Source organism: Cetorhinus maximus, chromosome 9 (assembly GCF_964194155.1).
Source record: "Cetorhinus maximus chromosome 9, sCetMax3.hap1.1, whole genome shotgun sequence".
Taxonomy (NCBI): Eukaryota; Metazoa; Chordata; class Chondrichthyes; order Lamniformes; family Cetorhinidae; genus Cetorhinus; species Cetorhinus maximus.
In genome coordinates this window covers 44,513,909-44,585,456 of record NC_135887.1, presented here as the reverse complement: position 1 = coordinate 44,585,456, position 71,548 = coordinate 44,513,909, and the positions used below count along the sequence as shown (strand labels likewise).

Below are 71,548 nucleotides of genomic sequence, written 5' to 3'. Positions count from 1 at the left end.
CAAGGATCAGTGCAGGGGCCTCAGCTATTTACAATATATATAAATGACTTAGACAAAGAGACAGAGAGTAATGTATCTAGATTTGCTAATGATACAAAGCTAGGTGGGAATGTAAGTTGTGAGGAAGATACAGAGAGGCTGCAAAAAGATATGGACAGGTTAAATGAGTGGGCAACGAGATGTCAGATGGAATTGGATTACAGGAATAAAGAAATCTTGCTGCGATTGTACAGGACTTTGGTGAGACAAAGGAGGCAGTACAGTGAAGGTTCACTAGATTGGTCTCTGGGATTAAAGGTTGTCCTGTGATGAGAGGCTGAGTGAATTTAGTGTATATTCTCTGAAGTTTAGAAGAATAATAGGTGATCTCATTGAAACATACAAGGTTCTGAAAAGGCTTGACAGGGTAGGCACTGAAATGTTGTTTGTGCTGCCTGGAGAATCTAGAACACAGAGATACAGTCTCAGGGGTTGATCATTTAAGGTTGAGATGAGGAGAAGTTTCTTCACTCAAAGGGTTGTGAGTCTTTGGAACTCTCTACCCCAGAGGGGTATGGATGCTCCATCATTGACTATGGCCAGGATGTTCTGTGCCCGCTGGCGTTGGGCATGTTTGGTGGCGTCGGCGGACAATATGATGAGAAGGCCAAAAATCGATTTCATGACGCCGTGAAACCAGTTTGCAATCGTCTGCTCAGCCTATCGATGGCGGGCCACGTTCCCCACCATCAGATGTCGGGAACCTCAGTGTAATACACCAGCACATCAGTATAAGACTGGATTCTTCCTCCCCTGCTGGATCATCCGCCCACGTGGGTGGGAAAACACACCGTCGTAGAACACCCCTTGGCAAGAGTGATGTGCAAAAGTCGGGACTTACTGCCAGGGCCTTGCTCACATCGCAGGCACCCAAGGAGCAGAAGATGCTGGAGCCCGACAGCAATGGGATCCTGGAGGAACGTCGATGTCATGCTGGGTGGATTCTCATGGACATGGCTCTGATGCAAAGCAGCTCACGGAAGTTAGAAAGTCAACATTGGTGCTCACAACAGTTGATGGTCGAGGGGGTGGGAGGGGAAGGTCTAGGATCAACTGAGAGAGGTGTCGAGGGGGTGAGGTTGGAAAGGGGGAACAAAGATGTCAGGGAGTGAAGTTGGGAGGGGGGAACGAAGGTGTTAGGGGTTGTAACCCCCCCATTCCAGAATATACATCCAGGTCATGAAGGAACAGTGTTTGTGGAGGTTTCACTCTACAGGGAGTGCCATCAATGAATTTTATCACCCTTTTGCACTGGACCTGACCTGACCTCCACTGTAGGCATCGCAAAACCACTGCCTGCTAAGTTTACCACTGCCCTAAATGTGTATGCTGTCGGGTATATTAGCCTGTCTAATGTTAGTCAATGAGCTGTGCACAGATCCATCAAATAAGTTACAGTCTTGTTCCTGGGAGAAAGCAATTTCATCACCTTTCCCAGGGAAAACTCATTCCACCATTATGACCCTGCAATTTTACAGAATGGCAGGATTTCCTAAAATATAAGGTATCATAAATTGCTTCCACAAAGCCATATGTGGTCCTTTCATCAATCTAACCATCTACATCACAAGAAAGGATTACACTCACTCAATATTCAGTTCTTTTCCAAACAGCAGAACCACATGTAGTACAAGGTTCTTCTTCCTTTGCCACTTCACACTGCCTTCCTTTTAAGGTGGCTGAGCCTGGCCCCACTATTTGCACCTGATGGGCAAGAGTGTCCATGGCTCCTGGGAGATGAAGGCTATCTTCTATGGTGCGACTGGCGACACCAGGGTACTTTCACAGAACACCAGCTGGACATCACTAAAACAAGGTGGTTGACTCTTAAATAACCTTAGAAGTGGCTGAGCAAAACCTTTAACTGTATCAAACTAGAACCATGAACTACAGCAGTTCAAAGAGAAGGCCCACTACCGCCTTTCACAGAGCAACTAAGGATGGGTAATAAAATGCTGGCCTTGACAGCGATGCCAAGATCCTGAAAAAAGTCTAGGCTTCGGTTTCTAGACTCATACATGGTCACTTGAGTGAATACCAGACAGCAACAAGCACCCACAGAACTACATTCCAGCAAACGAGAGGGCAAACAGGAAAAAACTAGGGCAAGAAGAAGAGGCAGAAAGTGATTTCCATTAAATATTTTATATCTTAAAGCAGACTGTCACTGATCACTTAATTACACATCACAGATCTTACTAAATAACTAGCTAATTATTCTACCAAGATGAGGATCCTCCTTTATCATCTACTGGCATTCCAGGAGGTGCCTGGGATTTCAAACATTAAAGCCCATGAGACAGAACTTCAAAAAGCTCACTGAATTTAAACTGTTAAATACATTAAAACTCCTTTTTAAAAAAAATCTTCTGGCTTACAGGATGCTATCAAAGTCCCCAAAGCAAACCCAAAGTTATGAAATGGAGTAATGTTGCATTTAACACAAAACTTCAAGAAACAACTTTATCAGTGAAATTTCAACACAAGCAAGGAATGACTAGAATTATTTCTAACACTAATATTGTAACTTGTTCAAACTATTTGGAAAGATAAAACAGTTTGCTCATTATACAGCACATTGACTAGAATTAGTTTCCTTCTCTTCCTTCAGTCCCTTTGCCCCCTCCCCCACTGCTTAGTTTTAGTACAAGCTACCATTTCATATCAGGTATCACACTCTGTTTTTCTCCGCACTGATTTTTCTGAGGTCAGTTTTTTGCTGACTGTGTAATTCACTGAGATATAACTCTTTCCAGATGGTGCCATCTGTTGCGAACATGCAGTAAATTTCTGGGAAGAGCATTAATGCTATGGGGTATTCCTTTCAAAGAATGAATAAACTCGTCTCCAAATGACAATCCATTCGAGGGCCACACCTTCTTCTCATTGCCAACCCACCGTGGTTGGATTAAAAATTTCCTTTCCATCAAATGGAGATCCAGGAAAACAAACAGCTGTAATTGTCTCATAAGCACTGCCAACTGGCAGAACAAAAAATAAATTGATTTATCTCTTTACATGATTTTTCTTGTTGGTACGTAACCTGTAAAATCCAGGGAGGTTTGTTTTGGCAGGGAAGGGAAAGACAAGTCAGCCAGAACTGTCAAAACCCCTGTCATAACACCACCATCTAAGAGCCAATTATCAGGCAGTCTCGAAATACAGTAACTGCCATACCAATATGTGCCACCAAAATGATCATTTTTCTAGCATACATTACTATAGCAACTACACTTCAAAAGCGCTCCATTGTCTGTAAAGTGCTTTGCTGAGGTCGTGAGAGGCACCATGTAAATGCAAGTCTTTCTTTCTTCATACCGATAATCAACTACGCTGTGCAAGTGCATGTCTGCGCAGCACTCCTGGCTGAATATGCCACGCAGTGCAATAAACAGCTGTGCAAAACACAGAAAAAGTAGAGGGAACATTGATAATGAAACATTTTACGGGGTTACTATGGAAGGGAGATTTTCATAGCACTCTGCAGCCAGCTGACAAATGCGTAGGTGTGGCAGAGTCATACAATTAAGAAAGGTCTCATTGTACAAGCTTTTTTGAGCTCGTTGGTCTAGGTAGATTTACGTAATTGGCCTCCGAGCTAAGGAGCAGAAGAAAAGTTAAGCCAGGTTTCTCAGTCCTGATCACTACAGTGATTCCTGCTAGAAAGTGTACCTGTGAGCACACAGGACTCAACTGTGATGCCCCTTGTGAATGAATAGCTTATTGACGTTTCAGCCTCTATTTTCTGATCATAACTCCAGACCACTGCTTATTTTGCATTTCTGGGGCAGAGAAAACAGGGCCTAGGAGTGAATGGTGTGCATGCTATTTCCTAAAAATCGAGCATGGTGGACTCTCAAATATGGTTCTGTATATATGAGTCTTCTTTCATATGACAGGAGTAGCTTCTAAGAAAGGCCAACATGATTCAAAACGCTTCAGGTGTAGGTTTTTCAAAGTTTTGCGAATGGGGAAATTGGAATTGGTGACAAGTTGCATATTGGGTGGAATCGTCCAGTCCCATTGGCGGCTGGCATCATGGCAGCCGTGAGCAGACAACATGGCGAGAAGGCCAAAGATCAGTTTCATGCCGTCATGAAACCAGTTTGTGATTGTCTGCTCCACCCATTTCCCACCGTCCAACGTCGGGAACATAATTTTAATGCATTTGCATCTCATTATTGTGCCCTCACGCCAGAATCATGCACCCACATCAAATTTACCGTCCAAGTCAGCGTGAATTCAGAACGGTAGGCTTCATGACTGCCTTTGAAAGGTGTGCACCTGGCAAGCTTTACTTTGAGGGGAACTTGGAGGTGAGTGCGCACAGCCTTGCGTAGCGCTCACGAGCATCACCCATGGAAAAGCTTGTCAAAAGTGAGCATTCTTCCACAACCGAGACTGTTGAGCAGCGGCTCCACTGACATGCTTGGAATCGGGCCTCTGAAGCTTTTCTGCCCACTCAGTCAACACAAAAGCATGATGTGCCCAAATTCTCCAGGACCTTTTACCCCTTGGGTGCAGACTGCAAATTAATGCGAGTTTTCGTGGTTCAAGCTAATAGCACAGCCTTGCAGTGTGGGTTAGGAGAATGCCTGTGCCTGAGCTGGGAGCGCAGCATGCAGTCCAGTGGCTGAAGCTGCTGCCAATCATTCATGTGGAGTGGGGCAGAGGTGGGTTGGGTTTTGGACAGCCATGAAGCGCAGTACTCACTGGCCATCCAAGGGGTGGCCAGCATTCTCCGTCATGCATCAAGAGGCCAAGAGAGGTTCGCGGGGCACATATGCTAATCCATGCTTCTCTCCCTTTGATCCTGCAGGAGGAGAACATCAGGATCATGGAGCCTGGTGATTTAGTTGCACGCCTCCTGTCTTACGTGGAGCAGAGAAGAATAAGAAGAGTGTGGCGGAGGCGCCTGGCTCAGCAAAGGGAGGAGCACCTCCCTCAAGGTGAAGGGGCAGCATGGCCTGCTGCACACACAGCTGAAGATCCACAGAGAGCCAATGCTTGTAAACACCTCACTAGGCCCAGGGCCTATAGACAGCGCCTGTCATTCCTGCAGATGACTGAGAACCAGTGTTGCCGAAGACTGCACATGTCTAGGGAACTGGTCAGTCACATATGCCACCTGCTGCAGGATCTGATGCCACGAGGACATGGAGGGCATCCACTGTAAGTGGCTGTGAAAGTGACCGCAATGCTCAATTTTTACTCCAATGGCCCCTTTCAGGGCTCCACAGGTGACCTGTGCGAGATCTCGCAAGGGATCCAGTAGGTCACGGATGTGCTCGGGATTTGGACAGTCAGGAAGCTGGAGCGCTGGGATTTGCTCAATCTCAGGTTTCCCACAGGTGCAGGGTGCCATCGACTGCATTCAAGTGGCGCTTAGATCTCTACCGCAACACGTGGCCAACTATGTCAACCGCAAGGGCTTCCACTCGATGAGTGTTCAGCTGGTGTGCGATCGTCAAAACACACCCTCCAGGCCTGCGCAAAATTCCCAGGGAGCGTCCACGACTCCTACATCCTTGGAAGGCCTCAGACCCCTGACATCTTCCAGGGTCCACAGAGGCCGCAGGGATGGCTCCTCAGGGACAAGGGCTACCCACAGAGGACGTGGCTGATGACTCCTGAGCAGCGGCCTCAGGCTGCAGCAGCGCGATGGTGTAATGAGGCTCATTCCGTGACCCAGACCTTGGTGGAGCAAATGATAGGCACCTTGAAAATGAAGTTCAGGTACTTCAACAGGTCCAATGGAACATTGCAATACAGTCGCCAGAGGGTGTCATGCATCATCATCACTTGCTGCATACTACACAACCTGGCACTGCAGCGGGGGGAGGACCTGGCTGAGGAGGAGATGGAAGAACTGCATGTCTCCTCTGATGAGGTTCCTTGAAGGTGAGGATGCTGATGATGAGGCCATCGCACTGGCCAGGAGAGGCAGGTGCAGTCAGGAGGCTTTCATAGCTGCAAGATTCATGGAGGATGATGGCGAGATGCAGTGAGGACAGTCCTGACAACCTCACCTTGCATCTGTGAACATTTGACTCCTGTGTGGCTGATGGCAGCGCACAGACTCTCAGTGCTCAGGGTCATGTCATGGAGACGCAGTGGAGGTCCTAATAGTCTCTAGATTCCAGGAGGATGATGACAACATGTAGTGAGGACACTCCATAGATCTTCACATAGCCTCTGTGAGTGTCTGACCCCTGTCTGGCTGAGGGCAGCTCGCTTGCACTTTGTGATCAGGGTCATATCATAGAGATGCAGCCGTGAAACTTTAAATTCACCTGATCCTTTGTCCGCCTTCAGCACCTGACCCCTTCAGGAGCACAGCATCATCGGACAGATGCTGAAGAGATAGGGGGCCAGCCACACCTCTAAGGTGCTGAGAGCACACAGAGAAAAGGCCGGAACTCTGTGACGCCTGCCCACAACACTCTGGCAGCAATGACCAGCACCATCGAGGTGCAGGCATCAGTAATGTGTCCAGTGAGTGTGAGGCCGGACCATCACTTTGGTCTGAAGGTTACACACTGCACAGGGAAGAGACCCTGGACTGAGACACCTGCCTTTATCTTGTGTAGGAACCAAGGTTTCACATCTGAGTGACACGAACACTGCTCATCAGAACAAGGAGCCATAGGCAAGGAGACATTCTTGAGAGTTTATTTACAATAAAAAACCTTATGTACAAGTGATTAACACCCATGCCCAGGCTGTGCAACTACATCTTCTTAACATTCCTAACCCTGCTGCTACATCTTGGTGCTCCCTCAACATCCACAGAGGAGGTGGAGGCAGCCTGCTGACTGCTACGCCCTGGCTGTGATGACTTTGGCCTCCTGCAGCCAGAGTGGGGTGGAGGACATCGCAGCAGGCCTCCATGGTGTCCAGGAGGCGTCCCAGGGATACGTCACTGAATCGGGGAGGGCCACACTCTTCTTGGTTTTTGGGGCTACATCTTCACCGGAGCAGTCCTGGGCTGCAAGCATTGAGAACTATGTGCACGGCCTCAGTTTAAATATGGTACCTGATGTGACAAAGCGGCGAGGTAACGGTGTGGTAGGTAAATCTGAGGCCGCCCGCCAGAGACACGGCGTGTTTCCTGTGACTGCATAATTTACGAGGCGGGAAGGGGACAGTACAGCACGAAAACCCGACATTGCAGCCGGCAGATAAAATGTCTTTTCTCACACTCGCGTCCGCACTTAGTGCAAACCTGGGACAATTCCACCCATCGTCTTTCCGTGCGCTAGCTTATCAAGAGCTGGACAGCCAATGTCATCAAGATGACTCTACACCTCAAAATGGCCACCTGAACTGAAAAGCATGGGACGTCATGAGTAATGAAAATCCAGAGATGCTAGAAAATCAGCTGCGGTCATCTGAACGATTTCCACCTTTTTTGTTCTGCTGGCTGTTCGGTTTTTATGAGCCTTTGTGACAGTTGGTCTTATTTATCACCAACACCATGACTGGCACCAATGGGAATGTGCTTACTGTGGTATTTTAAAGAGGAGGGAGGGAGATCTTAGGAAGATCAGGCTGCATGAAAAGTGCTTTCTGCCCATCCCACATCTACAAAGGTGAACAGACCTCACTTTCTCAGTTGATTAATATGTGATGTTGCTACTATTCCCAAAGGAACCTGGGGCAGTGAATGCAATGGCACCAATTCTGTGATATGTGAATGCCTGACTAATGTTGGGTAACAGAGAGTTATGCTTTCAGTAGCACCAAGGTGACACATTGACTCACCTGTGAGTTAGAAGATTGTGGCCAGGAGTTTATGGCCCCTCCTGCATGGCGGGCCTGTGGGTTCAGGTGCTACAACAGACTTTGGCACATGCCCTAAAGTGACACTTCATTGGAGTGCTACAAAAGTGCCATAATGGTGGAGGTGCCATCATTCAGATGAGATGTTCACCCAAGGCCCTCTCTACCTGCTCAGGTGAATGTAAACAATCTCATGGGGCTATCTGTGGAATGATGAGTTCTCCTGACCAATGCTCTTCCCTCAACTAAAACTCCTAGAAACAAATTATCTAGTCATCCATTCATTGCTGCTTGCGGAACGTTGCTGAGCTCAAACTGTCTGCATATATAACAATAACAATGATAATAATGATAACACCAATTGCATCTACAGATGGATGAGCTGTCAGATTAAGTGATCATGCTTCTTCATCAGTGCTCCGGTGTTAATTTCTCTCCCTCCCTCCTGTGGCCGGGTTAAGTAACAACTCTTGAGCGACTGAAAGCAGAAAATCAGGAGGGGAGGGGTGAGGTGTGGGTGGGGTGGAAAGCAAGAGGTCCAAGGTCACACCATTGAAGCTTGCGCTACATGCCAGATAGCAGAGTGAGAGTGAGGTGAGATGTGCAAAGTGGCAAGGTGCAGGAATATACTTTCGTCCACAATGTTCTTGGCTGCAACGGGCTCTGTGCCAGCTGGCCCCATGGTCTGGAGCGCCGCCTTCTTGGTGCAGGCTCAGGAGATGCAGGTGTGCCTGTCACCCACCATTTCTGTCCTGCTCCCTGTGATCGCGTCCTGCAAGAGAGAGGGGGAGAATGTCAATGATTGTGCTGCACTGTGCTTTTGGTGAAGTTCCTGCCAGATCTGTAAAGCTGCATGTATGTGGAGGCAGCGACAGATGGGAGTGAGGCTGATATCATTGGAAGTCGAAGTGGAGTATCTGAATATTAGGCCTGAGTCCTGACTGCTAGAGATTGCAAATGGGTGAGCAATGGGGATGGTGGTGCAGTAGGTAGGAGATGTCCTTGAAAAATGGGGTCCTTGAAAAATGAACTCACTGACCTTGATCAACCATGTGAAGTCATTGAAGTTCTTGGAGCACTGCTGCTAGGTCTTCAGGCCAAATTCGGCAGGTTGACTTCCCTAGACACCTGCTCCCATACCCTTCTGAAGGTCGATCCTTGAGGGGCTCCTGACCTGCACCCACCCCACCCCACCCCACCATCCACAAGGAAACATGGCTTCTCTCCTCCAGTTAAACTCCAGCACTGCATCCGTGAATCTTGGAGATCTCTTCTCACTTCCCTGGTTCTCTGCTTGTTTAGCTTCTACTTGCAGCCAATTGCACTACAGGCAGTCAGCAGCAGCTTATGTCTAATAAGTGCAGCTCCATTCAGAGAGGCAGGGTGCCTTTAAGAGCTGAAGGCTAGCTGGGACATGTGCTGGCGTCCGTTACTCAGCTGCCTGTTGAGCGCTCAGCCAGCCAGCAGCATGGGTCACACTTGGCTGAACGCTCCAGTTATAGAAATGAGGTGGCATGAAGTTTGCTGCTCCATTATGACTGGGTGCGGGCTGCAAATCCCAACTGCCCTCCCTTCACTCGAACATAATTACCATTGAATTTTTCTCAGCTCATCTTTTTGGTTCTGGCTGCACCCTCCCTGCTGACTGGTGACATTTGTCATTGCAATCTACCAGCTGGCTGCTGGTCCCCTTCATAAGCTACCCCACTCCTACCCTTCATTTCCCCTTTAATGGTAATATCCACTCCTCCCAAATTTTCCATAATGATTCTCTTCTCATGGTTGGCTATTCCATGCCCCAATCTCTTCTGCCACACCTGAATTCTCCTTCCTCAGCACCATCTCCAACCTGCTGAATTTGAGTCCTCCCTCGTTTGTACTTAAACTTCTCAAGCAAAGAATGGGATTCCTTAAACAGAAGAAGCCTCTCATTCCTACACCCTATTTGAAAACTATCCAGGTCAGTTTGAGTTGGAAACAGCAATGCAAGACCTTTAATAAGTTGAATATATGAACACCATGAAGATTTGTTGTTAATTAACAAGTGTACTCCCATTAACTCAAGGTATTTCAATACCTTATGACATTGTGGGAGTGTATTGCTGCCCCCTAGTGGTTTGACTATTTCTCTGGCACGCCAAATGAGATAAGCCCACTCATTATTCCAGAGGTGCCTGAGCTACAGCCACATGCAGCCAGAACCTGAAACTGGCAATGAAATTGTATTTACATATATTTTCTGGCTTGGTCCTTGATTAAATTTCATGGCTCTGGAAGTTTGAAAAAGGTTGCTGAGGCACCAATTTGTGAATACATTGTAAATCAAAACACCCAAGATCTGTTTGTATCAGCAACATTTCATACAAGCAATCTCTAGCAATTTAGTCCTCTTCAGTCAGGCTTTATTGAATATCACAAGGTAACTTCAAAATGATGATAGGTAAAAACAATGCAAGTCCAAAGAGGCTTGGTTGACACCGGAGGGTGGGGAGCTGGTGGGGGCGAAGCTGTGAGGATTGGGAGATCCAGGTAATAAAACATTAAAGTGCCACAAACAGACACAGAAAATAATCAAAAGGAGTAAGGACATAGTGGCCTTTTTATAAAAGCAAAAAACTGCAGATGCTGGAAATCCAAAACAAAAATAAAAATACCTGGAAAAACTCAGGTCTGGCAGCAACTGCAGAGAAGAACACAGTTAACGTTTCGAGTCCGTATGACTCTTCAACAGTTAAACAAAGTTTAAGTGCAAAATAGGGAGGACTTAAATTCAGCAGGTTGGAGTTGGTGCTGAGGAAGGACAATTCAGGTGTGGCAGAAGGGGGATTGGGGCACAGAATAGCCAACCATGGGAGGAGAATGTCACTATGGCCTTTTTATTCTAGAAATCTAGAATACAAGGGGATCATGCTCCAGCTACACAAAGCACTGGTTAAACCACATTTGGAGTACTCAGCACAGTCTGGGCACCACACCTTGGATGGAGAGTCTAAAAATTAAGGCCAGGCCTTTCTGGAGTGAAATTAGGAAACACTTCTGCACACAAAGGATGGTAGAAGCTTGGAACTCTTTCTCCAATGGCAATTTAAAATAAATTATTAGTCTAAGACTGATGGATTTGTTACCCAAAGATAATAAAGGGATGTGCAGAAGTGGGCATATGGAGTTAGTTAAGGAATCAGCCATAATTTCTCAATGGTAGGCTAAGCAAAGGGACTATCGGTGCCTGTTTCTATGCATCCTGATGGAGTTCACCAGTTGGGGGGGAAACTGGGCAACCCCTACACTACAAAATAAAAACAGAATTACCTGGAAGAACTCAGCAAGTCTGGCAGCATCGGTGGAGAAGAAATCAGTCAACGTTTCGAGCCCTCATGGCCCTTCAGCAGAACTGAAGCATAGTTTCAACAAGGGAGAAATATAAATTGGTTTAAGGTGGGTGGGGGGGAAGAGACACATTGAGGGTGTGGTGTGAGCAGATAATCAAAAGATGTCAGAGACAAAAGGGTCAAAGAGGTGTTGAAGGTGGTGGTCTTTGTCTGAGAAAAGTGCTAATTAAGAATGCAAGACAGGATATTCAAAGTACAGCTCTAGTGGGGGTGGGGTGGAAAGACTAAAGGTTTTAGTTTTAGATTTAAAAATAATGGAAATAGGTGGGGAAAGAAGAATCTATATAAATTATTGAAAAAAAAGGCGGGTGGGGGGGGGAAAAGAAACGGGGTGGGGATGGGGAGTTTAAGATCTAAAGTTGTTGAATTCAATATTCAGCCCAGAAGGCTGTAAAGTGCCTAGTCGGAAGATGAGGTGCTGTTCCTCCAGTTTGCGTTGGGCTTCACTGGAACAATGCAGCAAGCCAAGGACAGACATGTGGGCAAGAGAACAGGGTGGAGTGTTAAAATGGCAAGCGACAGGGAGGTTTGGGTCTTTCTTGCGGACAGACCGCAGGTGTTCCGCAAAACGGTCGCCCAGTTTGCGTTTGGTCTCTCCAATGTAGAGGAGACCGCATTGGGAGCAACGAATGCAGTAGACTAAGTTAGGGGAAATGCAAGTGAAATGCTGCTTCACTTGAAAGGAGTGTTTGGGCCCTTGGACGGTGAGGAGAGAGGAAGTGAAGGGGCAGGTGTTGCATCTTCTGCGTGGGCATGGGGAGGTGCCATAAGTGGGGGTTGAGGAGTAGGGGGTGATGGAGGAGTGGACCAGGGTGTCCCGGAGGGAACGATCCCTACGGAATGCCGTCAAGGGGGGTGAAGGGAAGATGTGTTTGGTGGTGGCATCATGCTGGAGTTGGCGGAAATGGCGGAGGATGATCCTTTGAATGCGGAGGCTGGTGGGGTGATAAGTGAGGACAAGGGGGACCCTATCATGTTTCTGGGAAGGAGGAGAAGGCGTGAGGGAGGATGCGCGGGATATGGGCCGGACACGGTTGAGGGCCCTGTCAACGACCGTGGATGGAAAACCTCGGTTAAGGAAGAAGGAGGACATGTCAGAGGAGCTGTTTTTGAAGGTAGCGTCATCAGAACAGATGCGACGGAGGCGAAGGAACTGAGAGAATGGGATGGAGTCTTTACAGGAAGCGGGGTGTGAGGAGCTGTAGTCGAGGTAGCTGTGGGAGTCGGTAGGCTTGTAATGGATATTGGTGGACAGTCTATCATCAGAAATTGAGACAGAGAGGTCAAGGAAGGGAAGAGAAGTGTCAGAGATGGACCATGTGAAGATGATGGAGGGGTGGAGATTGGAAGCAAAATTAATAAATTTTTCCAGGTCCCGACGAGAGCAGCATTTCACTTGCATTTCCCCTAACTTAGTCTACTGCATTCGTTGCTCCCAATGCGGTCTCCTCTACATTGGAGAGACCAAACGCAAACTGGGCGACCGTTTTGCGGAACACCTGCGGTCTGTCCGCAAGAAAGACCCAAACCTCCCTGTCGCTTGCCATTTTAACACTCCACCCTGTTCTCTTGCCCACATGTCTGTCCTTGGCTTGCTGCATTGTTCCAGTGAAGCCCAACACAAACTGGAGGAACAGCACCTCATCTTCCGACTAGGCACTTTACAGCCTTCTGGGCTGAATATTGAATTCAACAACTTTAGATCTTAAACTCCCCATCCCCACCCCGTTTCTTTTCCCCCCCCCACCCGCCTTTTTTTTCAATAATTTATATAGATTCTTCTTTCCCCACCTATTTCCATTATTTTTAAATCTAAAACTAAAACCTTTAGTCTTTCCACCCCACCCCCACTAGAGCTGTACTTTGAATATCCTGTCTTGCATTCTTAATTAGCACTTTTCTCAGACAAAGACCACCACCTTCAACACCTCTTTGACCCTTTTGTCTCTGACATCTTTTGATTATCTGCTCACACCACACCCTCAATGTGTCTCTTCCCCCCCACCCACCTTAAACCAATTTATATTTCTCCCTTGTTGAAACTATGCTTCAGTTCTGCTGAAGGGCCATGAGGGCTCGAAACGTTGACTGATTTCTTCTCCACCGATGCTGCCAGACTTGCTGAGTTCTTCCAGGTAATTCTGTTTTTATTTTGTTTTGGATTTCCAGCATCCGCAGTAGCTTTTTGTTTTTAACCCCTACACTATGTCAGCCAGGCTGTTACGCTACATTGTTTCTGCAGCTGATTTGTTCAACTTCAACCTCATCTCCACCTTTGATGCCTTAGTTCCCAATAAAACCATTACTCTCACACCCTAAGTCAATCCCCCTGGAATGACCCCACCATTCCAAAACCTTAAGGCCAAGGGTCAGATTTGAAAGGATATGGTGGACAACTGATTTAACCATCCACTCTTCAGATCTAGCTGGACCACAATCACACTAGCAGGGTCTAGTTCTTTTGTCTGTTCATTAATCTAGGACTCATGGTCTTGATCCTAATGGCAAAGAAGTCCATCTTATCAGCTGCTACCACACCCATCCTTCCACTAACCCAACTTACCAACCTGCCTCTAAAACAGGGGTTTACTTTCATGTCACTATACAGAGCACTGATTTAGAGAGATATCTGGCATTGACTACTTGTGCAAGCAAAACCAATGTCTGCCCACACTTGGATGTGGTGATGCAGAGTATTCCAGAGATGTCTGCCTGTTAGGAGTGATCTTGATTTTTTGATATTTTTCATTGAGAAAAGCTGTTGATAGTGCTGTGAATTGATAAGGTTTACAATTCCCACAATTGAAAACATTGAAGCAATTTCTATAACTGCCTCTTCTGGGCTAGAGCACGATTGTGTCTGAGAGAAGTAAAATCTTGGATTCTAGTTTTTGGTGCAGATTTGAGTGTGTGTGAAGCCCAGTTCTAAAGGGACCTGGCACCAGGATTAACAGGTTCAGTCCCAGCTTCACTTGCCTGGAGGGGAACAATTAAAAAGCTGCTGACCAGACCTAACTTTTGATATTTAATTGAATGAAAATTCTCACCCATATGACATTCGCACAACCTGCATTCTTAAAGATCTCAGAAACCATGCATCTCTTTGCTAGTGATATTTGTCTTCAGACTCCAAAATATGATTTCTCAATGGATGAAACCATGCCACCATGTGCCCAAAGTCCTATTCTCACCTTTGCACTGCAGGATGCAAACCACTAGCAGGAGGGACTGCAGAATGAGGGGATGGCACGGTGGCTGCAATTCTTGAATCTTGGAGAAGTGCTTTGTCCATGCTCACATTACCAACATGAAGGTGGGAAAAGTCAGCTTGACTAAGCAAGTTTCAGCCACACCAAGCTGTACTGCCTCCAATCTTCATCCATCACCCATGTCTTTGAACAGTTGGCAGGCTGGATACAAAGTTTTGGTGGGCCAGACTCCAGCCCACAGATCCAAATGTTGGCCAACCCTGCTCTAAAATTACCCTCCGCCTCCAATCTCTTCAGACCCTTTAAGCTCATTTTGTCCACAAGAGCCACGTTTGCTCCACTCTCAACCACTGAACTGCCTCTCCTGATCTCTCCATTAGTCAATATTACTAATCATTCTTCAAGTGTTGCCCATTTCCTTTAATTCTGCTGTCATCACCCCTCAAACTCTTGCAAGGTCCTTGCAAACTACAAGACTCATCTCCAGCCCCCCACCCTACTCCTCTCCAAATTCCTTGAATGTGTTGTTGCCTCAAATCTGTCAATATTTCCCAGAACTCAAATGCTTGAATCCCTGCAATCAGGGATCCATCCCACCAATTCCAATACAGCTTATAGGATGTCATTTGGGACTGTGTCACAATCAAAGGTAAACTATCCCTCCTCACCCTTAGTTTAGCTTTTGATACTTTGACCAGCCCACACCAATGCCACTCCATTGTCATTCAGCTGGGTGGAATTGCTCTTGCCTGGTTCCATATCTATCATTTCCAGAGTATCGCTTGCAATGGCTTCTCTTCCTACATTTGCACCATTACCGATGTTCGTTCCCCACACTCCCTCAAGTTCTATCTTTGGCCTTTCCTTAATACAATGCACAAGCTAAATAGACAGGAAATGCGTACAAGCAGTGACAGTTGAGTTTAAGTTAACAATTTAAGTTTCTGCAGCTGGTGGCTTTCAAGCCAAGTGCTAGGAAACTCTCCCAGTTTTTCACCATCTGAAGACTGAACACCCTCCTTGAGCACCTGTTGATATACTTTATTTCTAGGGGCTGGCAGCTTCCCCAGGACAATTGCGTGTTTCATTTGACCAATGACTTAAAGGCAGACACACAAGGTGCAACCACTCCTGGAGTCATCTTTCAGCTCATCATGCCAATCTAAGCTATTTAGCAACTCCAGTCAGACACTTGCATAGATAAGAGGGCCCAGCTTGTCAGCTCAGGAATGGCTAATGTCAAATGACACTGATATAGCCCTCTGGTGAACCCCATGTTAGTATAACATCTGTTAAGAACTGATTTTGAGAAAGGAAAACCCTCTAACAAGAGATTCACAATTCTAAGTCTGCTGAATCAGCTCCCAATTTGAGAAGGAATCATGAGTTCATCTGAAACTGCTGTTGTGCCCTAAGTGACAAACAGGTTATTCATCTATCACCATGCTCAGACTGTTGGCAAACAAGATCTGAATTGGAAGGTCTTATTTACAATGTAAACTGTCTATATATCAAAAATATTGTAATGCAGATCAAATTCACAACCCTTGTGTCCTATCTGACCCCAAGCAGAATTCCTGGGCCCCTCTCAAGCCACCTACTCCAACCAGCTTGACCCCTACAATCCTCATCCATGCCAGTTACTTCTAGCCTATTCCAATGCTCTCCATGCTACCCTGCCACCCCCCACCCCCGCCAAAACTACACACAACTTACATAAACAAGCTTTCTCTACATCTTGTATCCTTATTCACACCAAGCTTCATTCACTCATCAACTCTGGTTTGACAGAACAGAGATTTTCAAATCCCCCACAAGGGCTTGCATCACATCCCCTACTCTAGTCCTGGCATCTCCCAGTCTTCATTTCACCTTCTGTTCTTGTGCCTGCAGTTGCCAAGGCCCCAAACTGAATTGCATACCAAAAATTTGATTCTAAATAGCCTGTGAAAAACTTACTCTTTAGTCACCATTCTTGTATCTCTCTTGCAGTTGTCAAATTTGGGACACTTTACAATGTTAGTAAATATAAACGTGGAATTAAGAGGCTGCAGGGAATGTAATCTCAACCAATTCCTTTATTTAAGTGAAGTGCACAATGAATGCTAGAGCACAAATTTGTACAAGCTAGATGTTTAGTTTTACTGAACTAGAGTTGGAATTCTCATTTCCTCTTTGAATGATTCCTAATGTAGCAACCCAAAGCCAGAAATTTAATTAACTTTTGACCACGTGTAAAAATACATGCAAAATGCTAGTCAAAAAGGCAAGCCGTTGTCAGGTAATCTGTGATCTTCAGTTCAGCTGTCCATTTTCTGAAATTCCAACATTTCCTAAAAAGCAGAATAGATAGTAAGATACATGTTTCCGGACAAGACCAAGAATTCTACATCAAGTTGACATCACAAATTGTCCTTTTACATTACCAAATCAGATGTAGTTCCCACTTGTAGCAAGTATATTTATAATAAAATTAACATTCATTTCAGTTACAGCACCGTACCATCTTTTCAGAAGCTTCTGCATAGCACAAGTTTGTATACCAGTCCTTTTATTCATTATGATGCTCACGTCCTAACACCAGCATTCATTGCCCACCCTAATCAGTGAGTGGATAGCTTTGAAAAAGGACTAATTTAGCATGCACATAGGCTTGCTCCAAGAACAGGAACATAAACAAAACTGGCTAATGTGGTGTGCCAACAGCCCCCACCCCCCTCAAAGTGTCAGAGTTCAGATCACGTGTTTCTTCACCTAATCTTACAGGAAGCAGGTCTGACTTGTTAGCAACAGGGAGAGCACAGCTGTAAATTAATGCAAATGGCTGAAGTTTATTGCCTTTTCTGGCCAAAAAAAAGCAACTATATTCAAGTCCCACCTTTGCTTAGAAGTTTTATAAATTGTGTTTCCCATGAGCATAGACTGCAAGACACATGCCTACAGTAACTAAACACAGGATTATACTCTTTGGTCAATGCGTTAAGGGTTATTGGAGTTATGCCCAAAAAACCCTCTTTGAAATGACCATGACTGAACCTTTACTTTAGCAAACACTACAGAAATGGTACTTTTGTCTGCAAATGCACGTACACAATTTACATACTTCAAATAGTTGCAAGATTCCTAGACATTTAAACAGTTACCTGAAGAAAAAATGGCTAATTTGAGACCACTTCAATCAATATTTTCAGAAGGTCATCCTGGCAGCAAGTCTTGCACACACCTCTACTCCTTAACCTAGAGAGCCAAAGTGAAATTATGCACAAATTAGTAAACACTAACTTGCAAGAATTGACAGCAACTAGTGCAGTGGCAGTTTGCTAAACATACACCAGGAAGCTCTTTAGTTCGATGCCACTGATTTCAGCTGACTCAGAAGCAGCAAGTACATGAGCTCAGTAATGTGGGAAACCACATTAAATGCTTGCCAACTAACACCTTGCCCAAACTGAAATGGGAATGCAGCCCTCTGGTGAAAACAGTAGATTTAGCCAATTAGGTTGCCCAACTGTGACAATTTAGCTAAAGAACCAGTGACAAAGAGCAACATCTCCTTTCAGAAAGGGAGAAAATATTTTGTGGGTAAAGCAGAAAGAAACCTCCACAAATGTGCTATTTACAAACTCATAAGAACACAAGAGAAAACTAAGTTAGAACGTAGTGGGGATCATAACAAACAAGCACAATTTTATAAGTAGGGGATGTTCCCAGCCAATTGCGTTACTAATAACTACAACCAGCTGGGATAGTTTTTTACTTTTTGGTCATCTCCACAGCAGACCAGATACTGAAATTCTGATAGCCTTGGTAAGTGACCAGCTGTGTCAAACATTACAATTTATAGTTTTTTGCCAACCAATGTTACATATTTAGCTTCAGCACTGAACTCCAAAACAACTACTTTTGGAAAGCTAGGCATTCAACTGGCCAATAACTATGCTAGTTACTTTATATTGATAAAACATTTTTGCATTATAGGTTGTTTTTCTTGAACTGCCATACCTGTTCAAGAATTTACTTCAGTCATCTCTGTAGCCTCAAGCACTGATGCACCTACAAATAAGTTACATTGAGTCAGTGATTCTACTGGAAATATGATAGGTTGCCCTATCAGTTTAGTGTACAGTGCTGCATGTATCAACAAAAATACCAGGTTAGCAAGCACAATCAACAAGCTAACCAACGATGCCAAATGCTGAATTAGTGTAGCACTGCTAAGTGAACATCCATCAGGAGGTACTGTTGGACGCAGATACAACAGTGCAATTTGAAGAAAAATCATTTCAGCATATGTACAAGATTAATCTCAATCACTAAAAAAATTCTGAAATGCTGCAACAAATTACATCCAATATTAGGTATTGTTTTATAACTTGGTCAGAAATCTCAATGCATTGTTGATTTAACTAGTTGCACTTGGCAAAAAATTTAAACTAAATGCTACTATTTTATATTAAGTTTACACACAATTCTATAGTTCATGAAGACATTTTCTATTGTACTAAGAACAAACTCACATACCTTATGCCATAGCTAGATGACTCCAAGCAGTCTTGACAGCTTTAGAGAAAGAAGCCATGTTAGATCTAAAATGTATAACTGTATGGCGCTTAAAACTTGAACATCTAAAAAAGTTTCTACACCAGCTAATAAATACAGTCCTGTTCAGACCAAAACAATTCATGCTCATTGATTTTCACACAGCAGTTGAACAGAAAAAAAATCATCATTACAGAACTGGCATTCGAGCAATAGCCCTCCAAGTTAGCTGTGGCCACCAGGAAAGAGGACAATGGAACTAACTCTTAAAAAGAGCCAGCACAGGAATATTGGGTTGAATGAATTCCTGCTGTGCTGTTAACATTCTTAGTGCTGCATTGCAGCCCGATTTTACATTCGATTCTACAGCTTTCCTGCTAAAAGGTTTCACTAGTATCTATTCAATAGCTTTTGGAGCAGCAACCTGCTAATGGAAGTGGCAGATACATGCAAAAAGGGAGCGCATGTCTCACCACCTTCCCCAGAGAGCAGCAGAGACAGGGTCAGTGAATATTTAAGGCCAGTTAGACTGACTCCCTTGTCAATCAAGAGTCTAACAGTATAGGGAAGGTAGACCGGGAAGTAGTGTTGAGGCCACAATCAGATCAGCCATGATCTTATCAAATGGCAGGGCAGGCTTAAGGGGCCAAATGGTCTACTCCTCCCCATTTATATGCTCAATAGGATAGTGAACATACTTTGATCAAAGGCTTCAACCTCCTTACCTGGTTATAAAAATTGCCAGAAGTTCACCTAAGGTAGACCGAACATTCCTCCAAACTCATCTTCACATAAGGCGGAGGGACCTGAAAAAAATCAGAAATGGTATACATCTTGAAAAATCAAGACTACAGACTCACCAACCTCATTCCTTCCTTTATGAAATACCCATAATATGTTGAACTTTTAAGTGATTGTTTTGTAGTTTAATCCCACTGGTTTAACAGCATAATCCAGTGGGTAAAGCGAAAACTGCAAGTTTACTCTTTGAGGCATTTCCAACAACATAAATCTATTGTTGAGATTCAGTTGGGATAGACCTCATTCCTCCAATACTCCAAGCATCAAGAGTCTCCAACTAGTGACATCAGCAGACTTCAGACTTAGGCTCTTGTGCTTTAAGGTTTAGAAATTGAGAAAGCATACCCCTGATTTTACTATTAACAAATTAATTTCATTATGTATACAAGACTTAAATTGGATTAGACAGCATCATACATTTTAGCCACATTTCCCAATCCTTTCACACTCCAAACCAACTTCAGCCATATTCAGTTCCTACAGGTAACTTATCAGCTGAAATACATACCTACTTCTCAGACAACTACCAGGCTCAAAACATTCCAAACCACCTGCACATCCTTGCCATCCTGCAAATCTTGCCATCTCACCTCTCCAGTTGGAATTATAAATGAGGTCATCTGACTACATCAGCTCCCTGCCTTTCTTCAGTTCCACTAATCACCCACTGCCACACTAGTCAGCACTTCCAATGTAAACCTGCACAGCTTTCATTGGTTTCACCTTGCCTGCCCCTCCAGCTGCCACAAAGCACCAAGTATCCAAAAATGTAGCCACTGAAATCACAACCACATTAACATTCACCTATCACCACTATTCTCAAAGACCTGTAACCATTCCTGGTCACCCACACTACATTCAAAATCCACATTCCTCTACAACTCTGCCTCATTGTACCAACAATCCCCAGAAAACTCCATTGCACCCCCCTCAAAATTTTCTTTGTTCATCTGACTGGAGCACAGCCCACTTCATGGTGTCACTAGTGACACCATCTTTCAGCACCCATGTTTCCTCATTGCCTAATGTTAGTACATTTTCTACTTAAAAATGCATCGTCAATTAGCAACATTTCAATTCAGCGTGCCTGAAGACAATTTCATGAAACTCACCTCAGTAGTCAAGCTGGTAACAATTCCAATACCCGCACGAAGCCACCTCACTAGGAATTTCTAATGACAGAACAGAAAATATTTAGAGACCAGATATTTACAGCATCATAGCTGAAGCCCATGATTTTGTCAGGATATTGATTTTCCATTGACAAACTGTCAGGTATTAGTGTTGAGAAGGTAGTTAACAGAGTGTTCAGAAGGCCGTGTCATTCACTGTCAATCAGAGCAGTTGAACGTTTGGCATTCATCACAACCAACTCCAGACAGGAAAAGATAGAAGAAAACTGACAGCTTCTAGAAGAAAAAAAATGTACAATTGTGGGAACTTTGGCAGACTTTAGTCTAACTAATCAAATCTATCTACATAAGAATAGATGATCCACAAAATTGAAGGAAAAACAGTGGTGGCAAATTGAAAAGTACATTTGGACATCTTAAAGTAACAGTTCGTTCCTTTATAACACTGCACAACATTTCTGCACATTTGTTATTTGAGAATTCCTGGTAGTTTTGGGTATTTACATAGCTTTATAGAGTAAAATAGAGACTGGGCACCCGTAAAACCCCACAATTCACTACCTGTTTAAAAAACATTAATTTAATAAGTCCAAGTGCTATTATTTCATAGTTGCTAAGACAGATTGCAGTCCCTGACATTGAAATTTACATAAACAAAACTGTTATTGTTTTGAAAAAAATACATTTCAATTTATCATTCACTGCTTTTCAGTAACTTTCAGGTGAACAATGCATATAAAGTTATCCTCTTCAACTTCACAGGATAGAACGTCCTCACCTTCTAAGTCATCCTGTTGCAAGACCAGTCACTTTTGCTCAAGTCCCACTGTCTGTTTTTGGAGGGGAAAAAAAAAATCATTGTTTTATAAAGCATTTGCTCATTTAACTCTCAGCAGCAAAATTAGGTCAAGATCACCTAATTGGAGGAAATTATGACAAACTATATTTTAAATTGGTATTCCAGTAAACTTAAATACTTCAAGCACCCAAGTACAGTATTGTCATTAAGAGGAAATAATTTAAAGTATCTGTCCCTTCTATATAGTAACACAACTGGTGGATTGTAACAGTTGTGGGTTGCAAAGAAGGGTTTACTTTTAGCACCCTTTTCCAGGTTTCTGCCTATTTAAATAATGACAAAACCATGATCGAAGTGCTGATCACAAAATCCAAACAGAAGTTTTCACCTGCATTTTATCTTGGTTACTTCCATAGCTCAAATTCTTGGAATTGATATTCAGGCATCTGAATTTAACCACTTCGTGTTCTGAGAATTGCTGAATTCCAAATATAGCAACCTGAAAGATACAACCCCCATTATTTTTATACAAGAAACACATGACATTCAAGTATGATTAATCACAAAGTCCCACTGTGTTTTTGGGGGGAAAAAAAATCATTGTTTTATAAAGCATTTGCTCATTTAACTCTCAGCAGCAAAAATAGGTCAAGATCACCTAATTGGAGGAAATTATGACAAACTATATTTTAAATTGGTATTCCAGTAAACTTAAATACTTCAAGCACCCAAGTACAGTATTGTCATTAGGAGGAAATAATTTAAAGTATCTGTCCCTTCTATATAGTAACACAACTGGTGGATTGCAACAGTTGTGGGTTGCAAAGAAGGGTTTACTTTTAGCACCCTTTTCCAGGTTTCTGCCTATTTAAATAATGACAAAACCATGATTGAAGTGCTGATCACAAAATCCAAACAGAAGTTTTCACCTGCATTTTATCTTGGTTACTTCCATAGCTCAAATTCTTGGAATTGATCTTCAGGCATCTGAATTTAACCACTTCGTGTTCTGAGAATTGCTGAATTCCAAATATAGCAATCTGAAAGATACAACCCCCATTATTTTTATACAAGAAACACATGACATTCAAGTATGATTAATCACAAAGCTTGACACCATCCTGAACAAAACAGCCCACATATCCACCAACTTAAACATTCACTCCTTCCACCACACAGGGAAACTGCAAGTTCCCCTCTAAGTCACAGGCCATCCCTTCATAGTCACTGGGTCAACATTCTGGAATTCTTTACCTACATTACAGTAGTTAAGATAGCTCATCATGCATTCCCAAAGGCAATAAAATGCTGCCCTTGCCAGCAATGCCCACATGCCATGAAAGGAAAAAAAGTCCTTCAGGCTCTAGAGCACCCAGTATTTCAGCTGTTTCATAATTTACAGAGTTCAAATGGCTTGTGAACAAGCCATTATCCAGTATTTGCAGGAATCAAGGCGCCAAAATAGCCAAGTACAGCAGCTTCCACAAAATTAATAGATTTATCCAGCCACCAAATACAATAGTTCACATTATAGGTGGGTAAATTTACAGAATACAATCCTAAAGGCACCAGTAAAAATTCCATATTCAGCCACAAAATGGATGCATATTGAAATTATCTTAACTTCTGTTAAAACTGCTACACAAATGCAAAGCCCACAACCCTATAAAAGTGAACATTTCTTGCAGTCTTTTCCATTTTAGGCCACAGAAACAAATCCCAGTAATTACAATTCACTCAAATCAAACCTCTGCAAAGTTAAATATATTGTAGCATCTTCAAGAACAAAGGAGTTTAAAAAAAAGACAATACGTAAGAACTTTGTAAATTATGGTGAAGTGCCCATTGATGTGAAAGTGGCAAAATTTAAATTTGGCCAATACCGTCAGTAGAGACCTTGCTATACAATATGCTTAAATAGAGAAGAATGAGGCCAGGAAACGAAAAGGGGATTAATCCAGACCTGATTTTTTTTGACCGGAGGTGCTAGGGCTCAGACAGGAACATTTCAAGAATCTGGAATTAATTATGTCTGCTCCTCTATCTCTATTTGGAGGCCATACAATGCCCCCAATGGCTCAATCATATCTTTTTACTCAATTCTAACCAGACAAGAGCCTGTCTTTGCCCCCTACTTCATATTCCCAGAGTGCTATCCATACTTTAAGGTCACTAACCTTCACTAATTTGTGAACTTACATTCTATTCCTTGTGATCTGCTCACTATGTTACTACTTCCATGTCTAGTACCATGTAACACCCTCAATCCATTATGCACCTTGTTCCTGGAAGGGCTAAATGGCTATTCGTATTCCTATTTCATCCATCTTTACTGCTTCTATATGCTAGCGCCCACTCCCCTTCCCAGCCACAATAGTAGGCCTCTCCACAAGCACACTGGTCCCAGTCCTGTTGAGGGGTAATGCATACTTTCTGCACAACCAATCCCAATGCCCCAAGAATAATGAAACCCTCCCTCCTGCACTATACCACAAGGCAATTTCCACTATTGCTGGCACATGGACATTTGAGTATTTATGGACTCTTTTATGGTTAATTCATTTCTATTATTTACTAGTCATCTACAGTCCCTTGCTCATTGGTGCATTGGGCTGGACAGTACTCCAAGGCCATGTCACTCCCAGCAGCCTCTCAAAGCCACATGCTAATTTGGTTGGGGCGACACCTCAAAAAGATACATGCCACCTCTGATTGGACACCTATCTATTATCCTGAACTCTCACTGGGACAGGATAACCACCACAACCTGGAACCAGGAAATTACGAGCCTCCCTGCTGCTCCAGTGATCCCGGCTACCCATTTAAGCTCAAGCAGCTGGAAACGACTTCCTACTAAATGTGGTTCCCTAAGACACGTGGTGGTGCCCGGAAATGCCACATAAGGCAGGATTTGCAAGCAGCAAGTCTCAGCTACCTATCCATGATTTAAAACAAAGATTGAAACTTTTCATTTCCCAGCTCTTAGTTGAGACCAGTGCCCGAGCACAAAATTCACAGGATTAACATTATGAGTTGAAGCCAGTTATGGGGGGGGAGAGAGAGAGATTTGTCACAGGCCTCATTATCATCAATGCAATGGCCAGTGTGCAGAGATGGAAGCAGTGCCTGTCTTAGTGTAGCCAGGTCCATGGAGAAAGCGGATCCACCATAGGAACCGCCCAGAAGTAGAGGGACCGGCTGAGGAATGATAGGCAGCGTGGGGCCTGGAGCCTGATGGAAACCCCGGCCAGAGGTAGTGAGGCCTCCCTGAAAGAAGCGTGACCAGGCCTGAGGCACCTCGCCGAGCGAGCGCCCGTCTCCCTGGCATCGGGGCGGCTCGCGGGGAGTCCGGCAGAGGCCGCCATGGAAATCAAATCAAATCACCCCCCCCTTCCCCCACTGAACCCGCGAGCGGCCGCCATGGAAACCAAATCACCCAACCCCCCATCTCTGAACCCGCGAGCGGCCGCCCTGGAAACCAACTCGGGGGGCACCAACCGCTTTAACGGTAAGGATTTCTCCCAGCTCAGGATTATAAAACATCGCGGTCTCACTCTGCACCAAGCGGTGAGTCTCGGCTTGGAGCCGGGGCCCTGAGTCCGGACAAACGCCCCACAACGAGCCGTTCCACAACCTACCATCCGATCCGTTGCCAGCCCAGTGCGCGAGAGAGCGAGGCCAGCCTGGCGCCGCCCTTTTATAGCCACCGGGAGCCTCGCAGAATCCACCTCCAAACCAGCCGCCCCGCTTTAGTATTTTACTATTTTGAATTTAATGTCAGACAGATCCAGCCTGAGCCCCGCAATTTTATTCTTTAAAATAAATCATTAATTCAGTTTGTGAAATGACCAGGGTGCCTTGCAAGATATTCCCGCCACCCTCAACCCGCGCAGCCGCAGTTGGGCTGAGTTCACCCATAGCTGGATCTTTATCCTTCCTGTACACTGTACACCCCTGGATCTTTACCTTTCCTGTACACTGTACAGCCCTGGATCTTTACCTTTCCTGTACACTGTACAGCCCTGGATCTTTATCCTTCCTGTACACTATACAGCCCTGGATCTTTATCCTTCCTGTACACTATACAGCCCTGGGTCTTTACCTTTCCTGTACACTGTACAGCCCTGGATCTGTATCCTTCCTGTACACTGTACAGCCCTGGATCTTTGTCCTTCCTGTACACTGTACAGCCCTGGATCTGTATCCTTCCCGTACACTGTACAGCCCTGGATCTGTATCCTTCCTGTACACTGTACAGCCCTGGATCTTTACCTTTCCTGTACACTATACAGCCCTGGATTTTTATCGTTCCTGTACACGGTACAGCCCTTGATCGTTACCTTTCCTGTACACGATACAGCACTGACCTTTATCCTACCTGTACACTATACAGCATTGGACCTTTATCCTTGCTGTGCATATTCTCTTCCATCAGAGTCCACATATACCAACCTGGAGAAACTAAAAAAAAAAAATCCCTCAAAATCAACAGTTATGCCGCATTTAAGTCGATAGTGCAATGAGACAGGGGCCTGTAATTACTTTAGTTGCTGGTCGAGTCCCGCAAACATCGGAAGACAAGGAAACCAAAAAGTGTTGGAAACACATGGTATCTAATAGTGATGAATTTATAACTTAGTGTTAGGAGATATGGTGCTGAAGGAACAAAATAATACAGTAAGATCTACCACATGCCTAATTTCAGAAGGAAATAATAATTTTTCACCTCTATGGAGCTTTTCAGCATTTCGATTCCAATGTTGTGATTTCTCTCATGCCAAAGTACTTTCCTGGATGTGTTGCCATTATTTAAACTTTGGAAATAAAAGCAGTTGTTGGAATGTAATACAAGTTTGCAGGGTGCGATTTCTCTCACTGCTAAACTAACTCCACAAAATTTGTGAACTGAAATTTCACACAACGCATTCACAATAATTCAAATTTTTCTGACTGATGCTGATTTAACTATTATAGTTTAAAAACATTTTTAAGTAGCTATAGGCGTGAATCAATGCAAGAGAAAGAAAACAGTCAAGTTGCAATAAAGAAATCACTAAACTTTGCTGTGCATTTCAAACAACCTTTAAGAGTTTAAAAAATATGACTAGAAATTTCTGTATTACTGTCCCTACAAACACTTTCATTTTCATGTATGAAATATTTGAAATCCTTCCAGGAAAAACAATAATTTTTGTTATACAATGATTCGGGGTTAGAATAATAGCCCGTTGATATCTCCGTTAAAATAGTAAATAAAGAAATGACTTACAAACACCAGCATGGGTCTGATTGGCTCCAATGACCTGTTCCTGTATTGTAATTTCTGTGTAATGATCAATGACTGCTTTCTAGCTCACTCTGCTCTTCTGAGCACCGAGCCACACAAGGAGATACTAGCGCAGTGTCTTAATGGAAAAAAGAGCTTAGCGAGGTTCAGGGAAGTAATCCCAGAGTTTAGAGCCTTGGCAGCTGCTCCATTTGAATTAGAATTTAAAATCATTATACACACTAATAATTAGGAAACATTTGTAAAGTGCACAAGGAAGTGCTTTTCATGAAGATGCGCAGAACTTTATTCTGCACTCACACTTCAATCCATTATACTCTTTATTGGTAATTAATATCAGCTTCCACGTTTCCCTACAGATGTTAACCACTCTAAACAGATATTTAGGGCTCTTGCCACAAACTGAAAATAGTTTGCAATGTTATAAAACATAAGAGGCTACAGACAGGTCAAGAAGGATGAGGAGGGAAATTTTATCTTAGAATCATAAAATGGTTACAGCACAGGAGGCCATTCAGCCTGTTGTTTCCTGCCAGCTCTATGCAAGAGCAGCTCAACTAGTCCCAATCACCTGCCCTTTCCTCACAGCCCTGCAAATGTCTTTTCTTCAAATGCTTATCTAATTCCCTTTGAAAGCCACAATTGAACCAGCCTCCATCACACTCTCAGGCAGTGCGTTCCAGATCCTAGACACTCACTGCATAAAGGATTTTCCTAATGTTGCCTTGGCTTCTTTGCCAGTCACCTTTAATTGGTGTCCTCCAGATCTCAATCCTGTGCCAATGGGAATAGTTTCTCTCTTCACTGTCTGGACCACTCATGTCTTTGAACACCTCTTTCAAATCTCCTCTCAATCTTCTCTTCTCTAAAGAAAATAATCCCAGTTTCTCTAATCTATCCATGTGGCTAAAATCCCTAATCCCTGGAATCATTCACGTAAATCTTTTCTGCACCCTCCCTAAAGCCTTCCAGTCCTTCCTAAACTGTGATGTCTAGAATTGGATCGAATACTATAGTTGAGGTTGAATGAGTGTTCTATAAAGATTCTCATAACTTCCTTGTTTTTTGTACTCTATGCCTCTATTAATAAAGCCCAGGATCCCTTATGCCTTTTTAACCACTTTCTCAACCTGCTCTGCCATATGTTACAAATCATATCCCATGTGTCTGTGACCTTGGTAGCTTGTCCCTCCTCATCTTTCTTGACCTGACTGCAGCCTTTGACACGATTGACCACACAATCCCCCTGCAATGCCTCTCACTTGTCATCCAAATAGATGGGATTGTATTTGCCTGGTTCCATTTTTACCTATATAATCATAGCCAGAGTATCAGTTGTAATGGCTTCGCTTCTTGCTCTGCAATATTACCACTGGTGCCCTCCCTCAAGGATCAACCCTAAGCCCCTCCTATTTCTCATCAAAATGCTCCCCTTTGGTGACATCATTCTAAAGCACAGTGTTATTTTTCACATATACGCTGATAACACCCAGCTCCACCTCACCACCACCACCTCTCGACTCCTCCACTGTTGCTAAATTATCAGACTGTTTATCTGACATCCTGTACTGGAGCAGAAATTTTGTCCAATTAAACATTGGGAAGATTGAAGTCATTGTTTTAGGTCCTCGCTCCAAACTCTGTTCTCTGGCTACTGACTCTATCCCTCTCCCTGGTAACTGTCTGTGAACCAAACTGTTTGCAATCTTGGTGTCATATTTGACCCCGAGATGAGCTTCTGATCACATCATCACTAAGACTGCCTATTTCCATCATCGTAACATTGACTGGTTTTGCCGCTGCCTCAGCTCGTTTGCTGCTAAAACCCTCACTCATTCCTTTGTTACCTCTACACTTGACTAATCCAACACATTCCTGACTTGTCTACCACATTCTACCCTCTATTAACTTGAAGTCATCCAAAACTCTGCTGCCCATTTCCTAACTCGCACAAAGTCTCATTCACCTCTCACCCTGGTGCTCGCTGACCGACAGTGACTCTATGTCAAGCAATGCCTGATTTTAAAATTCTGATCCTGGTTTTCAAATCTTTCCATGGCCTCGCCCCTCCTTATCTCTGTGATCTCCTCTAGCCCCATAACCCTCCGTGATGTCTGCACTCATCTAATTTTGGCCTCTTGAGAATTCCCAATATTAATTGCTCCACCATTGGTGGTTATGCCTCCAGATGCCTGGGCCTTAAGCTTTGAAATTCCCTCCCTACACTTTTCGACTTCTTTAGCTTGTTTTTACTCTTTTAGGACACTCCTTGAAATCTACCTCTGACCAGCTTCTGATCATCTGACCTAACATCTCTCTATTTGGCTCGGTGTCTTTCTTTGTTTTATATTGCTGTTGTGACATGCCTCAGGGTACTTTATTATGTTAAAGGTACTTTATAAATGTAAGTTATTATAAAACTTCTCTGAGGGTAAACATTAAATAAACAGACCTGCAGCTGTGACTCAAACTCAGCGCTAACTATAAAACTTGTTTGCTTCAGGTTTATGTGACAACACCGTAGTATCTGATCCTGATGGACCCGTCCCATTGCACAGCTGCTTTGATTGGTTCTAATAACCTTCAATCCCAAACGCAAACAAATCCACCTCTGACAGAATCCAAACCTGCTCTTTAACTAATCTGATTGGTTCTGACAGGCTCTAGCCTTGCCTTCTAATTGATCTGATTGGCATTAACAAATGCCAATCCCAGCGGAAAATCCATATTTTTATTTTTTCTGATTCTCATGACTCACAAGCTGATAGAAGTTTATAAAGTAATGAAATGGCTGAATGATAGTGCATCTATTGATAGATTATTGATTGACAGATTGAGGAGGAGTAGGGGTTCTGCATCTGAACTGTGCAAGAGTAGGCATAGACTGGATGTCAAATCAGTTCTTTGCGCAGAGTGCAGCGTCTCTGGAATGTGTTTCCAGTTGGTGCTGACAATCTGCATCCCTTCAAGAGAGAGGTGGACCAGTTATTTACTGGGTAAGAGATCACGTCATGTAGAAGGTAAGTGGCTTCACAGGTAAAACATGTCCATGTGGTGTTGTAGACTGACTTTGATTTCCTGAGAGGAATTTTCCAATATATTGTTTTAAATTACTGGCCCATGATTTTTCTGTTTCTTGATTCTCCCAGGAACTTAAATGGTTTCTGGGGTAGTGTCTTGCCACGATACTGTAGCCAAAAATAGCGTGGACTAGCTGTTTGTTTTCCTGCCTGTCACTTTTGTATGAAGAAAACTGACTCAGTTTAGAACAGTTAGCACGTGCGCCCTCCTCTCTCAAAAGCTCATATTCTTGCTGGTATAATGTTCCATCAATGCCATTGATATTCCCTATGGTACTTTCCAACTGTAGCCATTCTCTCTATGCGTGTTCAAAGGGCATCAACAGGATGTTACTGCGAAATCAATCTTATTCTTGATTCAAGCCCCACCCGTGTCCTTTCCAGCAGGAGTCTTTGGAAAATTAAATAGAGTTATAACCCAAATTTATTTCCCCCTCCCTACCGCTAGAGATGCTTAAATTATCATGTAGCCAAACTGAGATCAGATAGAAACTATTATTTCTTTTAATCAGTATTAGGAGTTGTTAAAAAAAAAGCATAAACATGAAACACAATAAATAGCCAGAAATGTACACTGTATCTCACCTCATTCTGGAATGGAGAATAATTGATCTTAACAGTTCTATTGATTGTACAGGAGTTGGAATGAGTTGATTTGCATTAGCCTAATTATCAAAATTCAAATTTCTCTAATGCATGGAAATGATATACTCTGTCTAAAACATGAAAGGATTATTCGGGATCAAAGGAAATAATGGTGACCGGATCTTCCAATTCCTGCACACCAAAATATCAAAAAATCTTTGTATGGTATCGTGCAGACGAAATGGCTTAGCATTAGGGGATAGTTAGCATATTACGTGAAGGAAAGTTTACAAAGCAATGGAGCGTGAATAATCAGTGAGTGGGAAATTGAGATGGAACAGCAGAAGGGTAGTTGGTGTAAAATGTAGCTAACTCTATGTATAATTAACTTGAATAAGTATTAGATAGGCTAGATGAATAACAAGATAATCTTAGAATTAAGTTTAGAGAATCACAAGGTGAACACTGTGCTAGTTAGTCAAGTAAATGAAACATTATAAAATCTATCAAGTTGATCTGACTCCTGCATCTCAAACCTTTATTCATGGAAATGTGGATCACTCTAACAAGCACCTACCTTTAGTAAGTCTTGTCTGATCTTAGCCAATCATGAATAGTAATATTTTATTTTCCAGACCGTCACGATCCCAGACCAGACTCTCAAACTTTATTATGATCCGTTTAGGGACCAGTAACTTTTGTTGCAAAGTAGACAAAAGTTGAAATCCCAGTTACTAAGAGAATAAAGCCACAAGATTCTACAGTTGTAAATAAACGAGAAATTTTACTGTACAAAAGGCAGCAAAGCAGTCAACACCATCTATCTTATACTCTTAACATCCAGGATCAACATGAGGTAAATATGAATTAACAGGTAAACTGTGATAGAACACTTCATAAAACTGCACATTAAATGGCAGACACGAGCAAGACAGGTCCCATGAATTTTTCAGTAACCCACCCAGACGTCAGCGATCATCGTGACCTGAATTTTTCAGTCGGCGTGCGGGGGCGGGCCCGACACGTCGATGTGTAAAATGACGCACGAAGATGTCGGGTGTGCGTCCCAAAGTCATCGCTGTCTCGCAACGCTTTGTTCGGTGGTCGTGTGTCGGAGTTGGCTGCGCACCCGATATTTAAACTGCCTATTGAGGAAGTAAATTAATGTAATTGTTAACGCTGCCTGTCCCTTACGGTCGGCGGGCAGGCATAAAGGCCAAGTGGCCTTAACGTTTTTTAGGAAACCTCATCCACATGTGGGATGAGGTTTCCTAAAGCTTTTATTAATTAATTAATTTTTCCGAAATATCAAAACATGTCCCATCTCAGAGGGGACACGTGCAATTAAATGTTTACTCCACTTATTTAATAATTTCAAAAGCCCTTCAATCTCCGAGGCGAGGAGCTGCCTCAGGGAGATTGAAGCGTTCTTTCGCGCACATGCGTGGAAGAGCGCTGGCCCCAACTCTCCCTCCTCCCCCCACCCGCACAGGTAGCGCTGAGCAGTACAGCTCACGTGTTACGCTGGACGGGTCTTAATTGGCCCGCCCACATAAAATAGCAGCACGGAGCCGATCGCAGGCAGCAATCAGCTCCACGACCACCCCCGCCGACTGAAAAATCCAGGCCTGCAAGTCACAAAATCCTTTAAACTCTGTCTTCCTCACGAGAGTTTTTGGCTCCTCTCCTTTGAGGTCTAGTCTCCGATTTTCCCTCAATAGCAGCTCCAATTCACTCTGGAGGCCTTTCTGCTGCTTCTTTGGCTTGCAAGTTGTCAGGTCATAAGACTCAAAATTAGAATGTTTCAGCACTGCTCACCACCCAGTTGCTCAATCTCTTCTCCCAAGACTGTGTCCCATTGGATTCACAAGGCTGCACTTCAGCGTCTAATCACTGACATGGTCCCAGTTTCGTAGCTGTTCTCAGAAGAACCCCAGTGCTCACAGGCTTTCCCTTTGTGCCAATTTTACAAAAGTATCACTACCCTCCCAACACCCACGCCCCCCCTCCCCGCAACCCTGGGCCTCTCTGAGCTCCAACTCCTCAGAGCTCAAGACAGAACTTCAGCTGTATGGAGCTAGCAACCTTCTGCTGCCTCCTCAGCTCTGTACTAATCTGAAGTCCTGTTAAGTCTTGCAGCAGAGTCAGGCCCTGTTCTGAGGCATAGTCCAATGTATCAACCCTTGGTACATTCTGTACCTGAAATGTTACAATCTCCAGTTAATTGAAGGTTACTCCCCCACAGGTGATGACTCTCAGTGGCTCCACACCAGAAAGACGTAGACAAAAATCCAGAAATATAGATTCCCTCAAGCCACTGAACAAAGGGATTATGATAAAAGTGTGTTTTTGTCTTTAAGATTGAATGCCACAGTATACATGAAATTACTATCAAAGGAATATGCATTTCCAGCACCTGTCATGTTGAAAGGATGTCCTGAAGACCTTTGCAGCAATAAGTAGCTTTGAAGTAGTATTTCTTCTTAGACAAAACAGCCACTAGTTTGTGCACAGCAAGTCCCTGACATAATAGCAAGGTTAATGACCCATTATTCTGTTTTTGAGGTATATCTGCCTCATGTTTTTTCAATTAGTGCTATGGGATCTTTTACATCCACCTGAATAGGCAGCTAGGCCCTTAATGATGGCACCTCTGACAGTGTACCACTCTCTTAGTACTACACTAGGTGAATTTTAATCCAATAACAGCCAAAGAAAAAAAACTGATTTTTCAAATTCTTTTCTTGAACCTTAACACCAATGGATGACAATATCAATATTTCCCACACACAAAGGGATGAAATGGCTATTCAGTGAATCACAATGCAGTGAACATGGCATAGGAGTAGGAGTGGTGATTCGTAACAGGATAAGACAGACTTGGCTCCTTTAAGACTTATCCTTCTTCAGATTACTTGACTAAAGCCAGTGTTGAATCTTGATCGATCTTCATTATCAAGACTTCAGCAGATGAGACACAAGAGGTCAAAATCCTTACATGGAAAATCTATTGAGATTTCTATGGGTTCAGAAGAAATTCCAGCCTTTATAACACAGGGTCGATGCTGGAAGACCAGCTCAAAGGCTTTTGCAAAAGTAAGGCTTCGAGGTGGTGACAACAGAATAGGGTCCTGGTGTCAGAAGGAGAAAGATGGGGTGGAGTAAGAGGCACTATTTTGTAGGCTGAAAAAAAGCATTTCCTGACACGGCTTGAGATAGCAGGTTGGAAGGTTGAAGGGCAGAAATGAATAGTTTCTAGATTTAAAAAAATTAATGTCAAAGGCAAAGGAAATAGTCTGCCAGATGTGCACACAGCAGTTTCATTCAGCCTAGGTAGAGGGTAGAGTTGATGGCATTGAATATCATGGAACTACAGTAGATACATCTAAAGCAGATTGTATGTGGAAAAGAACAGATTTGATGCAGCAAATTATCTTATCTCATTCCATTAATTTCTCATGTTTTCTTACACATGTTTTAACACCTGAATGCTCTATTTATAGGTGTGGAACCCTACAGAATCACAGGCAAATTCACAACCTTAATATGTAAATTAAATAAGCACATTACACAAATCAGTATAAACAAAAAGCAAAATAGCTAATCCAAAGGACAAACCTGAAATAGATTTTTTCCAAAGAGTATATGCTTTATTGGTGTCTATCCAAAGATAAAACATGAAGTAACTGCTAATTATGTCTTTTTACATGAAGACATGTGACATCTTAATAACATTTTGACACAACAACTGATGTGGCATATTTTAAACATAATAAACCCAAACCAAAAATGTTGACAGTTTTGTCCTGTATACAGTATTGAAAATTAAGCTAAAAAGGAGAAAAATATTCAGGCGGAGTCTTCAGAATTAAAATACTTCCATCCCCATCTTCAAAACCACATTCTAAAAATGACATCTCCAGGTAGAAAAGAATAGCCTCAACTATATTATGGGAAGAATTTTCCCGTCGGCTTGCCGACGCATAAAATGACACGGATGACGTCGGGTGGAATGCCAGACGTCATCCCGCGTCATTTGCATTTTCAGGTCGGTGGAGGTGCAGCCGAGTCAGCTGTGCGCCCACCGACCTGTCAACGGCCTATTGAGGCTATTCAAAAAACAATTAAACTAATTAGTGGACCTGCCTGTCCAACCTTAAGTTTGGCAGGCAGGTCGGGAGCGCTGGCAGCCACCTGAATAAAAAAGGAAACCTCATCCATGGGCGGGATGAGGTTTCATGACTGAATTAAAAAAAAGATTCACTTTTACTTAAAGTTATGTCCATGTCCCAACTCATGTGACATTGTCACGTGGGGACATGGATGGTGAATAAAAATTGACAGAATAACCTATTTCACTTTGGGAACCAATCTCCCTGAGGCAGCACTTAGTCTCATTAAATTTTTCAGTCCACCAGCTAATCGGTTCATTCTTAAATAATAGCTAATGATGGTTAGCCAAGTCATTCCCATAAGCATTTATTCATTTTCTTTCTCGATATTGACAATAAGTTTATATCATTGTTAACCAGTTCCACTGGGTCATCCTGCTCCAAGGAAACATTTCTTGCACAGATGCTGTTCACATCTATGATTCACATAGCATTCCCTCTTAAATATTTTCTTCCTGTGATGATATGCCTTCTCCATTCTGCCCTATTCTTTTTGAGTGTTCACTAGTCTAGGGATTCTTCAGCAAACAGGAGCCTTGTGTTCTCTCATTTTCCAGTTCATCAGATGGCACACAAGTACTTTGTAGACTGGCTGATTTAACAATGGGCTCTCTAGTGTAACCTGGTCTGACAGTTGTTCTGCCACAGTGCATCTAGTTTTGTGCTTAAAATATTTAAGTCGTGGAAGATTTTGCATTGCCTGGTTCTTCTAGTTGAACTGTTACTTGTTTACTTTTTGCATTGTCTTTACTTTTGCCATTAGTTATACGCTTGCTTTTATTTTTGCCATTGGTATTCTTTTTCCGAAGGTGCTTTTTCTTTTTCTCAAACCGCTTTTCTATTAGAAAACAGCTGTTATCCTAGAAACAAAACAAATATTATGAACAAAGAACAAAATAGTTGTATTCCTATTTTGCTTAAATATTGTCTATGATATTAGCCTTGAGCTGTTAGTGTGGTAAAAGGCAGGTTGAGGACAGCAAGGGATAGACAACAATATCATAGCAGTGGGTCAGGAATCAGAACAAGCCATTAAGATTTGAATAAGTTTCAAAGCCCCATAATAATCACGTCTCAAGGCACCAAAAATTACCATAATGTGATGTATATGTAGGTACATTTAAATGTTTCTAAATCATCCAATATTAAGTATTAGCTTATTCTGAATATTCAGTGAAATAAAATCCAAAGTTTCTCCAATTCGAATGATGATTCATGAGTAAAAGTTTGCAATCTGTGACAGGCTGCCAATGAAAAAGTGTAGTAAAATCTAATCCAATATTTTCAATATAAATTTTTAACCAATCTGGCAAAATAAATCTTAGGTTAAATTTTAGTTATAAGGTCAGTTATGCATCTATTGATTGGTATCAATAGATCACCACTGCAGATGTTGATAACAAGTCTGAACTTTGTTATTGTTCAAGTTTTGAGAAATATATTTTCAGGTCTGGTTTAAGGCAATGGTTTAGAAAGTTTTGAATGAGACAGCCTCATGCACACTCCTATGGAAGACTTGGAAATAATTGTATACTGCCTGGGACCATTTGCTCAAGAACGAACCACCTACACTGTTATACAGTGTTGTAGTTACAGCAAAAATAAATGTGCTATTAAGTCAAACAAGAATAGGAAAAGAAAAAATATAAGCTATAGAATTCAAGACGTATCCAGTCCAGACTGTCTGATGACCACATGGGCCTTATTTTGAAAACATGATTTAAGTCTTTTCTTACTAGATAATTTTCACAGCTCCAGTGATTAGAGTATCAGAGTAGACTTCCAAATCAAAAGTATTTCAATATCAATTTCTTTCATAGTTCTCTGCCTCTTGCTTTCGCTCTCCGTGTCACCCAAAATTAAGCGGGAAATTGTAGCGCTGGAGGATGTTGCAGAGGTAGCTAGAGGTAACGGCATGGTAGGATTTAGATACGAGATGAGAATTTTAAATTTTACGAGTTGTGGTAACCAGAACCAATGCTGGTCAGTGAGGACAGGGGTGATGGGTGAACTGGGTGCAGGATGGGAAACAAGTAGCAGAGTTTGGAACAAGCTGATGATCTTCCTGTGATGGAAGTGTTTACCAAAAAGCAGCATTAAAAGAAATGGAGTGAAGCAAAAAAGTTGAGAAGTTAAAAGGCTAATTGTGAGACAGTTCTTCAAATGCAAAATTGTTTTGGCTGGCTTGTTTTGGGCCAAAGCACAAGGATAACTGTGCAGAGCACTCACAGATTGCATTTACTGAAACTTTCACATTTGGAGGTCTTACAAGTGCCAATATTTAAGTGTCTATTTGATGCCTGCCATCTTGATATAAACATTTAAATAAATGTTCTTCAATAAGTTTGAGTTTTTTTTTTGAAGGTGGGCAATAAAACCAAATTACATGCAGATACATTTTGTAATCTAGGGCAGGATTTTTAGCTCGGCGGGTGGGGGCGTGCCCAACCTGACTGAGCGTGAAATGATGTGCGATGGCGTCGGTCGAGAGTGCCGATGTCAACGTGCAGTCACACGATAGTTCGGTCAGCGGGCGCGCACCAGAGCTGGCAGTGCGCCTGCCAACAATTGAAAGGCCTATTAAGGCCATTAAGTTATCAAATGTGCTTTATTTTTCACTGCCCTTTCAACCTAACGGTTGGCGGGCAGGCGAAAAGGCCAAGCGACCTTTGCATTTTTTTGGAAACCTCATCCATGGGCGGGATGTGGTTACCAAAATCAAATACAAACGAAATAAAAACTTTAATTTTTAATTAAGAACATGTCCCTGCTCACGTGACAGAGTCACACGAGGGGACATGTTTTATTAAATTTTTCTGTTTTTGAAGAATATATTGAAAAAGTTATTAATCTCACTGAGGCAGCTCCGTGCCTCAGGGAGATTATTCAGCACTCTTTCGCGTGTACGTGCGAAGTTCGCACTAGGCCTGCTCGCCCTCCTCTCCCTGCCCGCACAGGCAGCGCTCAGCCCTGTCACTCAAGTATTACACTGGGCGGGCCTTAATTGGCCTGCCTGCATAAAATTGTGGAGCGCTGCTGGTTGCTGGTGGCCATCAGCTTCCTGGCTGCCCCCGCAAGCCAAGGGCAAAATTCTGCCCTATATGTACTTCATTCATAAATCTAGTAGATGCCTTTTGAGAATAGTGTCAGTCATTATGCTACTTGATTTATAAATACAAAGTGCCATTTACTATTAAACTTAATACTCCAGAGTCTATGTATCCAATATAAAAAAATTAGTTACCACAATTTTAACATCAAATGTGTCTTCATCTTCAGGGTCTTCGATGCAGGTTTCATCACTATAATATTACAAACATTACTGTCACAGTTGTTTATATTAAAGTACGTTAAATGACAGAATAACTTAAAAAATGGTCCTTTAATTTTAAGCACTGTTACTTAATTGATAGCATGAACAATGGCACATAGCTTAAAAAAGTTAGCCTGAAACTAAATTCCTTAGTCAAGCTGAGGCAGTGTCACAATTCTGGATTCTCTCTAAGTAAGCCAGGCCTGATAACCTTAAAAGGGGCGTAATCCTTATTTCTATAGCTGAACTAGAATGGACATTTTTAAAACAATATCATTCAGAGATTCTTTCAGTGAACTTAGATTGAATGCTTTAAACTAAAAGCAGCTTCAGGTTTATCATGTGGGTTGTTCCCTGTAAATACCCATATGCTTTTGTGGACCCCTGCAACTACAGATGTATGTACCAATCTGCCTTAATTTTTCCAACAAAAAAGCATCAGCTGCCCAAAACACAAGCTATTATTGCAGAGTATTTTTAAAATATGCTTTTATAACAAGGGAAACGATCAGTCAACAAAGATAGAGTCTGACAATAGATGGAGAGTTGTGCAATTGCAGTATGGAATCACCCTGAGAAAACTGGGATCCCAATGTATAAATGTAGAAATTAAAGCGATGAGATTCAGATTGTAAGAACAGGAGTAGGCCAGTTAGCCGCTCATGCCTGTTCTGCCATTCAATGAGATAATGACATCAGTACTCAGGTGGTCCAGTGCAATACACAGGAGTACCACACACAGAACTGAATGATAATTTCATTAGAAAAGAAATGTTTTTGTTTGTTACATAGAAATATGAATTGCACCATTCATCCCCATAAATGGGGATCATTGTAATTAACACATCTAGCCAATATTTGGTATTGTCAGCCAATTTTGTCAGGATTTATCAGAAACTACTGCTCCTAATTGAAATGATTCAAAATTGATACAACGGCAAATATGCAGATTTGAGGATACAGATTAAAGAATGACAGGATATATGAGTTTATTAACAGGTTGTGTGCATATATCTGTTAAACATGGTTCACTGAACGTTACATTAGTCATAGTGAATCTGTTCAAGATACAGACAAATAAATGAATATTTCAGGCTCCCAAACAGGAAACACCATTGTTCATCCGAGTTGGTGACTAACAGCCTGAAGCTGGTCATCAGCCAGTATTACTCTTCCAATTGCCAGAGGTTTTTTTTTGGTATTAAGGTATAATCTCTCTTCCTCCAACCCCCTCAGTTCAGTTTCACTGGTGCCTGCTCCATGGCTTCTACCAATATTGGTCTTAGCCAACCTTGGAGAAAATACTTTTCCAGATCTACTTTTCCCCAGCATCCTCTAATGATATGCTTAGTATTTGCCCATAATGAAACTTAAATGCAAGGGAGACTGAATTTACACTAACCACGTCAGTAGCGTTGTGTTAAGTTGTGCCACCAATTTAAGAGTCTTCCAAGCCAATTTATTCCACTCCTGTCCAGAGACCATTGGTTCACACTGAAGTAAGTTCAATCAGGCGCAGCTGTCCTAGTGTCTCATCCATTTTTCATTCGTACAACTAGATGGTATCAGTGAGCTATTCAACTGTAGGGACATTGCTGCTGGGTGCAACCCGCTCTTCATCTGACATCTATACGTGTGCATTTCCTAGCAGAAATCACTGGATAGTGATCAGAAGTGGGAACCCTGGGTCATTTTCCTCTCCCTGGCTCTGTGGTGTTGAGAATTATAATATTGTTCCTATCACCTCCATGGTTAACATCAGTTAATCGGGCAGAGACTGGGTAATCAAAGCTTCTTGCTCTGCACAATTTAATCTATACTGAGCAGCAACTGAACTAGACTCTGAATATAATTAAGATGAGTCAAAGTACTTCTGATTGTTGGCATTATGGCAGACCACAGACTAGCATGAACACAGTATATAAACACACACAAACAGAGAAACTAGGTGAGATTTTACACTTCAAAGTACAGGCCTACCTGCTTTCTGGTATGGGTGAAATTGATCTTTTCTCATCCAAGTACTTGTATTGTCTTAAAGGGTGGCTGTCTCTGTCTGGACAGTCCACATTTATTTTTTTTAAGGACTTTATGAGATGGTTTTGACATTTTAACTCTTTCATGTAAGTAAATAATCCACTCAAAGCTGCCTGCTATAAGTTAAGAGAATTTAAGTGTTAGAACATTTACCAAAATATCCTCCAAGTTCCAGAACTGCTTTTTTTTTTTACATGCTTTTAAATTGCACTGTGATTGATATTAGTAATAAATATCTCAACAATTGTATGTGAAATTCTTTTGTCCATTAGTTAACAAAGTACAACAGCTTATTTTTAGCTCGCCAATGCTTTTTCTATAAATAGACAAAAAGCATTTCACATGAATGCATGAACTTGTGGAAAGCTAGCGAGTGCTTGGGCCAGAGTAGGTCAAATAGATGGGTCATATAAATTAGAACAAAGGCTTTGAAAGGGTTGCAGAGGTAGGGTGGTACAAAACTATGAAGCAACTTCTAGGCAACTAGGAGATCAGTGAATCTTGAAATCAGCATGCTGAAAGATGGAAAGCCATGGGGGTTGGCAAATGACAGAAGTGGTAGGTGAGCAGGACTTGGTGTGAGATTGGATGCAGGCGAACATATGTATGTTTGTAAATTGTCCTTTGGACTTAGGGTCAATGGTCACGCGCATAAACATTCTTTATGATCTGGAGTACACCTTTCTTTAGGACAAAGTGTAAGGGCAGTGGGGTTAGTGATAGGCGTGAAGCGGTGAATGGTGAAGGAGAGTTAAAGGAAAAAGTTGAAATGGCCTTGTCAATGACTGTGACCTCAGCAATGGCATGACCATCTATGACAGCTGCATCAGGGAGGAATGCCTGTGCTGTGAATGGGGTACACTGTATGCAAAATGAGGGTGATTGAGGTCAGCAAAGCAGGAAAATCACAAGGGACAAGGGAATTTACATACAGTTGAAAGTACACAGGTTGAAGAGAATCACTTGGTGTAGAGCCTGAGTGAGGAGAATAGGGTAACAATCTCGGGGAGAAAATTGTCACAAAACACCAGAAGGGTAGCAGACAATGAGGACTTTAAGGAGAGGCAAAAGAGGATGGTAGACCTCAGCATACCCAAAAGAACAGTAAGTGGCAGAGGAATACTGGAAGAAAATGATGGCAATTGCAGATCATGTGGTAAATGGGCAGAGAACCTGGTTCCACGGGTTATTTTGCCTCAGTGTCCATTCATATATAAAAAGCAAAGAGTGACTGCTGACAAGTTAAATATCGTGGGGCTATCACAGCAGAACCTGACCCGATCCTCATGAAACAATTATGGCTGCGTTTGTTGCCACTGCTGTGCATGCACAGTTCTAGTGTTTTACTCCATTACATCATTGCGAGCGAGAGTAGGCAGTGGCCAGGAACAAAGATGGCGCTGCTCATAACTTCAGGACTCTGTTTTAGGCAGCATCCTTTAATTACTAATTCAAGTGGATTTGCTGGACCACCTGTCACTCAAAGAAAGGGAGTCGGTTTCCTGAGTCAGACTTGGGCCTCGGACAGTGAATTTGGTCTGAGTGGGGGCAAGTAGGGGGATTACAGAGAATAACGGTTAAGGGGGATTAGGGTCAAAAGAAGGGAGCGGGGTGGCGGGGCACGAGGATGGGAGGGGATGGCGGGGCGCAAGGAGGGGGGGGCACATGGGTGGTGGCAGGGCATGAGGAGGGGGGACATGGGTGATGGCGGGGCGCAGGTGGTGGGGAGGAAAGATGGGGAGTGAGGAGGATGGGAAGGGGGTGAGGGAGAGTGATGGGTGAGAGCTGGAGGGGTTGGGAATGAGGAGGATGGGTGAGGAGATGGGGGATGGAGGTGACGAGGAGGGGGATGGGGATGTGAGGAGGAGGTGAAGGATGGCTTATGGGTGTGGTGGCATCATTGATGTTGTGCAGAGGTTACTGGCAGGCTGGGCACACTGGAGTGACATCATTGGATTTCTGCGCATGCGTGGACCAGTGTGCATTTGCAGATGGGCATTCGTGGCGATCCTGCATTGGCAAGAGACACAGTGAACACTTATACTTGTGAACTCAACAGTCTGGTTCATTGGACTGCAATGTGCAGAGGAGCTGTCGTCAAATTTCCCCTTTCTCACCTGAGGGCACTCAGGTAAGTGCTACCTTGCTGAGAGCAACTAATTCAGCACAAATTAAGGATTCATTGGGGCATAATAGTTCAGCTGCTTACTGTCTTACCCAGCCAAACAACTGAGGGAGCTTTCAAATACTTTACATGTTATATGTAAAATGGAAGACTTGCATTTATACAGAACTTTTCACAACCACTGAACATGTCAAATCACTTTACCAATGAAGTACTTTATTAAGTGTAGTCACTGTGGTAATGTAGGAAATGCAGCAGCCAATTTGCACAATGCAAACTCCCACAAACAGCAGTGTGATAATGGTCAGATAATCCGTTTTAGTGTTGGTGATTGAGGAACAAATATTGGCAAGGTCACCAGGGATAGCTCCCCTGCTCTTGTACGGAATAGTGTTATTAGGATGTCTAACATCCATCTAAGAGGGCAGATGGTGTCTCAGTTTAACATCTTATCCCAAAGACGGCAGCCTTAATTTTTGTGCTCAAGTTCTGGAGTGGGACTTAAACCGGAATCTTGTGGTTCAGAGGTGAGGGTGTGACCAACTGAGCAACAGCTGCCGCTGCAAACATCCCAACAAGGAAAGAAATGAGAGGAATAGCAAAGCAGGGCAGTGTAAAAACTTAATTTCTCAGTAACTCTAGTAGCAATGAACAGCCCAAGTGGTTGCCTAAGCAAAGGAACAAGTGACCTAGGCCACTGATGGGAAGTTGAGGATAGTAAAGATTATTTCCCCGGGAACAGCACCAGGTGAAGGATTCGAAGCAAGCAAACCACCAAATGGAAGTAAATTTGGCTAACATTACCACAACGAATTTTCAGTTCATCAGTAGGTCTGGTTAATGTGTGAAAAGTCCCAAACACCACAAATAAGCAACGGCCTCCTAACCCCTATCATCATCTGAAGAAAATAACTCACAGCAACCTCTTCAGTAAAAAATAACTGAGTGTTATAAGAAACTTTGGTATTCTCTAAAGTTAGGTCTTTTTTATGTGCACTATTTTATTACTTTGTCTCTATTTAGCATCCCTACATCATATGTAATTAATTTATTAATTGAGTGGACAAAATATCTGCTCTCAGGCTTCTGCCTGTAGAATAACTGGAAACTTATTTTTTCCTGTTAATAGATTTACTCCTAAATTTTTAGTTTAACAATTTTGTGGCCTGAAGGTTGTAGGATAGAATTCTTGTTGCATCTACTGGCAACTGTAATCTTGTACGTCTCACCTTCTGCCTATGGCCCTGTAATCAATTTGAGTGTGAGCCAGGAGCACTGAAAGTCAACTTTGTCACTCTTTTCATAGGCATTCACTAGAGCTACTTGCACTCTTTGAAAACCCTTTTTATGACTAGGGATTTGGGCATGCAAAAAGAAGTAAAAAATGTGGTCAATAGTGCACTTCTGATTAGTTTGCAATGGGTTCTTACAACAAAATTCGCCACAAAAAACATTAAAAGTTTAAATAATACAAATAAACAGGTGAAAAAAGATGTGAAAAGCTGTTGTGAATCAATAGTTTGAAAAATATTTATGAAGAAAATACTCAATAGGATGTATGGCTATAACCATTATTACATAATATATTATGGACTATTTACCTCATATGCAAAAATCATCTTAAATGGCAAATGCTTCCTTCCGTATTCCTTGTGCACAAATGGAAACTGCAGCCCTCGTTCTCTCAACCTCTTCCTCTTCTCTGCTTCAGTTATGGATGATTGAGGCCTTCCCCTTGGACACCCAGATTTCTTATACCTGGAAATGATTTTGGATCTCTTGCGTCGTTGGCGTCTTCTTACTTCAAACTTCTCAAAATTTGGATGACTGACTTCATCTGAATCAAGTGAGCTTTCAGTATCTTCTGCAGTTTGATTTTTGATGGCTGATCTGGTTAGGAATGTTCCTGTACCCCGTCGTCTTACCTTTCTTACTGGTATGGAAGGACACTGTGTTTTAAATAAATTGCTCACCGAATCTGAACTATCCCTAGAAGTGAAAAAAAACCCATAAATATTGAACAAAGATCATCACTATATCAGTATGATGGACTAAGAATATATATGGACCTTGGCTGGACAATATCCTCAAAATGGCTGAACCTATGTCTGTCTGTGACCCCAGAACAAAAGAAGCCACTTTGCAGTTTCAGGGAAACTTGCACCTCGTGATCACCTGAGGACTGCACAGTCCACCTTCAAAGTGATCTATACAAAGGCCATTTGCATCTGATAATCCAGCTGGCCTGCAGGGTACAGAGGGTCTGATAAGACAAAAGGCCCCTCGAGCATTCCTTTCAACTCATAATGGCTGGGACATTTAGCAGTTTTTGAGACCCAGCTGAATTCCAGACGATGGATACACATCTTTTGTTGAAGACCTGGTGCAGAGGTAGGGATCATGTGACCTAGGCCTCTGGCTTGTTGAACAGGTTAATATTGACTTGCTAAGCTGAATAGCTCAATCTGCTGCTTTAACATCTGACTAGCAGGCCACACAGAAGGAGTTCAGGCTAGGCTGGATAACTGGCCCCATCTACCCTGCTTCTGCTGGAAGTTCTCTGCTATCACCTACAAGACTGATTCATCTCTGCGTGCCTATCTCATCTTGCGAAGTCAATATCACTGGAAACGTGAATTCTAAAACATCGGTTTTCAGCCCATCAACCTCTGTGAAGGAGTACCTCATCGGACTTTGACTCTGGACTCTGGAACTCACATGAACAAATATTTATTTTCTCTGTGGTGTCTGTACTATCAAACCTTCTTCTCTCTATCCCTCTTTTTACTGTGAGCGTGGAGGTGACGTTGCAAATCTTCCTCCCCGCATTTTCAGTGTGTGCAAATAAACTAATCCTTTAAGCTCATTCTATCTCAAGTTTGCTGTGGGGTTAGTAATAGAACATTGGATCACACAAAAAACCTGAGAGGTTGGGAAATACGCCACTGCTTATAAAGAGGGAAACAAATCAAAAACACCTTTCTGTTTATGGACGAGCACTTAGAGGAGCAATTAATGCTGCTTAAATTAAAGCCCCTCCTGTCCATAACACCATGCAAGCAGACATCTCAGAGCAGCCCATTACAAAGAGATTTTAAGAGCTAAGTAAATCCACTTCAGGAAATCTGACCATGGTTATTGTTACAAATTCCACTGGTTTAGCACTAGGCATTTCCTTGAGTCCAGCATCAGTGGCTAATCCCATAAGCAGCCTTGTCTCCTCTGAGCTGGAGTTAACTTTTATTACCAAATATCTAGTTTAACAATTTTGTGACCTGAAGGTTGGTAAGATAGAATTTTTGTTGCATCTACCTGCAACTGTAATCTTGTTCTTATATATCTCACCTCCTGCATTTTCCTGACTTTATGGAAGGCAGACTGAAAAGTATTCTAATGGGAAAAAGCAAATCAATAAATTGTTTTACACACACAAATTAACACCCTACCATTTTCACAGTTGTGTTTCATTAATTTCCTACAGCTTCTCATATCATGAGCACAATAAAAAGCAAGCCTCCACTGTTGTCGGCAAATACAGACTTACAAGCTATCTATTCCTCAGCTAACTGCTCTTGTTGTCCTGTCACAAGCTGTATGTATCAAGAAAGCAGAAAATGGAAGTTTGACCCTTCCCATAACTATGAGTGTAGGGGATTGGCACATCAAGCTGTCTGTTATCGCCCGGTTTCTTTTGATGTAGTAGTTTAGTTTAGACTTCAGCTGAGTGAATGAAAACCGTTCTGTCATTAGGACAAGAAATAAGAACAAACATTAACAACTCTCAATGACTTAAAACTAAAGTAATATGCAAAAATGAACAGCTGAATGGCTGTTCTCTCTCTTTTTGGATAGCATATTAACATCCCCAATCATCCAGGCCTCCACCAGATATTGGTCAATGTGTACTGACCTAAATATTAACTCCAAAAAAAATGCCGTATGATTTAACCCTTTGTAAGCCAACTCTACCCTATCAAAATTTTGTAAGTTGAAACAAATCCCTTAAAAACCATATAAATAAATGTCCCAAAATGCTAGTTATCCACAACAGTGAGACAACCTTGGGTTCCTGAGGATACTAACAAGCACTTTATGCTAAAATAATTTGAGTGCTTGGGCTCGGCACACTCCTGTGAATAGTGCAACCTTTTCATTCAGATTTGAAATGAATTCACCCTGGATTCTATTCTCTCCTGATTAGATACTTTTATTACTTTAACCTCTGGAAAGGGCAATGAAGCATAGTTTTGATTCTGTCCCAGTTCTAACAAAAGTAGTTAGTACAATCGATAGTTAGCTCAGGCTAATTGTGTTAAATGCATACATGTTGCAGCTTTAATAAACAACTGAAACTGTAGAATAACTGAAGACTAACTTTTTCCCCCAGTTAATAGTTCTGAAGAATTAGTGGATGCATACGTTACATTGTTTAAAGGACTAGGCAAAACTGAGTGATTCTGAGTTCATCTCCGCAGCTATTGGCACTAGTTTGGCAGGGAAAGGATAGGAATCCACCCCTACCCCTGCTGCCTGGTTCACATCCCCAGTCATTGCCCAGTGATTCCAAATGGAAAGTGTGGGCGTGTGTGCACATGTGTGTACGTGCGTGTGTGTGCATGTGTATGTGTGGGGAATTTGGGCCATCAATAGAGTAAGCTCAACTATGAAGCTTGTCTAGAATGAATAATGGCTAGCTGAGGGAGGTAGTGGAAAACTGCCAACATATATAATATAATGCTTTCATGAGATGAGGAGACAAAATTAGAGGAAGAAAAGCTTTCCTTTAAACTTTCAATGACCCCAGAGTCTTAAATCATATTTATCAAAGCAGAGACTGATAACCTAACCAAATAACTCCAGTCTGGTATTTTGAGGGACAGTGTATTTTGGGTACCTTACAGAAACGGAAGTATCCTGAGCCATGTGATCAAGGGATTTAGATGCCCGTGTATACAAATCACTCTCGCAAAGGGCCGTGGATACAAGGTCAATTGAAATTTGAGACTGAAAGCGAAAGATTTTTAGTAGGAAAATAGAACTTCAATTTATGTAATGTCTCAGTGCTTTAAAGCCAATTAAGCACTTTTGAAATATAGGCATTGTTGTAATATGGGAAAGGTGAGGATCAAGGATATGAGGCAAAGGTAGGTAAAAGGAGTTGAGGTGCTAATCAGCCATGATCTAATTGAATACCACAATGGCCCACTTCTGGTCCTTTGTTTATAGATTTTTAAGGTTGATGGCCAATCCTAATACCCTTCATCATAAATTCTTGTTCAGTTTTAACTTTCAAGGAGGCCTTGTGGTGCAGTGGGTAGCGTCCCTATCTCTGGGCCAGAAGCTCTGGGTTCAAGTCCAACTTAAGAACTCGATGGCCATGGAAGGTACATTCATAATGTGGCCAAACAGGTTAATTATCAGCCTATAAATCCTTCCAATATGCCTGATGGCAGGCAGTAAGAGTGAGAGTGTTTCCTGGTCAACCATACTGCAGAAAACTCCTGCAGTACTTTGCTAAGCATAATCATGGTCCAAACCAAAGGACATCCATTGTCACCAATGTCCGCTTAGGGCAAGGTACCTGAAGGAGGAGAATTGTGTTTTCTGATCCTTCAGTTGCACTAGCTTTGGAGATGCACTATGAATTACATGTGGCCCTTTAACCATGAACCCTGGAAAAATATTAACAAATAAGGAAATCAAAAAAAATGACTTCATTGCTCACTAATTAACAATGCTAACAATGCACAACTAAGAATTACATTCTTATAAGTACCCAGTAACTTACTGCTCTGATAACTCAGCCACATTTCTTCCATTGTTGCCAGAAAGAGCAAATGAAGTGATGCGCATAGGTTGATAACTCAACACATTCTGCTGAGATTCATTTTGAAAAGTACCAGGAACACAATCTCCTTCTGAGCTGCCTATGGAGATGGGCGAGTCCACTTGCTCAGTAATACTTTTCATTGCCTTCATGTTAACATTCGGCAGCAACTGCGCAATCTCATCCTCTTCATCCGAAAACAACAAAACGCTATTTTCGCTCTCGTCCTTTGCGCCCATCATATTCGTTTCATCTTCCATTTCTTTCTGCAATTTTCTTCAGCCTTGCTGTGCAAATCAATCGAGACAGCCAGATAATTCTAATTTTAAAAATGCAATTTATATAAAGGGATCTCAATAACAGGGAAAATGCAGATGTCTATATTACGTTGCACAATGGGAGGTAGGTAAGGTCGATATTCTTGCAGACTGGATTGCTCCAATTGCTCACTGGAATGATTGAACAGTTTTGCAGATGTGCCCCTTCCCTGTTGAGCTGGGCCTGGTAAAATAAAGAAAAATAAATTTGAATTATTGCCAGTACAAATCTGTATTTAATGTGAGTGGAAGTTTGAACTCAATGATTTTTCTACCAACCACCCATGAATTCCAATCCATTTTCTCCTACCAATATGTAGCTTTCTTTAGAGCATCTTTTAGTAGTTTTGTCTAGCAATTTACATCTGGCTTGTTATATATTCAATGTGAACGACATCAGTGTGCATCTTGTGATCTCCCAGTTATTGACTTGCAATCTTGTTAAATTGGAACTAGAGGATTGAAATGATATTGCTAACAACCTCTATTTAAAAATAATGACAGGGTGCAATACAGTAACAAGCAAAAGAGCCAAGGCCTGTAATCTCCCTCTTCACTAGGAGTGTGTTACATACCAAGGTGCAGATGCCAGAATGCCGAGTGGATTCAGCGCAACATATCTGATCATACTATAATCTATACTAATACTTGTAATGATGGCATATTTGTGGAAATTAGTTAACATTTTATCAATTGCTGCAGAGTAATTGGAGTAGCATTTTGATTTATATAATTGGACCCAAAGCTGTCAACATCAAATGTTTGAAGTGAGATTTATGATCCCAAAGAAGGAAGCACATTGTAAACATATGAAGCTGTGTTTGTTCATGAGCTAGTCAAATTAAGTAAATATTTCTAAAATCAAAATGATTGTCACATGAAACGACTGAGGCCCTATTCCAACAATAAGGCATTTTCATTTACTTTTAACCAACACTAACTTCATGTTTAGGACGTTCTCCACACCTTGAACCACAGGGAACTGTAGGACATTTTACAACAAATTAATTCTCATTTCACCCTGTGATAGAGGAAAGGCAGTTTTCCCCTATCTTGTGTTAATATTCACTGCCCTGTACATAGGAGACACAAGACCTGGCAAATCAGTTTTAATTCACAGCAGGGTGGCTCGATATAAGCTAATGCTTAAATTAAACACTTCTTTAAACAAAAAAATGTGTTTTAAAAAAACAAAGGACTGGAAAAAGAAAGTGGGTTGGGCGTGTTTATCTTGGGGGGGGGGAAGTTGTTGTTGTTGGAGCCACTGTCCCTCCAGCCCAGTGTGGTCGCCACGCAACCAAGGAGGCTCAGTGGGCGCTGATCGCCGCTCCCGGTCCCGCTGCTTCCACTCCCCCTGTTACCGTCTGTCCCGCTGCTTCCACTCCCCCCTGTTACCGTCTGTCCCGCCCTATCCACTGGCCCCCATTACCGTCTGTCCCGCCGCATCCACCGGCCCCATTACCGCTTGTCCGGCTGCTAAAATCCAGCCTCCCCACCGCCGCCGCAGCTCAGTCCCGCTGAGGAAATGCACGATCGAAATCTTACCCGACGGTTCACGCTCTCCAACCAGCGTCAGATCACATCAGCTTCCTCCCTCCCCCCACCCCCATCCCCATCCCATCTCGCTGCTGGCACTCACTACTTTCACCTTTGCCTGACCTAGATTTTTCTGCATTAACGGGTGGGTGAACGCCAACGAGCATTGTTTTCTTTTTTTTTAAAAAAAAAGTTATTAAGATCTATTAAAGGCTCTATTAAAGAGAAATCGCCTTCATTGAAAAGGTTCCCCTATGCTTTTGGACATGCAAATAAAAGCACAGCTTTCACTCATTCATTAGAACGTCTGTCAGGAACTTCGAAATGTAATTAGTTCACTGATGTGCCCCTTTTCACCCTCGTGTGGTCTTGTCATCAAGGCTAGGGATATATTTTCAAATGGTTCACAACTTCTTGGTGGATCATGCTTTCAGATGAGTTGTCTCACCGAGGCCCGGTCTGCCCTCTTAGGTGGATGTAAAAGACCTCATGGGACTATTTCGATTTCGAAGAAGAGGAGGGGAGTTCTTGCTTCTCCTTGGTATCCTGGCTAATATTCATCCCCTCACCCAAAACAGATTTCTGACCGTTATCTTCATTTTTGTTTCTGGGAGCTTACTGTGAGCAAACTGGTTGCCACATTTTTGACATTACAGTGATTTCACTTCAAAAAGTACTTAATTGGTTGTGAAGTGTTTTATCTCCCTTAGCATTTTAAGTACAAGGACTTCGCCCTCTTCCTTTGTTGTTAATTGAAAAACAAATGTTGCTGGTATAGTCAATTAATACCAGCTACTTATATATAGTACCTTGCTCCTCCTCATACAATGCCCCAAGCCTTCCATGCCCGGTGGGCGCCGCGGGGACTTGGGTGGTTTGTTGACCCCTTTAATCACATTTTGGTTTAATGTTTGTAAGTTTCCTTTAAACTTTGCCCTTGGTTTTACAGCTGACCTGACTTAGGGGCTGTGCCTGATTTCTCCCTTGTTTTTGTTAATTTAGTTAATTGTTTTAATTCTACAAGAGTTACAATGCCCCAAGAGGGCATTGGTGACCATGGGCTAACAAGATTATGCTTGGCAAAGTACTGCAATGGTTTGCTACTGCCTCCTGGCGGTATGGCTGACCAGGAAATTCTCCCACTCTACCACGTAGCATATTGGAAGGAATGCTAATCAACCTGTTTGGCTATGTTATGAATTCACATTCCATGGCCATCAAGTCCTGAATTGGGACTTGAACCTAGAGCTTCTGGCCCAGAGGTGGGGATACTACCATTGCATCATAACACCTCCACTCCTATAGTAAGTAAATACAGCAAAACATCCCAGGGTGTGTAATCAGACTAAATTGTATCCTTGCCAAAGAAGCACGTGTTAGGATATGTTACTGAAAGCTAGATTAAAGAGGTAGGTTTTAAGAAGTGTCTTAAAGGAGGCAATGATAAGGAATTGAAAAATGATGGGGTGAGGTAGAGTGGAGAAAGGGAAGTGATAGGAGAGACACTAAGATGCAAGTTCAGTGTGAAGTAAGAGGGAATCTTAGGGGAAGCCTATAGGGAATGGAAAATGGCATTTTGGGAGCTTGGTTTTTTTTTTGGGTGTACAATGTCTCAATTACAATCCATTTGATTTTGCTCTCCATCGAGATGAATTTTAATTTTAGACAGGGTGTGAAATGGTTGTCCAACCCGAACCTGCCCAAATGCAGATCCTGGAGCGTTAGGTTAAAATTGGGGCTAATATGTATCAGATCCCAAGATTGGTCCATGCTAAGCACGTGATACCACTGCTCACCACATCTCTGGGTTGGCCATCATAATAGTTCTGTATTTTGCTCCCAGATTTTTCAAATTGGGTCTTTTATCTAAACAGCTGAGTCTCTTCCAGATGTACCCAAAGTATTCTTGGCCTCTGCCTTGTCCCTTCCACTAAGAGCCACTCTGAGTCCCAGATCCACACCCCCTTGCTTCTATTATGATTTTATGGCTATGAGGTTTGACCAAGACTTCGCACATGACACCAGGTTTGACCAGTCTGAGCAATGAGTAACTAGGGTCCAATGGAACAAACTCCGCGTTTGCTGGGAATTCTCATAGTCGGACAGGATTAAGTGCAATGGCTGTACGGCTTGAGAAGTCTGCATTTCATGTTCCAAGTTTGGAGGAACTTGGTGAAGGTAAAGTCTGGACCTGTTGCATAGCGACCATCTGCATTGTAGGCGATGTGTAAAGCTGTAAGAAAATATTCAGTAAAAGTAAAGCGTTTTTTTCATGCGGATGGAATGCAAACTAAACGTTAACAGTGGGTTATCGCATTAAACAGGACGGTCTGAGGGTGCAGGTACCAATAGACTGGGTCCACAAAGCCAGCAAACCCCTGGATCCTGGCTGTTAAAAATAAAATGCAGTATCTTTATTCGTTGGTGGTCCTGCCAGTGGTGACAGGAATGAGGATGGTTGCTTCTCCCTCTGATGCAAATAGGACTGATTTGTCCAAGCTTTTAAGCGTTGGATCAACCCATGGGCTGCAGTTTGAACACTGCAGCTGTGGCATTTTTGTTTAGTTTTGTAAAAATAATGTCGATTTATTAACAGTCCAGCTCACAGATCCATGCCTCATTTAAAAAAAGTCCTAATGCTGCACAAATTTCTAAACCTGGTAGACTGCATATATGTTTATCACTGTGACAAGTTAAATGCGATTAATTATAATTAACTTCTAGAAATTGCAGTTATGAACGACTGGCAATGACAACTTCCCCGTCCCCAAAGAACCCTTGAAGCTACTCAACTGACAAATGTTTTGGTCAGGCATCGAGTGTAAAATTCCTAGATTTGATTGAATCCATTAGTGTTAAGACAGATATGTGAATGCTAGTCCCCCCAAGCAAGGTATTGTGCCTATTTGGTATTCAAGAAACTGTACCCCAGTATGGAGTCAGTACTTTCAGGAGGAGAGGTGTGAGGGAATTGTCAAGAAAATGAATGAGATGATCAGTGAGATAAATTTAATGAGTGCTAACCTGCATCACAAAAAAATTGCTGGATGCAAAAGGGGATCATTATTATCTGGACTACTGCAGATGAACTGGAAAAATACTTCAAAGTAAAATATGTCTTTTCAGATCTGCTGTTTCCCTTTCAGTGCTGCAGGATGGGCTGAAGAGAAACTTTGCAGATGTTCAGGTGTCTGTGGTGGACTGCCCAGACCTCACACAGGAACCATTCAGTTTTGCTGCTGCAGGTTAAGTATAGCTCCTATTGCCAGAGCTTTTGAAAGTGATGACACTTTATAAAATTCTTAACTTTAAATGCAGGATGCAGATAACAAAGCACTAATGAGCCCTTCTGCTGAGAGAAGAAAACAATTGTGTTTTGAACAGAATATTACTTGGATTGCAAATCTAACTTGCATCATAATTCTGTGAAGAATTGAACATTGAAATACAGATATGATGATGCAATGAAACACAATACAAGTGGGTATAAATTCCTCTCTATTTTAACAGTTGTCAATCTGTTTAAAATGAGCTGATTATTGGATTTTGTTAAAATAGTGCACAGAGGAATTTCACCAGAATAGGTTATCAATTTGTCCTAAGTAGTGCACACAAGTATTGTGTCTGGTTACCATGACAATCATATGTTTTATTTTTATTTGTAACAGAGAGTAAACCTCTAAGAGTTACCGAATATAGAAGGTGCATTTGTGAAAACAGCAAAGAATTAAATATTTTTCCTAAATCTATCCTATTTTCCTTCTAAATTTAATGTCTGCTCCCAGAGTCTGGCTTGTAAAATATTACAATCTATGGCTGTTTCCAGGGACACTATTAAAGTGTGTCTTGTGGGTCAGCCTACCTTGAGACATGGTTGGTTAGTCCTGTTGTATTTGACTTCTTAAAGATTGTCTTACTCTACAAGGAGGGGTGAGTAGACATGACAATTGGGTTTGCAATTTAACTTCTGCTGTTAGTTGAGAATCTGTTGTGTTAACACGTAGCTACTGTATGTATTCTGCTGCATTGAACTAAAATAGTACTGCATTGATGTTTCTCATATTAGTATGCTGCTGACTCAAGTAAATAAAACCTCGTCAACATAGCAAAGTGCATGATTTAGTTTGAAAACTGGCTGTCTGTTTCAATAAACTGTTAATCATTGCATGCTGTGCAAATCAGCACATTTTAAACATTATTGCTACAGAAGTGTGTGACGGCTGAAAGAATGGGTGCTAATGGGGGAGCAGGACGTGAAGAATATACCAGAGTCAAAGACGTGGGGTAGAATTTTCCCCCCCGACTAGGGGGGTTGTGTAGGGGCGGGTGCAGACTCTCCACGCTGCCATTTTATGTGGGCGGGCCAATTAAGGCCCGCCCAGTGTGACGTGCACCTGGAAGCGCTGAGCGCTCCCTGTGTGGGCAGGGGGCTTCCCTGAGTCGGGCGTGCGCTCTTTTGCGCATGTACACGAAAGAGCACAGAGGTGCCTCAGGGAGATTAGTTTTTAAGTTTTAACAATTCAATAAAGTGTTGAAAAAATTTTTATGACATGTTCCCTCATGTGAAACTGTCACATAAGCTGGGACATGTGCCTTAATTTTAATAAAAATTTTTGAGAAAATTTAAAATCATTTATGAAACCTCATCCCGCCCCTGGATGAGGTTCGATGAAAAATATGAAGGCCGCCTGGGCTCTGTTAATTATTTTAATTGTTAGTTAAATGGACTTAATAGGCCTTTGACAGTTTGGTGGGCGCGCAGCCGAGCTGGCTATGCGCCCGCCGAACTGGAAATCTGAGGGACGCATGCCCGATATCACCCCGCGTCATTTTACCCCTCGGTGAGCGGGCCCCGCCCCCGCTTGCTGAGCCGAAGATTCAGCCCACGGAGAATGGTGAGGGACAAAATCCATGGAGAAAATCTCTTTGTACCTACAATAATATATTTATTTTCCAGTTCAGTTGATTTGGGGCTTCCAAACACAGTAAGACAAATTAAATTTCTCATTGCACTAAAATAATTTATTTTGTTTTCCATCAGGGTTGACATGAGCATTCAATTCAATTAAAGGTTACTTGACTTATTGAATTTTTAGAGTTAACCTTTACTGCAGTGTGTTTTTATTTTACAGGGCTATGTGGGAAACCTCGAATAGCAGATGTGGGTGGAGTTCCTTATCTTCTACCTCTTCCACAAACTGAGAAGGTGAGGAGAATTTCCTTTTGATAAATCCTATTGGTTTTGGCAAGTGCCAAGCAGGCGTTCCCCAGCTTCAAGGACCCCAAAGGCAGAAGTCCCACCTCCTGAGACCTGCTGGCCAGTCAGAGGCTGGCATCTGTGCATTGCTCAGGAGCACCACCAGGCGGGGGCAGCAGTGGCTGCTGCCGGTAATACACCCACCCGGGGACTTGAATCATTGAAGGACCCAGGCCCGAGGCACAGTTATGAGTCCGGGGCGGGGGTGGGGGGGGTGGATGTAGGAAGGGGATTGGCGGGGGGTTGCTCTCAGCTGCCCACCCCGCCTCGTTCCCGATGCTGAGACTCTCGATCAGGCACTTTTACAGTGCCACCCCCTCCAGAAGCCCACAAGCAAAATTGCCGGGGCTTGCTTTTTGGGCTTCCCATATAGCAAGTCCTCTGCCGACCGCTGGGTGAATATCAGGCATTAATTGGCGGTGGAGTGGGAAGGCTCTCCACAAGCCTTCCCGCCACAAACTTAACCAAGGCAATGGCGGGAAGGCGATGAGGTCCTCACTCACCACCCTCGTGCCTGATTAAATTCCCCCCCTCCCACACCAAACCCACAACGGGGGAGGGTGTTAAATTTTGCCCAGCAAATCTGTTAAGTGCAGTCTACAAAAACTTGCCTTTATGTAACATCTTTTAACACAGGAAGACATAGCAAGCCATAGCAGCAGTAGATTCTTAATTGACCTCCACATACTCATTACTTACCGAACTGTTTAGTTACCTTTTAAAGGAACATGAACCTACACTTCACATGGTATATTGCTCCTGATCTTATACAACATATTCCTTCAGTATACAGCGTGTACCACCACAGGGGGTTTGTTATAATATAAAGGAATATGTATATTTTTATTTCCCTTTACAGATCTATAATCTCAATACTGTTGCTAAGGAAGTGGAACTGCCTGTTGCCTTCATCCTTGGAGCTGGAGCAGCATCATTTAAAGCTGTGGGTGTGAATGCAGAGGTAAAAGTTATAAGTGTTCCTTATAATTATGTTAACCATTTATTGTAACCTTGTATATTGGGTTGAAAATATCTCATAATACAATTGAATTCCATATTAAGCTTGAAAGCGACATACTCAAGTGCAAAACAAGAATCATAAACTTAAAGAAAGGAAATTACATTGGTGTAAGGGTAGAGATTGGCTGAGGTTAATGAGGCAAATTGACTAAAAAGTTATGGCGATAAACAAACTGAAAAACGTTCAAAATGTTCAACAAAAATATGTTCCATTAAAAACACAAAAAGTGAAAAATGGAAAAGATAAAGCAAAACCAATAGATGTAGTTTATTTGGATTTTCAAAAGGCATTCAATAAGGTGTCATACAAAAGGTTAAAATGCAAGATAAGGGCTCGTGAAATTGGGGTAATATATTAGGATGGATGGAGGATTGGCTAACAGACAGGAAGCAGAGAGTAGGGATAAATGGGACATTTTCAAGTTGGCAGGCAAAGTTAGCATAACTTTACAAAAGGGAAGTCATGTTTGGCAAACTTATTATATTTTTTTGAGGATGTAACTGGAAGGGTAGATAAAAGTGAACGAATAGATGTGGTATACCTGGACTTCCAAAAGGCATTCGATAAGATGCCACACAAAAGGTAAGGGCTCAAGATAAGGGCAAGATGGGGGGAGGTGGGGTGGTGGGGTAATATATTAGCATGGACATTAACAGACAGGAAGCAAAGCCTAGGTACAAATAGGGCATTCTTAAGTTGGCAGGCTGTGATCAGTGGAGTTTTGCAAGGATCAGTGAAGGCACTGCAACTATTTACAGTCCGTATTAATGATTTAGATGAAGAGACTGAGAGTAATGTAGCTAAGTTTGCTGATGTTACAAAACTAGGTGGGAATGCAAGCTGTGAGGAAGATCACAAGACTGCAAAGAGATATAAACACATTAAGTAAGTGGGCAACAAGGTGGCAGATGGTATTTAATGTGGGGAAATGTGAGGTTATTCATTTTGGTAAAAATAATAGAAAAGCAGAATATTTTTTAAGCAGTGTGAAATTTTGAAATGTTGATGTTCGGAGAGATTTGGGTGTACTCATATAGAGAACACAAAAGTTATGCAGGTACAACAAGCCTGGATGAGTGCAGCTCCCACAACACTGAAGAAGTTGGATACTGTCCTGGACAAAGCAGCCTGCTTGATTAGCACCACATCCACAAACATTCATCCCTCCACTACTGATGCACTGTAGCAGCAGTGTGTACCATCTACAAGATGCACTGCAGGAATTCACCAAGGCTCCTTCGACAGCACCTTCCAAGCCCATGACCACTGCCACCTAGAAGGACAAGGACAGCAGGTAAATGGGAACACCACCACCTGGAGGTTCCCCTCCAAGCCACTCACTACCCTGACTTGGAAATATATCGTCGTTCCTTCACTGTCGCTGGGTCAAAATCCTGGAACTCCCTTCCTAAAAGCACTGTGGGTGCAGCTACACCACATGGACTGCAGCGGTTCAAGAAGGCAGCTCACCACCACTTTCTCAAGGGCCACTAGGGATGGGCAATAAATGCTGGCCCAACCAGCGAAGCCCACATCCCGTGAATGAAATAAAAAAAAACAATTAGGAAGGCAAACAGCATGTTTCCCTTATTGCAAGGGATGGGAGTACCCTTGAGAAGAAAGTTGTGCTACAATTGTACAGGACCTAGGTGAGACCACACCTGCAAGCTGTGTGCTTTTTTGATCTCCATATATAAGGAAAGATAAACTTGCTTTCCAGGCGCCACATTGAAGGTTCACTAGATTGGTCCCTGGGTTGAGAGAGTTGTCCTGAGGAGAGGCTAAGTAAATTGGGCCTACACTCTCTGGAGTTTAGAAGAATGAGAGGTCATTGAAATATAGAAGATTCTGAAGGGGCTTGACAGGGTATTCACTGAGAAGTAATTTCTTCCATCTGGGAAATCTAGAACATGGATTCACAGTCTCAGGGTAAGGGGTTGATCATTTTGGACTGAGATGAGAAATTTTTTCACTCAAAGGGTTGTGACTATTTGGAATTTTCTACCCCAAAGGATCGTGGATGCTCCGTTATTGAATATATTCAAGGCTGGGAGAGATTTTTAATCTCTCAGATAATCAAGAGATATGGGGAGTGGGCAGGGAAGTGGAGTTGAGGTAGATCAGCCATGATTGTATTGAATGGTGGAGCAGGCTCAAGGGTGTATGATCTACTCCTGTTCCTATTTCTTATGTTCTTAAGAAGACAATGTAGGACATTAACATAGTTCCATTTAGGCTTCAAATTATTTTAGGAATTCAGGGAGATGTAATGTTCCAGTGATTTGGTTGGTAATTACACTACCTGGTGTGGTGCTGAACCAGACAGAGCAGGCAGGTCTCAAGTTTGATCCTTGAGTTAGCCAATCTCAGCTAAGCAGCACTCATTTCTTTTTTATGGGTATTGTCTCCAACCATTTCTCATTGGCATAGTCAACCAAATGTTTCTTGATGTGTTGCAAATATATAATGACCCAATTTGGAAATCATTAAAAATTGTGATACTTATGAATTTGTCAGGTTCATATAAGAGGAGGCCAATATTTTTGTGCATAAGGTGAGAGCTCCGAGAGATGCATTTGTGATGATGGTGAGGGAAGTAGGGCCTACAGTAACTGCTATTAAATTCTGATGATTAAGAAATTATGTTTGTATTGAGAGCATTTCCGTTCATACAGTTTACTTGTAACTTAGTGCCATCCTATAAATCTCCTGATGTGATGTGTAAGATAATCTGCTCACTGATTTTATGTGGTTTGTTTTACTTTAGCTTATGCCCAATGTCTTGACCAAAGGAGGTGGTAAACCTGAAGCGAATCACAGTTATTGTGCCAAAATAAACCCTGTGACGGGTGAGTGTATCCTGGAGAAATATGGTGAAAAGTACAAGACCTACGATTTTGCGCTGCTGGCAAACTTGTACATTAGTGAGGGGAAACCAGGAAAGGTGAATAGAATCCCCTGACATTTTGCAAATGAAGTATTTTATGCTGCTAATGTGGTTGCAAGTTCCATATCAGGGTGTCTTTATTATATCAAAAACACAAATGTTCTGATAAATATCTACCGAATTCAGATTTTACTTTTCCGAATAAAAGGGGAAATCCATGTTGGTACCTTTTTATAGATTAGTGGTTTTGAGGTGAGAGAAGTGAAGCAACATATTTCCAGCATCCACAGTATTTTGATTTTATAATGTATTTTCAAATCTATTTTAATGTTTTTGCCACATTTTGCATCACATTTAGAAGTCTAGTTACTGTACTTATTCCTTTATGGTGGTATTAGGAAATTATCTCTGTGGGTTTGAAATTATACTGTATGATATGGTAAGAAATGGTTTGATGCTTTTGTGGTTAATATTGCATAGTCCAATTTCAATGCATGTATCTAAAATATATTAATGGGTTTACAATAAAATGTGTGCACAGATTCTTCAAACTGATTTTGACTTGTGGTATGACCAGATTAATATTGTTGTGAACTAGGTTGTTGAAGTAAGAAGCAGCAGAAGAACAGGACAGAGTAACTTTGTAAGCTGCATGAGGGAAACACTTGAACGGCACTATGGAGATAAGCCTGTAGGAATGGGAGGGACGTTCGTCATTCAGAAAGGAAAAGCTAAGATTCATGTTATGGTGAGTCCCAATACATGTCATGTTTTTTACATAGTGCTGCAATTGTGTATGAGGGACAGAGCAGATTCAGGCGTGGATAGGTAAGAATACTGCAGAGACATTGAAGGTACAGTTTCCGACTCGGGGCCAGAACATGCTAGCTTGATGGGGTGAAGTCCTTATTGGAAAATCGTGCACAAGCTGCTCATAGAAAGTGTTACGCCCAGGTTAGGAAGGATGAACTGACTCCTCCCTTTGTCCTACTCCTGGGTTGGTTATAACAGAGTTTGAATTTAAAAAGGAGGCGGTATTGCCAATTCAGTATATTCTTAACTTGTGTATAGCTCGGTGTAAAGAATAAGCCAGCCAGGTTCCTTAAGTTAACAAGTAAAGAGTTAGTTTTATTGCTAGAACTCACTCAGGTAAAGATGCAGAAATTAACAAAGATTCAAAATGTATAATACATCCAACTTCCCACTAATGCAAAATAAAAGCACACAGGCCCCCACGCCCCTCCCCTTGGCCAAATAAAAAGTGAAGTCCAAAAAAATTTTTTCAGGGATTGTCCAGATGCTTGTTTGCAGCTGAAGGGTCACTTTCCACAGTAGCTGTTGGTATTTGGATTTCTCACTAGAATAATCGGTCTGAGGCCGTGGCTGGCTGATTATCTTTTCTCTTGGAGACAGTGGTATTGATTTGGGATCCCCCTTTTAAGAGCTGTTAGTTTGTAGCAATGAGGTTTTCAGGTGGGTTTTCAAACCACAAATAGCTCAGCTTTGATGAGAGGTTTCAGAAGAGAGAAGGGGGCGTTAAGGCTGCTGCACCTTCTGCCCCCGTGCTAATTTCCTGACTAAGTTCAAATCCAGTATATTCGACACCCAAGAGCTGGGCAACATGACTTCTCTCCAGTTTCAATTATTATCGGATTATTTTAGCCGCTATCTCTGAGAGCTCCATAGACTGGGCGAAATCATCCCAAATTTGTATTATGTGCAGTAACGGGCATGAAAAAAGATGTTTTACCTGCCAGCTGAAATCACTCCATTAATGATTCCCCTTCAGATTTGGTTTCTCTTTTACCACCTGAAATATCAGCTCACTGGTGGCAAGGCAGCAGAAATTGTACCTCAAATTTCTCTGGAATGAATCTGTGTCCTTGGCAGAATAGGAAACATGTGGAAAGCTCAGCTACTATCATTTATCATTCTACTATGGACCCAGATTCAAACAATGCCTGTGGTGTGGATCTGATAATTGATCAGGACCTAATTGTAGTGGAAGTTGGTGTGTCCTCAGCTAATCTCTGGTGTCAAGGTGGTTCCAAGATGGAAATTCAGAACCATGTCAACTCCTGCAATAGAACTAATAATCCCATATCTGAACCAGGCCAAGTCCAAACTGCTGCAGGTGATTGGAATGATGAACCAGGATATAAGAGGAGTAAACCAGTTGATCAGCTATAGGTAGAGCACTGCTCCGACAGGCAGGGTGATCCAAGCTGGGCAACTGGGGAAAAGCAGCTCTAGTAAGCTACATGATTGTTGCTAGATAAACTCCAGCTATATTCCAGCATGCACTTGCAGACCTGAACACTGGCTCTATCAACTTGCACTGAAGCTCTCTCAATTTTAGCAAGTAAGATGTGTACTTATGGGGAATGAGTCTGTACTCCCTATTCAGCCAACAGAAACAGTGTAGATTGGTGTGGGTCTCTGTATCTTGACTTGGAGGCTCTTAAACATAATAATATGTTTTGGTGTGTCAGGCTGACCAATAATATAACCTTTGAGAAGAGTAAACTTTATCGCTGTATTATTGAAAAACAGTTTTTCCTTGTATTAGGAGCTGCCAGTTGCAAGATCTTGAACGGTATGGAGAGGAACTTTGAAGGATTTAAAAAAAAATTTTTAATGAGTAGAAGCTGTACAAATATAAACAGACCCTTTTAATTTTAACCGTGTTTGGTATTTCTTTAGTTTTAAAGTTGTTGAGTTTTTTTTCTAGCCTGAGTTTTCTCCCTGTCCTCTGGACAGTGATGAGGCTGTAAACAATTGGCTGAAGTTCTTTGACATGACTGCTCCTCTCGTCTGCCAATCAGTGTTTGTGTCCCGGGATCTGGTAAGTATTGAAGTCTGACCAGCATTTACAAATGTTAGGTATTCTATGTCCTTCAATGACTTTTAAAAGTAAAGATTCAAATTTGATGTTTAACCTATATCTGCTTTATATTTTTTCAGGGTTTATCTTAATTTAAAGATCTTTTTAATTTGGTGTGATCTTTTATAAAGGAAGAGTATGCTTTCTACACTTTATTTTAGGAGGTCTTTTGATGGGGTAAATGCAGAAAGTGGTGTAACACAAAGCCATGCAGATCAGAAGATACCAGGTTCAATATTTGTCTCTGCCGCGTTAGTGAAGCTCGGCCAAGACAGCAGTTAGTGTGCTACAGTTGGTCCAAGTACCCCAGGGCTGTGGTCGGGAATGTTATAAGTTAGCATTCCAGCTACTCATAGCCAAATAACAATACCTACTCAAATATGTGCCTGTGTAGATGTCAGCACCTCACTGTTGTTAGTGACTGTGATACCCCAGCAAGAGTTGGTGTATTAATGAGAGGATGTAACAAAAGGAGGGGGAGATGCTTTGAAATTTAAAAGGGGGACAAAAGTATTTTTATGAACCTACTAATTGTAACGGAAACTTGGAACTTTTTGTTGTCGTAACCTACATTTGCTTTATGCAGCTGTACAGCCTGATTATTCACCAAGTAAACAGTAGGAGAAACATTGGGAATCTAAACTCATAACTCAAATAAATTTGTTTTTACACACAAATATCTCATTTGAATTATATTCTGGTCTTTCAGATTGAGGTCTCTTTGGTAGTGTATTACTCCATAAATTTCTAGCTGAACTGGCACCCTCCAATCATTTGGGTGTATGTTTTTAGAGATTAAAACTGAAACAATAAGACCAGTCAAGGTTAAAGTACTTCATTATTGTTTCAATACTTTTTGCTGTTTTCCTTGCACTTCTTAGGGTTGATAAAAATGGAAGTATGTTGCCATTTCTCTCATGGTGTTAAACAAAGATGATATGCAAGACTGTAGTGTTAATTTTGCAATTTTCTAAAAGCAAAATACAGGAATGGGCCACCAAAACCTTCACTGGAGCTCACTGTATGCAGTTTTTATTGTTGCCCCTGTTTTAAAATGTACTAGCTGACCTGTTTTCTTTTACAAGGGATTTGACCTTCGAGTGGAGCATACCCATTGTTTCAGCCATCATGGAGAAGGTGGGCACTACCACTACGACACTACCCCAGACACTGTGGAATACCTGGGCTACTTCTTGCCAGCAGAACTCCTTTATCGAATTGATCGGCCAGAGAAAACTCACAAAATAGGGCGTGATTAGTAACACTTGCAGGCAATCCTTTTGAAAATGTAACAAGGCCTTCAATTCTGAATTCATTCAGTAATGCTGTGAATGCTGAATTGTCAGTGCTATCATTAGGATTTCAGTGAAGTGTGATAATGAGTGTATTAACTTTTCCTACTCGGTCAACTTGAATTGTGAAAACCAGTCAACAGTATAATTATGGAATTTATAGTCATTTGGTAGTACAGAACTTGAGCATTGCTGAAAAAAAGAGACATTTTGTCAAAGCTTTTTGTCCTGATGAGTGGAAGATGAAAAGCTTCGACAAAATGTCTCTTTTTTTCAGCAGTATGGCATTTATCCTCTTTTGTGTTTGGAGAGAGCATTTTGAAAAAATGAATTTTGGGTAAATTTTGAGTGGTTACAGGTCTAACATTGGGGATGAGAAGAATTTGTAGAAGTTATTATGTAATTTGTTTTCAGTGGTTTATGGGTATTAGTACATTAAGCTTAGTGACACTATTGGACCAAGATTCAATATAGTTCTCTGATCTGTACTTTTATAATTTTCAGAATTATGTAGAAAATCTTGTTTGTGGTTCTATGAAAAGAATGTGGATACGTCGTTTCAAATGGAAACTTGAGCCCATTTCATTATGTATGGGTCAACATTAAGATCTAAAATTATTATTCAAACATTTAGTCCTGTAGAATATCAAATCTTCATTAATAAAAGATTGCGATAGTGAAGATCAGTGATTTGGATTTATTCATTGTAACTCCTTAGCTTTTGTTAAAAGCCATTTTAATTTTTACAGCTATTTTGAAGAAATGTTGGAGGATATGGTCCAAAAAGCCCATTCGTGGCAGATCTTGATTGACGAAAACATTTATTACTGATTGTGTTAAAGTAATTTCCAAAATAGATATTAAAATATTTTACCTTTCTTTTCATATTCAAAGAATGGTTGATAATTGATTAACAATAATCAAATTAAAGCTAATGAAATTGTTATGATTGTGACCTCTGTTTGGAAACAGGACTATAGTTTTCCCATTCAGTGGGGATTGCTGGCACAGGTTAGGAGATCAGAATAAACTGTGTGGCATCACTTTAGGTTTATAAACAGTACTTTTTTTAAACGCAAGTAATGGATGCAAATGTGCTGGTAGAACAATAAAACATATTGAAATGTTTAAAATGATGCAAAGGTATAACAAAGTAAAAAGTAAAAAGAGGAATGCACATCACAATCACAGCAGGGGGATTATTATCAATTCAGATCCAGGAGATAAAAGTCTAACAGAATGCAATTTAAATTACTACAGCAATACAAATCTACTTATGTTCAGCCAAATTAATGGAGACTAAGAGATAGTGTATTAGGTTTTTCCATCATCTTGAGCATGCTTAGTGTTTGATATGGGGACATTGCAGGGAGCAAAAGAAATAAACTTTACAATAAACTTGAGGTTGCTTTGAGTTTGACATAATCCTTTCTGCTGTTGTTATCTCTGCTAGCTTTTATGTTGTCTAGGAAAGCTAATCTTTTTTCAATTGAATACGATGGTATCCTAAATGAGAAGACAGTTTGAGGTTGCTACAGCTTTTTAAATTTTGTATTTCCATTGATCAATGAACGTGACAACTTTTTTTGGTCTTTATTTTGACTTAATATTATAATCAACTTTCTTATTCCAGATTCAGTTGCTAGGGACTTCTGCTTAGTGCCACTCTCCTGTGCATCAACTGTGTTTTTCCTTCCCTACTTTAAAGTGATTCTTCCTCTAACTCCTAAGTTGATATTAAATATGTATTTACATTGGGCAGAATTTTGCCCTCGGATGGCGTGCGGGCCCCACCGGCTCAGCGGCAGGCGGACAGCCGATATCCGCCACTGAAATGGGGCCCGCCGCCATTTTGAGTGCGTTGGGTGGGGGGAGGGAATCCCCAACTGTCAAAGTGCGCTCTTTCGCGCATGCGCGCTAAAAAGTGCACTGCTCCCTGAGGCAAAGTTCTGTCTCAGGGAGATTAGTGACAGGTAAGAAAAGTCAAAAAATAGAAAAATTAAAAAATTATTAACATGTCCTCCTCATGTGACAATGTCACATGAGATGGGACATGTCAATAAAAATGACATAAACTTTATTAGACTTTTTAAAAACTGACATGAAACCTCATCCGGCCAGTGGATGAGGTTTCATGCTTTATCAGAAGCCCGTTGGGGCTCCTGGTCTGTGCGCCAGCCTTAAGGTTGGACGGGCAGGTCTTTAATGATCTTAATTAGCCTGTCAATGGCCTTAATTGGCCATTGACAGGTAGGCGGGCGGACAGCTGATTTCGCCGTCTGCACGCCTTCCTAAAAATTTGAAGGGACCGGGATGACGTTGGGGGTTCCTCCCGACATCATCCCGTGTCATTTTCCCGTTGGCGAGCTGGCCCCACCCCCAAATCGCCGACAGGAAAATTCAGGCCGTAGTTTCTGACTGTTTTGAGAAAACTAGATTAGTACAATTCCAACTTGTATATTTTTTTGCCCTGAAAGGATTTTCAAGATTAATTTCCAACTCTTTATAACCAAAATAATCTTGGAAATGTAGTTTAATGAATAATTATTGCATTTGCAGGTCCATCCATTTATAAATGGACACCTTAGTTGGAACTGTAAGTCAATTTTTAAAAATATAAGAAAGGGTTCTTTTTTATGATTTGTGCTGGTGTTTTGGGAAAAATAAATAATCCTGTCCTTTTTTTCCATGAAATCATCATCCTTAACCATTGCACAGCATATAGTGTAAAATGATATTAGGTAGGGTGTAAAATGTGCAGCTGAATTGCTTTCGCCTGGCAATAGAAATTAAAGTTAACCCAACAATCCTTATAGGCTCGCATATTAATAATGACCACTTGAACGAGATAACAAAGGACATCAAGGATGGTCTGATTGCTCTCCGTTTCTTCCTTGAACAGAGGCCCGAACAATCCCCATCCACCACTACTCTCCTCCGTCTGGCTGAACTTGTTCTCACACTGAACAGTTTCTCCTTAAACTCCTCTCACTTCCTCCAAATAAAAGGTGTGGCTATGGGTACCCGCATGGGCCCCAGTTATGCCTGTCTCTTTATGGGTTATGTGGAACATTCCTTGTTCCAGTCCTACTCCGGCCCCCTCCCACAACTCTTTCTCCGGTACATCGATGATTGCTTACTGCTGCTTCATGCTCTTGTCTGGACCTGGAAAAATGTATTAATTTTGCTTCCAATTTTCACCCCTCCATCATTTTCACATGGTCCATCTCTGACACTTCCTTTCCCTTCCTTGACCTCTCTGTCTCAATTTCTGGTGATAGACTGTCCACCAATATTCATTACAAGCCTACCGACTCCCACAGCTACCTCGACTACAGCTCCTCACACCCCGCTTCCTGTAAGGAGTCCATCCCATTCAGTTTCTTCGCCTCCGTCGCATCGGTTCTGATGATGCCACTTTCAAAAACAGTTCCTCTGACATGTCTTCCTTCTTCCTTAACCGAGGTTTTCTACCCACGGTGGTTGACAGGGCCCTCAACCATGTCCGGCCCATCTCCCGCACATCTGCCCTCACACCTTCCTCTCCCTCCCAGAACTATGATAGGGTCCCCCTTGTCCTCACTTCAGCATGATGCCACCACCAAACACATCTTCCCTTCACCCCACCCGGCGGCATTCCCCAGGGATTGTTCCCTCCGGGACATCCTGGTCCACTCCTCCATCACCCCCTACACCTCAACCCCCTCCCACGGCACCTTCCCATGCAACCGCAGAAGGTGCAACACCTGCCTCTTTACTTCCCCTCTCCTCACCGTCCAAGGGCCCAAACACTCGTTTCAAGTGAAGCAGCATTTCACTTGCACTTCCCTCAATTTAGTCTACTGCATTCGCTGCTCCCAATGCGGTTTCCTCTACATTGGAGAGATCAAATGCAGACTGAGTGACAGCTTTGTGGAACACCTTCGGTCTGTCCGCAATCATGACCCAGATCTCCCTGTCGCTTGCCATTTCAACACTCCACCCTTCTCTCATGCCCACATGTCCGTCCTTGGCCTGCTGCATTGTTCCAGTGAAGCTCAACGCAAACTGGAGGAACAGCACCTCATCTTCCAACTAGGCACTTTACAGCCTTCCGGACTGAATATTGAGTTCAACAATTTTAGATCATGAACTCTCTCTTCCATCCCCACCCCCTTTCTGATCCCCCTTTTTTCCAATAATTTATATAGATTTTTCTTTTCCCACCTATTTCCATTATTTTTAAATGTATTTCCATCCATTGTTTTATCTCTGCCTTTTAGCCTATTTCGATCCCTTCCCCCACCCCGCCCCCACTAGGGCTATCTGTACCTTTATTATCACATTCCTTAGATAATATCACCAGCTTCAACACCTCTTTGTCCTTTCGTCTATGACATCTTTTGGCTATCTCCACCTATCACTGGCCCTCTATCCAGCTCTACTTGTCCCATCCCCTCCCCCCTTAAACCCACTTATATTTCACCTCTTTTCTATTTTTCCTTCGTTCTGTTGAAGAGCCATATGGACTCGAAACGTTAACTGTGTTCCTCTCCGCAGATGCTGTCAGACCTGCTGAGTTTTTCCAGGTATTTTTGTTTTTGTTTTTGACATCAAGTAAGGGATCAGTTTCTTAAGGACTAAAGAGTGGAGAGAAAATTGGGGGACAAAACTTGCTAAGAAAAAGTATTGGCAAAACTGTAGGTTACTTTTATCTAGCAAAATATCTTCCTTCTCAGTTTAGCAAAGAGAGTCATACTGAATTTGTAGAATTAATGTGGTTTCATGTTGTTGAAAACCGTACAGAGACAGACTTGTATTTTATTTGCTATCCGCAGCTGACAGCGTTACACTGGTTGACTGTTCCACGGCTCCGTTGGAATTCTCATAAGTGAAGCTTACTCACCTTTACTACATATTTGTGCATCTGTTAGACTTCAACTCATTGACTACTCATATTTGTACAATTAATAAGGCTTATGTTATCAAATTGCACTGTACATAAGCTTAGTGATGGAAAGTCTTAATTTGAATATTATTGGAATGTTGTTAAGGAGTCTTTAAGTTGGCATCTCCTTAAGTGCCAGAATACTGTAATGTAGCTTACTCTGGGGCTTAGTATAGAGTCCAAATCCCACACACCACACGCACAAATTGCAGAAAATGCTGATGAACCTATGGATGTTTTCATAGGGTGGATGAACAGGTCTTGGTGTGAATTAGGATATGGGCAGCAGAGTTCTGATAAACTCAAGTTTACAGAGATTACAGAATAGGAAGCCGGCCAGGAAAGCATTGAATAGTCAAGTCAATAGGGGTAACAAAAACAAGGATGAGGGTTTCTGCAGCAGATGTGCTGAGACAGGCAATGCCACAGAAGTGCAAGTGAGCGGTCTTTGTATCGGTGTGACTATCAGGTTAGAAACTCATCTCGGGTTCATGTAGAATGCCAAGGTTGCAAATGACCTGTTTCAGACTTGGACAAGGAGAGGGATAGAGCTGGTGGCTAGGGAATGGAGTTTGCGAGGTGGACCAAAGACAATGGTTATAGTCTTCACAATATTTAGTTGGAGGAAATAACTGCTCATCCAGTACTGTATGTCAGACAAGCAGTATATGGAAAATCAGAGGTGGTGAGGTAGTGCTGGGTATCATCAGCATACATACAGAGCCTGACTTTCTGTTTTCTGATGATGTGATCAAGGGGCAACATGTATATGAGAAATAAGAGGGAGCCAAGGAGAGTTTCTTGGGGATCTTCACAGGTAATGGTGCAGGAGTGGGAAGAAGCCATTTCAGGGAACTTTCTGGTTACAACTCAATAGATAGGAATGGAACTTAGTGAGGACAGTCCCATCCAGTCGGACAATGGAAAGGCACTGGAGGAGGATGATGTGATCAACTGTATCAAAGGCTGCAGATAGGTCAAAAAGGATGAGGAGGGATAGTTTATCACAGTCATACAGCATGCCACACTACCCTTGTTAATAGGCCAGTTACACTTTTGTAACTAGCTATTCTCATGAGCTTACATTGCATTAAAGAAAGACAATCTCAACATCTGTGTCAGACTTCCATACCACATTTCTCTTGACGGTGTTCCAGCCAGAGCAAAATTTTAACCTCTCACTCTCCGCCAGCTCTCCATGTTTGGGTATTGGTCAATTGAGTTACCAATCAAATTTATCACAGTGCTTCAAGATAAGAACTTCACTGAGAGCAGCCTCTTTCCAAGCTTATGTGAATGTAATCATTCCAATGTATCACAACCAAGATTCTTCTTTGAAATGTCTTCATGAACTTCATTACCTAACACAGTAAGAACGAAAAGTCATCTTGCATAGATGCTTCAATAAGCTCTAATTTGCATCTCAATGGGCAGGATGTTCTGGACGTCGGACGGGCATGGAGGGGGGCCCAGGAGCCAGAGAATGGTCTGCCGCCTGTGATCGGCCCCCAACTGCGAAATCATGCTGGCTGGCCAATTAACGGCCAGCCAGCATGAAAGTCACGCTGAGGAGCTCAGCGCTGCCAGGGTGGGGGTGGGAGGAGGGCAAGTGGTGAAGTCTGTGCACGTGAGGAGGATCGTGCGCTGAAAGCTCCCCAAGGGCACAGAGCTGCCTCAGGGAGCTGAAGAATTGTACACACCAAAATAAAGATTTTAGAAACGATATAAACATGTCCCCACATGTGACTCGGTCACATGAAGAGGGACATCTTAAAACTGATGTTAAAAATTGTTTATTAGTTTTTTATTTACTGTTGGAAATCTCATCCTGCCCGTGGTTGAGGTTTTGTCAAAAATGCAAAGGCCACCTGGCTGATTCGCCTGCCCGCCAACCCAACGGTTGAATGGGTATGGGCAGCGAAAAATATAAATAAATTCATTGACTAAGGGCCTTAATAGGCCTCTTAATTGTCGGTGGGTGTGCTGCCAACTCTCGCATGTGCCCGCCGACTGAAATATCGCGAGAGTGCGTGATGACGTTGGGGCAATTGCCTGACGTCACCGCGCGTGATTTTAGGCCAGATCGGGATGTGAAATCCTGCCCAATGTGTGTGTGTTCTGCACATTTTAGCCCTTGCAAAAGGTTTAACTTATAGTAACATTTTAATATGAATTATCCAAATTTCCACTTTGATTAAATAATCAAAAATCCTTACATACTTATAATACAATATCAGCTGTACATTTATTCATTTGAGTGTGCAAGCAGCTATCAGGAGTTGGATCAGGTGAAGTCAGATTAGGCCTACCAGAGGGATTCATTTCTCTCAAAGCATGTAAAAGCACCACTCAGTTCTCATCTTTAAAATGGACTTAACAAAATCAGTACTGTGCTCTCGTGACTAACCTTTGTGTTCTTCAGTGCTGAATGAAATATTCACCATTTGTTTTGGTTACATGCCAATTTAGCGACCTGAGAAGTGTGAAATAAGCATGAGTAAGGCAATGTTAAGATCGCCTTGTTTCCTTTCAAATATTTTAAAATCTGTGCCAAAAAACGGTCTAATTAAAATTAAAAGCAGCTGTCATTTTGTAAGCCCCCCAAAAAAGTATTTAACACCTTTTAAGAAAAAGAAGAATTACATGGCTCCAGAATCTCTACCTCACAGCATGGGTGAGAATTCATATTTCACCATCCCATAGTGCAGCGTCCTAATACACGAATAAGCTGTGCCTCAGCTTTTGCTGGCAGAAATGCTGTTGTTATTAAGCTTATTCAGTATAGGTATAGAATTGTCTTGTATTCATGTAATGGTATGGGAAGAGATGCTTGAATGTTTGTTTCTCCTACGTCAAATGACTTTGCCCAAGAGGGAATGCCTACTATTGCACCGATCTCTGCGAGCAAGTGCTTTGTGTAGATATCTTGAAGCCAGGACAAAGTCCTGCACTATTCTTGTCTTTAGGGACTTTAAAGGGCTCTAGAAACCACCAAACACCAGTACAATCACAGCAAGAGTCAGTAGAAATCAATCAGCAGGTAGCCTGAAAATAGTTAATAATCCTTTTAAATAGTGCTTGTGAACAATCCTTCTTGCTGCTGAAAGCATGTTCAACTAGCTGTGTGTGTTTAAAAGACAGTGGCCCAGAACATCCGAGGAGCGGCAATCACAGTCGGATTGCAACTTGGCTCCTTTTCACTTGCCCACGTCGGGAGCTGCATATTTCTCGCCCCAGCTTCCGACCCGGGCCTGGTGAGGAACGTGCAGCACAGCAGCTCTAAAGTCCAGAGCAGGGCAGCAGCAGTGGA

The 71,548-nt window shown here is 42.2% G+C and overlaps 2 protein-coding genes, 1 long non-coding RNA gene and 3 other non-coding genes across 13 annotated transcripts; 1 reads left to right on the top strand and 5 right to left on the bottom strand.

The window, feature by feature from the left end:
- Positions 1-16,479: 16,479 nt before the first annotated feature.
- LOC144684606 (uncharacterized) lies at positions 16,480-25,356 on the bottom strand. The gene is made up of 10 exons (XR_013577532.1): positions 25,330-25,356; positions 22,621-22,731; positions 22,080-22,190; positions 21,671-21,722; positions 20,872-20,931; positions 19,684-19,764; positions 18,941-18,979; positions 18,422-18,472; positions 17,563-17,656; positions 16,480-16,752 (listed from the first exon to the last, which is right to left on the bottom strand). It is a non-coding gene; the product is annotated as an uncharacterized LOC144684606 (long non-coding RNA).
- LOC144685106 (small nucleolar RNA SNORA8) lies at positions 18,550-18,684 on the bottom strand. The gene has a single exon (XR_013577625.1). It is a non-coding gene; the product is annotated as a small nucleolar RNA SNORA8 (small nucleolar RNA).
- On the bottom strand, positions 19,871-20,004 carry LOC144685109 (small nucleolar RNA SNORA18). Its single transcript, XR_013577628.1, has one exon. It is a non-coding gene; the product is annotated as a small nucleolar RNA SNORA18 (small nucleolar RNA).
- LOC144685122 (small nucleolar RNA SNORA40) lies at positions 22,462-22,591 on the bottom strand. The gene has a single exon (XR_013577636.1). It is a non-coding gene; the product is annotated as a small nucleolar RNA SNORA40 (small nucleolar RNA).
- Positions 25,357-34,271: 8,915 nt separating the features above from the next.
- Positions 34,272-49,958, bottom strand: LOC144684605 (TATA box-binding protein-associated factor RNA polymerase I subunit D-like). 6 transcript variants are annotated; one of them, XM_078548607.1, is made up of 6 exons: positions 49,864-49,958; positions 48,079-48,618; positions 43,892-44,279; positions 40,109-40,281; positions 38,060-38,117; positions 34,272-35,675 (listed from the first exon to the last, which is right to left on the bottom strand). In XM_078548607.1, exons 2-6 carry the CDS (start codon positions 48,375-48,377, stop codon positions 35,490-35,492), a joined length of 1,104 nt encoding a protein of 367 aa, XP_078404733.1. In that variant the 5' UTR covers positions 48,378-48,618; positions 49,864-49,958; the 3' UTR covers positions 34,272-35,489. The 6 variants fall into 6 exon arrangements, with proteins under 6 accessions (XP_078404733.1, XP_078404734.1, XP_078404735.1 ...); XM_078548608.1 differs by having other exon boundaries at positions 49,897-49,950; XM_078548609.1 differs by lacking the exon at positions 49,864-49,958 and adding an exon at positions 49,376-49,393.
- Positions 49,959-52,014: 2,056 nt separating this feature from the next.
- bkgd (beta-keto-L-gulonate decarboxylase) lies at positions 52,015-63,992 on the top strand. Of its 3 annotated transcripts, none has more exons than XM_078548602.1 (8): positions 52,015-52,148; positions 53,117-53,215; positions 55,103-55,176; positions 56,087-56,188; positions 59,016-59,192; positions 59,734-59,883; positions 61,867-61,980; positions 63,105-63,992. In XM_078548602.1, the coding sequence occupies exons 1-8, from the start codon at positions 52,088-52,090 to the stop codon at positions 63,276-63,278; spliced, it is 951 nt and encodes a 316-aa protein (XP_078404728.1). In that variant the 5' UTR covers positions 52,015-52,087; the 3' UTR covers positions 63,279-63,992. The 3 variants fall into 3 exon arrangements, with proteins under 3 accessions (XP_078404728.1, XP_078404731.1, XP_078404729.1); XM_078548605.1 differs by having other exon boundaries at positions 52,101-52,205; XM_078548603.1 differs by lacking the exons at positions 52,015-52,148; positions 53,117-53,215 and adding an exon at positions 53,263-53,450.
- Positions 63,993-71,548: the final 7,556 nt, after the last annotated feature.

Coding starts and splice junctions, on each gene's coding strand:
- bkgd (XM_078548602.1), top strand. CDS start 52,088: ATGGCTGTACGGCTTGAGAAGTCTGCATTTCATGTTCCAAGTTTGGAG. Junction 52,149..53,116: donor TTTGGAGGAACTTGGTGAAG/GTAAAGTCTGGA, acceptor TTTCCCTTTCAG/TGCTGCAGGATGGGCTGAAG. Junction 61,981..63,104: donor TGTTTGTGTCCCGGGATCTG/GTAAGTATTGAA, acceptor TTCTTTTACAAG/GGATTTGACCTTCGAGTGGA.
- LOC144684605 (XM_078548607.1), bottom strand. CDS start 48,377: ATGGAAGATGAAACGAATATGATGGGCGCAAAGGACGAGAGCGAAAAT. Junction 44,280..48,078: donor GTGGCTGAGTTATCAGAGCA/GTAAGTTACTGG, acceptor TTTCACTTCTAG/GGATAGTTCAGATTCGGTGA. Junction 38,118..40,108: donor TCACCCATACCAGAAAGCAG/GTAGGCCTGTAC, acceptor GTAATATTATAG/TGATGAAACCTGCATCGAAG.